This window comes from Mytilus edulis, chromosome 10 (assembly GCF_963676685.1).
Source record: "Mytilus edulis chromosome 10, xbMytEdul2.2, whole genome shotgun sequence".
NCBI classification, from domain to species: domain Eukaryota; kingdom Metazoa; phylum Mollusca; class Bivalvia; order Mytilida; family Mytilidae; genus Mytilus; species Mytilus edulis.
This window is the reverse complement of record NC_092353.1, coordinates 9,661,941-9,734,029: the sequence shown is the minus strand read 5'-3', so window position 1 is coordinate 9,734,029 and position 72,089 is coordinate 9,661,941. Positions and strand designations below refer to the sequence as shown.

General features: G+C 32.1%; 2 protein-coding genes across 7 annotated transcripts; one reads left to right on the top strand and one right to left on the bottom strand.

The window, feature by feature from the left end:
- Positions 1-25,855: 25,855 nt before the first annotated feature.
- Positions 25,856-37,566, bottom strand: LOC139493348 (all trans-polyprenyl-diphosphate synthase PDSS2-like). Of its 2 annotated transcripts, none has more exons than XM_071281679.1 (6): positions 37,466-37,566; positions 31,267-31,377; positions 28,835-29,033; positions 28,305-28,535; positions 27,531-27,680; positions 25,856-26,675 (listed from the first exon to the last, which is right to left on the bottom strand). In XM_071281679.1, exons 1-6 carry the CDS (start codon positions 37,549-37,551, stop codon positions 26,520-26,522), a joined length of 933 nt encoding a protein of 310 aa, XP_071137780.1. In that variant the 5' UTR covers positions 37,552-37,566; the 3' UTR covers positions 25,856-26,519. The 2 variants fall into 2 exon arrangements, with proteins under 2 accessions (XP_071137780.1, XP_071137779.1); XM_071281678.1 differs by lacking the exon at positions 37,466-37,566 and adding an exon at positions 36,469-37,105.
- LOC139493347 (malonyl-CoA decarboxylase, mitochondrial-like) lies at positions 37,277-70,327 on the top strand. 5 transcript variants are annotated; one of them, XM_071281677.1, is made up of 11 exons: positions 37,277-37,390; positions 37,916-37,942; positions 39,504-39,662; positions 55,901-56,041; positions 56,759-56,899; positions 57,749-57,901; positions 58,735-58,899; positions 65,217-65,355; positions 66,319-66,477; positions 67,195-67,428; positions 67,921-70,327. In XM_071281677.1, the coding sequence occupies exons 3-11, from the start codon at positions 39,522-39,524 to the stop codon at positions 68,148-68,150; spliced, it is 1,503 nt and encodes a 500-aa protein (XP_071137778.1). In that variant the 5' UTR covers positions 37,277-37,390; positions 37,916-37,942; positions 39,504-39,521; the 3' UTR covers positions 68,151-70,327. The 5 variants fall into 5 exon arrangements, with proteins under 5 accessions (XP_071137778.1, XP_071137774.1, XP_071137775.1 ...); XM_071281674.1 differs by having other exon boundaries at positions 37,292-37,390; positions 37,921-37,942; XM_071281673.1 differs by lacking the exon at positions 37,916-37,942 and having other exon boundaries at positions 37,281-37,390.
- Positions 70,328-72,089: the final 1,762 nt, after the last annotated feature.

Genomic DNA, 72,089 nt, shown 5'->3' with positions numbered 1-72,089 from the left:
ATGCTATTAGACCTTCCATACCAACAGTAAACATTGAAGAGATGAAATAACATACAGATATCTTTTTAACAAATGTCATATCGATGATTATGACTGTTTATACTCTTTTGTTTTAAGGATTCGTTGTCACTGGTCACAGTTATTATTGTACTGCTTTATCATTGCATAAATTGTAACTGTAGTATTGTTTCTAATTTATGGTATAATGTTGTACAATGAGGATCTAACAATGATAGTATTATCTCTATATATGAGTTTAAGCTCGAAATGATTAGGAAGAGAAGTAGTATATAAGCTTTCTTTAAAAAAAAACATGTAACTGTCTAAACATTTATTTGTGAAATGTTCAAATAAAAATATGCATTGAAACAACAAAAAATGCAAATTATATTTTCGAATCCCTATTAAAAGATACATTAAATCTCCATTGTAAAGTTAAAAAAAGCATGCACTTTTATAAACCTTCTAATAAAGAAGAATGTCATATCAATTTTGTCAATATTTGACAACAAAAAACAAAAGCTGTTACTTAAGCCCCGGTCACAAAATATCGTACGATTTTTTGTAGTAGAAGATCTATTAAATAGTTGTCGTGGCACTGTCGTGAAAAATGTCAAAACAATATTTCGAGTGGTCACATCAGCTACGATATTTCCACGATGATTCCACGATGGTTAAACGACAGAAAAAAAATGTAATTGTACTGTCGTGGGTTTGTCGCAAGACGGTCGTGCGATAGTCATACGACAATCGTGAGTTGTTTGGGGCTATGTGTTTAGGTTTGCATGTCATGGGGTGCGCGTGTTACTGTCGTGTCACTGTCGTGCAACTGTCGTACGACTGTCGCACAACAGTCGTGGGTCACTCGTGCGTTTGACTCCATACTAGTAGTATGTAAAGAAGGCCCGATTTATTGGTATGTGATGTGAGGGGCGACTCTCAGCAACAGTTCTTAAAACATGCCAGGCTCCATCCGCATGAATCCAACGAAATCACCGGCAGATTCCCGCTTCAACTATTGCAAAGGTATATATATTGCCCAAACATCAGGCGCAGTTCGATCCATGGCCTAACTCACGAATGTCGGGCGTTTCGCTTGTTCCTATGCTGTTCACGGTCTCGAATCAACGCTAACAGGACCATATTTTGCTCTTGTTGGATTCCGACAAGGCGCCTATTTAGCAAGGCCAAGCGTAAACGTTCTGGTGGAACAACTATCATCTTTAAACGGCAGACTGTATGTGTTTTCCAAACATTTATTCCGCCGAATTGTAATCTTCAAAATAAAACGAAAATATGTTGCACGACGAATGTACCTCTGTCGTACGACAAACAATCAATGTTGTGCGACCATCGTACGAAATGTGGTATTCGTGAGACAATCGTGTGACTGTATCACGAGTATCTTGCGACAGTTGTAAGATTGTCTTACGACCGTCGTACGACAGTCGTACGATTATTTTTATTAAAATGGTTTATGTTGGTACCCACGACAATGTGTTTATCGTACGACAGTCCCACGACTGTGGTAATGTAATGTTTACCAAAGTTAGAAAAACATTTGCTAAAGTATATGATAGACAATTTTTTATTCAGTTACAGTACAATTTGAAAATTAAATGTTGACCCTGTGAGTGAAACAAATTTAGGGACAGTTGGTTCAAACTTTTAAACTCTACTGATCATGCATGTGTTTTGTGATTAGCTATTCTCATCATTTATTTTATGTCACTTCATTTTTGCTATATGCTTTGTCTATATGCTTTTTTTTAATGTTTTATTTTTATTCCTATATAACGTGGCTCTGTACTCATACATTCCGTCATTGTGTCATTGTACTATGGTTAATTGCTCTTTAAACTTTGCTAAAATTCTCGGCTAATATGCCATTTTGTGCTTCGTTGTTACATATTTGTATGATTTTTTAGTAATTAAATTATAATACAATGATGACTGCTGTATTTATATTTTCCCCTATTATGTCTGTTTATTTTGGTCACGCATCGTTGTCAATATATTAAATGGAATTTGATGCGACGTTCATAAACGTGACAGGTTTGGCTAGCTATAAATCCAGGTTCAATCCACCATTTTCTACATAAGAAAATGTCTGTACCAAGTCAGGAATATGACAGGTGTTATCCATTCGTTTGATGTGTTTGGACTTTCCATTTTGCCATTTTGACGTTTTGAATTTTCCTCGGAGTTCAGTATTTTTTGTGATTTTACTTTTTTCAAATATTTAGAATGAGTAACTATTAAAACTATTGAAAACATCCAATATATTTGTCTTTTATGGACAATATCCTTAGCAATAGTGACTACACATGAGTTTGTGAATTTGAATAATGTGCAAATTTCATTTTTGACCTTGATTATAAAATCGATTGTAGCATTTTGTAATCATATATCTTTAGTTTATATCATACATTTTGATATTTTTGTTCCAACCTGAATTGAATATATTTGAATACTATGAAAATAAAAACTTTTAAAAGATGTTCTTACTAATCTTTTTATCTTCATCGGGAATGGTCAAATAGAAAATATTCTATTTGACCATTCATTTATTACTACCTTAAAATGATATGTGCTATATGACCGTTTAAGGTCAAATTTGCCTGTGGGAGATGGGATCTTAGGTACTTAATAATTTATTAATTTATAAACGGAGAATGTAAGTAAAGAATGTTATAGAACAAGTATTACTGATATGATTATACTCTCGTAAGTTAATAGTTTAGCAGCACATGTATTGATTGGTTCTAAATATCCAACGCCACTTTTAGTAATAATGGTGGTATCATGAGGGTCAGTTTTGTGTGAATGAAGGAAGCCGCAATGCCAGTAGAGGTTAACCGATATTCAGCAGGAAACTGAAAATTATATATGAAGGTATCGACACGATACTAGAAAAGAAAATACCATCTTTTAATTTTGATCACTTTTAACTGATAAAATTCAAATTGTTTTCCTAGACTTCAACATCAAGTAGTTCGAATAGAAGTAGAGCAAAAGACATAATAAGTAACCAAGAAAAAGCTTAACATGTAAAATACTCAATCACAAGTTAAAATATTAAAATAATTAAAATAACAAACTCAAAATTGAAAACAGAAATTCCAACAAATTACAAAATAAAAATATCAAACACATTAAACGAATGGAAAACAACTGTCTTATTCCTGACGTGGTACAAGTATTTCCGTATGTAGAAATGGTTGATAAAACCTGGTTTTCATTGGTGCACGATCAGAAGCATGGTAAGTTTTATTACTTAAAAGTAATGTATGTTGTGTCGAATAACGTTTAATTTATCTCAATATTATATGTTTTTTTCCAAGTTATATATCAATACATTAAACAGTTTTCTCCTATGTAACTTCCCACTCTATTTTCCCCTTTAACCAAATTTTGATTTGAGAGTATGTTAAAGACAACTCGTGTGTTTTACTTGTTTTAATATCAAATATGCAACAATTAATTTTAACAAAACAATGCTGATAATCCGTAACAATAATTATGACGTCAATATCATTCGTTGAATATCTACTCAGAACTCATCATTCACCCCACATATACCAAGTTTTAGATGAGTTTTATTTACATACAAGATATTTTTTGGAATTCCTAAACGGAAGATTTTATAGACAGAACAAGATGTACTAGTATTCTTACCAAAAACATTATTTTCATTTACCTGTGTATTATATGACGTCATTTTTCTTCAAATTTGATATTGTTTATAATTTCACAGCATTTTTATACTTTTACTTTGATAATTAATCCCTTATTTTAATTAACTCTGTATTAACATTGCATCACATATCAAATTTATTCGTTCATTGTGTGTTTATTTGTGTCACCTAGTTTTTTTTTTATTGAGTTAAGTCATTCCAATTGATATGTTATAGTGCGTCTTTCTATGTTGTGATGTTATACTACTGTTTTAGAAAAAGGGAGAAGGTTTTGTACCATTAAAACGTTTAATCCCGCTGCAATTGTTTACACCTGTCCTAAGTCAGAAATCTGATGTTCAGTGGTTGTCGTTTGTTTACATGGTTCATAAGTGTTTCTCGTTTTTTTATATAGATTAGACCGTTGGTTTTCCCGTTTTAATGGTTTTACACTATTAAATTTTGGAGCCCTTTATAGCTTGCTGTTCGGTGTGAGCCTAGGCTCCGTGTTGAAGACCGTACCATGACCTTTAATGGTTTACTTGTATAAATTGTGACTTGAATGAAGAGTTGTCTCATTTGCACTCATACCACATATTCCTATATATCCAATTACCTCTTTGGGATATATATTAACCATTTTTGGACATTTTATCAAAACAAGACACGCATTATGAACCACAAACTGAAAAAAAATCGTTTTACATATATTATATTAGTAACCCATCACAGTTATCTATTTCATTGTATCTTCCACCACTGCAAAGTGCCAACACATGAGTCTCAAAAGTACAAGTGAGATTTATACATGATTTTTCCGATTGATGTTTGTCTTGAACAAGCAACGGAGAATATTCAGATCATGTGGTAAAACAATGTCCTGTCAATCTTAAGAAATTACAATTATGTGTCATTGGTGAACAGACCAAAATGCATATAGACAAAAAAAGTACGAAGTACGATTGCATTTTTCAGGTGATGTTAATTCACTTCAGATCGCGTGTATATAAATCATAGAAATGATTATTCAACCGGTAGTGTCATATTTGTTTTTTCAGTGGGAGAAGTCGATACTTATTACGAATTTTTTGTCATCTTTTTGAAAGCAAACACGACAGACAATCTGTTATCCTCACCTGATGTTTGTATTAGATGTACGTTGAGGGCGTTAGCCCGAATGGTTGTATCTTATTTAAACCATTATATTTTTTAAACATGTTAAAGTAAAATGATATTATTCAATAATGTAGGAGTAGGTTCTTTCAGCGGTATTATCATATCTTATTGAAAAGCATGATAAATGCAGGGTTTCCAATTTCGTTTAAAGTTTGAGATTGCATGTTCGTTACGTAAGTGCGTCGCTGTTTGTGATATCCTGTGGTGTTATGACAATTTATGACTTTTAAACACCGTTATACTACTGTTGCCTTCATTGAACGACATCTTGGTGAAACTGAATTAATAAATGTTATGTAAAAACAAACGATATATATAGCAACTCGTTGACTACGTCATAGATATGCATGACGAAAAACATCACGTGCAAGGTTCTTAATGAGTTAACATTTATACATGGTCCTTCACAATATGTTTGAATTAAGGTGGACATTGACAAAATGGCATTTATTTATGAGTCTTTATACAAATACAGTAATTATGTTCTGTTGTTATCACGAATAATTAACGCTTAGTTATGAACCATGAAAATGAAGTTAATGTTTTGGTGTCCTTTTGGAAACCAGTCATTCCTCTACTTTTTATGTTGAACACATACAATTTACTTATTACTTATAATATACGAGAAATGCCTATCAAAAACCATTGAAAAGAAGATATATATGTAGGACTCAAATATATGGTGGGTTCCAAATCTATGGCAGATTACTAATCTATGGCAAATGTGACGTCATGCCATCCCAAATCTAACAAATTGAAAATAATGCATTATATAAACAACCAATAATTGAAAGAAGTGGAAATTCACGACAACGGGAGCATTTTTACAAACTTTTGTGAAATAAACATTCAATAATGGTCAACCAAAATATTTCGTATACGATAAATTCATAACATGAAAACAGACTTGACAATATGTGCCCCGCATGAAAATATACATTTTCTAATCTGTGCATGAAACCTGTTTAACAAATTCATTAAACCAACTAGTACGTCCCTTAAAAAAACAAGAATACACTTTTTTTTATAAAAATAATAATAAATAAAAATAAACAGTTTGAATTTTCAAATTATATTTTTTTCATCGTTTAGTACATCTTTTTTTATTTTATGACGATTTAAATCAAATTGGTATCCGGTAATTTCATCTTTTTACTCTATAAACTTTGCTAGCCGTAGATGGTAAAATATTAACTATAACTTTGTTTCTAAAATATCTGGTACAGAAACAGCGGTGCCTTTATTCATCGCGGGCACATATGTCCCTCTTCCGGATAATAGTTCACATCTTCCTAAAACTACCCAAAAATTGTTTTAGAGGGTAATACCTTCATATGGAATGGTTTTTAGCGGCGGCAACGATGTAATATGGCATTAATCAATTGTGACGTTATATGTAACTTTTTCAAGGAAAATTTGGCAATTTAAAGATCTGCCATAAATTTGGAGAAAACAAAAATCTGCCATTGATTTAATTTGTTTGTCGTTTGTAACGTCACATTTGCCGTAGATTAGGAATATGTCATAGATTTAAAACCCGCCACAGATTTGGGTCCTACATAATTTTAGGTCATAGTAATAATTATAGGTCATAGTACAGATGAAATTTTCATATCAACACTTATTACAAAATTATTGTATTTTATTATACAAATTAACAGTCATGTAAGAGATTAATTCACAATAAGATGTGTAACATAAAATTTTAAAGATCATACTTTGAATAATATTTTTTTTATTCAGAAACAGATTATCAGTTGATAATGTTTTCTATCAACATTTTAATCCCTCAGATATTTTGTCAAAGCGTGTAGTTCTCTGAGTTGATTATATACTTATCAAAACCGAACTCTCTTTGAAATATTATTTAAAGTTCCTAAACGATGTAAATAGAATTAAAAAAAGCTCTGCATACAGTGGTTCATAAACAGGTTCTGATAAAAAGTATCGTTAAATAAGAATAACAAATAGGAATAGGTTAAATGAGCCATATTGGCATCATTGTAAGTCAATATGGTTATCAATTAAGGATGTTCGCTTCTCATGTTTTTGGAATTTTTGTCAGATTTTCTGAATCCTCTAGTTTTATCCATTTGAATGCCTTAAAAAAAATTCCCGTTGACCCCATTTTCCTTTTTCTAAATCTTTTCGGCGTATAATAATAAGCCATTTGAGAAAGTCTTATAAAATTTTAATTATTTTTTAATAGTTTTTGAGAACTTAAACTTATCAATGATAAAGCTACGAAAATGCACGAGAGAACATTTTCCCACCAAAATGTCAATGGCTACTATCTCGAAAACAAGCACATTGACCTTTATATTTGTTTTGCCATTTTGATTCCTTTATTAATCCCCCTATCAATATATACTAGTTTTATGAAAAGCTTATTATTTTAAAACAGTGAAACTAACTCCCTTGAGACAAAATCGTAAAGTAGATACATTTAATTAACATGTAAAAAAACACTGATTTTTTTAACATATATTTCACATATACCCTCCTTTACCACATTCAATATACAGTTTCTGTTCAACAGGTGGATTTTTGTGTCTGTATCTCTCCAAAACCTATTGAAATCATTGCCTTAGTGTCAATTGGATGTTTTGCAAATTATGTCATTTTCGAGCATAAAATTAAAAAAGTGTCCAATTTTAAAACGTTTTCATTTATAGTAATTAAACAATTAACATTATGACTAACATAATTCCTACCCAAGAACATTCAAGAGAAAACAGTTTTTGTCGCTATAAGGGGGAAAACTGAAAGTTTTGGATTTTTAAAATTGAAAATTTGCAGAAATCAGCTCAAAATTTGTAAGCTGGTTACCGTGGCAAGATAATAATTTTTAATACTTTTTGATATTTTTATGAGCACTTTGCCGGGCCGGTGTTTTGCTTTTTTGCCCTTACAGAGAATAAGGGTTAAAGTATAAAGACGGATGAGGGTTCATTCATTTGACATGAATAGAAATTATCATTGATTATAAACACATTAGCTGTTAACCTACATCTGGTAAAAGCCGTTTTAAAGTTGAAAAAAAAAATATTATTATAGTAATTACACTATATATTTATATATCCGTGAATACGAACTACAATATTGTAAATGATTTTTACGTATTCTGAAAGGTATATTGAATTTAAGAATATTATATTGAATGAAACTGGGGCAATATTAAAAAAAACCAATAACAAAAATAAATAATTGTAGAAAATCAACAACAACAAAATAGAAGATCAAATTATTTTGGTTGATTCTTGTATTCACATAGTGTAGAACAGATATATACCACATAAGTTCTGTAAATGAAAAACATTGAGCGTAACTTCCAACCATTAAGATGTTTCAAGAAAAGAAAATGTTGGTAGGTTCGATATTGCCACACAAAACATGCTATACCCCAGATTATTGACTTACTGTACACTTACATTTACGACAAGAAGGACTTTTTTTCATTCCCTACTGTAAATATTTCTTTTTGGACGGTGATGTGCCTTCGGCATGCTCGGACAGTGTATATATATCACAATATGACAGGAGACAGCAAGTTTGTGTTGACATGAAATATATCAATTTCCTGTAATTTTTTTGTTTATAAACGAGTAGCTATTTTTTCGAAACGCTACTAGCCCTAGGTATAGATTGCCTTAGCTATATTTCACCAAATTTTCGGAATTTATGCTGTAAAAACTCTTCAAGTTTGTCCTACTGATGTGTTTGCTGTACACGAAACGCGCGTCTGGCGTCAGGGTTTATGATGAAGAACGACTGAAAACGACATTACGCAAGTCTTTTGTCAACGATGCGTCTGTGTCACAACTAACATGCGGTTTTAGATCCTAAGATACAGTATAGTTGTCTGATCTGTATTTTTCCGATTCTGTCCTATTCCTGATTGTGATACTTTGACTGTGCATTCGTATGACAGCATTGAGTGGCACCGATTTCGCTCCATTGGGAGCTAATAAATTCCTCCAGTATTTGTTTGTTACTTTGTTTTGTCTCTTCCTGTTCGATGTTCGGATTTGAACACCTGTAAATAACGGTCGCCTTAGATTAACATCTTTAATTTTCAATAAAAACAAGATTTATCAAAAACAGAAGTAGATATTAGCATGTCAAAGAGTGCTCAATGCAACTGTAAAATAGGCCAAAGAACTTTATCGGGTGATATAAATTTCATGCTGTTTTCATCCGAATATCGACTTGTGCATATCCAAACAGACTTTATACAGCAGCTTTACAGACATTAAAAAACAAATGACCATGTGCATTGTTCAATGATTTAAAACAAAAATCAGAACAATATCAAAAAGTATCAATTCCATTGTTCCTATTTAATTGTATAACATTTCGCCACAAACAAATGAAGCGAAAGAACATACACGACATAAGGATATAATTTTCTTTATTTTTACTTAATTGATTTACTAGTAACTGAGGTAATATCCTGTAGCAAGGTCAAATATCAACTATAATAACTGAGAACAATAATTGTGAACATTCTTTATTTCTATTATAATATTAAAATAAACTCTATGTTTGCCTGTAATTGTTTGGCGGTCGTTGCTATGAAAATAAGGCCCTCTGTCCGCTAAAGAACGATATTATATGCTATCAAATTACAAACAATTAAATGGCTGTTTCTTCATTTTGATATCCCAGTATTTCTGTAAAAATGAACATGAGAAAAACCGTACTTTGACCTACAATGGTTTTTCTTTTACAAATTGTAAGTTGGATGGAGAGTTGTCTAATTGTTCGTTAAATAAATTGATAAAGTACAAGATGTCGATTTAGGTTTTATAATACAGATATATATTTTTTTTAAAAACTAGTATATACTGTATGGATATGTACTTTAAAACCGGTCTTTGCATTTCTAGCAAAGTGTTTACAACCTCATGCCATCAGCGACTGCATATGGAGTTAATATCTCCTAGTTGTTAAGATATATATCACAAAGGTTGCATTTTCTACAATGGTTTACTTGATAGAGTGTTGCTGCTTACAATGAATCTATAGAGAAAGTTTCAAGTGGGGAAGTTGTAGTCCTCCATTCGAAAATTAACACGAGCACGCTTTGACTGAACGTTATGGAATACCTGTTTCACAGCTGACGACGAATATATTGCCGTAACACAATCTCGTTCTCGTTTTCCAAAAGGAACTACTAAAAAAGACATATTACCGGATTTGTACTTACATGTTAGACGGGAGCTGCTTATCGTTCCGTAGCATCTGGAACAACCCTGATTTTGTTGAGGTTCGCTTTGTGCCGCCTCTAGTGTTCTATGACTATGTTGTGTTTTAAAATTGTTAGTGTTCATGCCGTTTTTTTAAATTCTTTCCATGACAATGTCTTTTCGTTTTCGAATTGTTAGTTTGATTATCCCTTTTGTATCTAAACTTACAGTAATTTCAAATTTGATTTTTGGAGATAACCTTAAGACAAGGTCAGGAATTGCGCTGGTCTCTCACATAAAATGATTACAAGAACAGGTTTTTGTGAATATATTCCGTACCATGTTTTAGTATTACGTTGTTCTTTCCAGGTTTAACTTTATTTTTCCTATTGTTGAACAATACTTTTCGAGGATGTATCATTTCAAGATTTTATCAAGGTAAATTGATAATGATTCGGCTATGTGCTTTCCTGGTGAAGGTAAATTCAGAAAAGTGCTTAGGACGTATGCAATTCATATCTTGAAATTTTCATATTTTATACTGTAGCGGTTGCTTTACGTGTTATCATATCTTGTTTATGTAATCCTGAAAGAAATTCTGGTAAGCATACACTATAGTGCGTAAGATTTGCCTGTATTTATTATATATACTGAAATGGTTCTATTTCATATTAATTTCTGGTCTGATAACATAAGTCTCGTTTATCTTTCTTAGTCTAGAAGCCCTAATGTTCTGCTACACCACTGTTAACCAAGATGGAACATGAACGAATACTTGTAAGTGCGTAATCTAGTGGACGTCATTGTTTTCATGATTCATATTTGTTTTAGATATAAAAATTTTCAAATTTGGTTTTATCCAGCCCGTTATAGCATGACTTTGTGACAATTGTTTAGCCCGTGTAGATATGTATAAACTCACTTTCTCATGTTATCTGAGTGTTTGTGGATAGTTGTGTCGTTGACAGAAATAAAGTACATTCTTATTCCCATGTGGATAGTTGTGTCGTTGACAGAAATAAAATACATTCTTATTCCCATGTGTGTCGATCAATGAGGTAGCTAGCATAAATGATACTAGTAACTATAATAAATCTTGAAAAATGAAACTTTAATGTAAATACAACATGAATGCACTGCACGAAGTCCTGTAATTTAAACTATTACAATTTAGTATTTGTAAAACATTTTGTTAAGGCATCGATTATAGGCATCTTTTCACGAGAGATAAATCAATAATATCCCCTGCAAAGTTTCTGGTTCCGTGTTGACACATTTCAAAATACAAGAAAAAGTAGTAAGAAGATAGCAAAGGGGCTTTAAAAAATATAAAAGCCATCCTGTCTCAATGATAAGGTAATTAAGAAGCATATTGTCTTGTTCCTGGTCAATCTATTCATATAATTGTTTAAAAGAGTCTTTTTAACAACTGTAATGCGCATCTGGTGCAGAAAAATTGGTACCGTTAATGTTATTACTAAAGTACAATAGTTAATTTTCTATCGTATGCATAATACCGGTAGGTAAAGCTAACAATTTGGAATTGGCATAAGAGATCGGAAAGTAAGCGAAAGAGTAAACTATAAATGGACAGGTTTAAACATAGGCGTAAAGATGTCCTAAATGCATTATTACGTATGTAATCCTTGAATATTCTTTTCCCTATATTTATGAGTATGAATTCGGACGGTGGGTAGCGCATATATAGAAGATGCTTACTCTATGACAACTTCCGAAGCAAGGTTGTCGGCTCTCCGAACTTTCCCGAAGTCCTGCGTTTGATTGATTGCCGAGTTTATGAGCTTCGGTCCTTGCTTGGAAGTTGACTCTATGAATGTGTTAGATTGTGCTTCGTTGAGAGTTCATGCGATTGTTCAATGTGGATCTACGAGTTCTTGAACTTTTACTGAACTATAATGGGCATACACGTCTGCTATCTTTGATTAGACAATGATATCACTGGTGTATGTTTCCTTTCAATTTAGATGCTATTAAGTCCGTTTGTGTTTAAAAAGAACAAACATTAGACAGTCATATATTGTACATTTATGTTCATTTAATGAATTAATCATTAAGGCAAATAATTCATATTTTGTCAAAGTTTTTAAAAGCATCGCATATATCAAGTATATTTTTTTCATGGTAATGAGTCTGCAGTGGTACAAGTTTGCAATGATTGCAGTTCGGTCCGACGCGTACGCGTACGGTCGGACCGTATGAGTAGTACGCGTATGGTCCAGTACGAGCTGACCATACATGTTATTAGATCATATGGGTTAAATTTAAAAAAAAAAACATTAATCACAATCTTTATTTTCAGATTTACTAATTTAATATTATTACAATTACACGGATAAAATGAACAAATGAACAATTGAAATTAAATATTTGTTTAATTAAAATTGAGAATTGAAATGGGGAATGTGTCAAAGAGACAACAACCCGACCAAATAAAAAACAACAGCAGAGGGTCACCAACAGGTCTTCAATGTAGCGAGAAATTCCCGCACCCGGAGGCGTCCTTCAGCTGGCCCCTTAACAAATATATACTAGTCCAGTGATAATGAACGCCATACTAATTTCCAAATTGTACACAAGAAACTGAAATTAAAATAATACAAGACTAACAAAGGCCAGAGGCTCCTGACTTGGGACAGGCGCAAAAATGCGGCGGGGTTAAATTGTATATCTTGATCCTAATTTTGGTACTCTCAACCAATGTTACACTTGCTACCACAAGTAACGTACTAATATTTTTTACATTTACATTTATGCAGTTAGTGTATGTTCCTTAGCAAAATTATTTTTTGGTAAAGTTGCTAAATATTCTAAAACAATTGTCCTCCCACATTATATTTACTTCCGATATTTTCAATTTTAGTGATCATAATTCAATTATTTTACTGAGTGATCGACATGTTAAATACAAGAGATTAACAAATTCAATTGGCGTGGATTTTTTAAATCATTAAAATATATAGTTGGTTTTTTTTCAATTACAATTAAACTTTTTTTATATCTATTTGAGAGTTAAGTTATATTGATCTGTTATATGGATCTAATTAACTTTGATAACTTCTTAATATTAGTCAGACGTACGGTCCAAATACTCATACGGTCTGGAACATATACATGAATATATATGGTTTAGGGGTGGGGATCTCGACCGTTTCCAAGTTCTCAAATAGGAGGGGTGTGGTGATCCACAGGGACTCAACCTATATTTCATTTGATTATATATATATTGTCCCATACATGAATAAATATGGTTTAGGGGTGGGGACCTCGACTGTTTCCAAGTTTTAAAACATAAGGGGTGGGATCTCATTCGTTTCAAAGTTATCAAACAGGAGGAGGTAGAGTGGCCCAATGGTCTCCACCTATATATCATATGATTTGCTTACATTCAGGTATCATATAATATAGTTGCACTATTTCTGCCTGTCCCAAGTCAGGAGCATGTAATTCAGTGGTTGTCGTTTGTTTATGTGTTACATATTTGTTTTTTGTTACCTTTTTATATAAATAGGGCCGTTAGTTTTCTCGTTTGAATTGTTTTACATTGTCTTGTCGGGGACTTTTATAGCTGACTATGCGGTATGGGCTTTGCTCATTGTTGAAGGCCGTACGATGACCTATAGTTGTCATTTTGGTCTCTTGTGGATAGTTGTCTCATTGGCAATCATACCACATCTTTTTTTTTGTAAGAAACTTCCAGCTATTTTAACTGACCTATCAAAATTGAGAAGAAAAAAATACCCATTGAAATTGAAGTAATATGTTTAACTTTAAAAGCATCTAACATGCATTACCAACATTTATCACTGATTACCAGGAACATATATATATATTGTTCAGATAAACTGTTCCCAGCTGTACACATTTACCATGCATAGATGTATTTTGTCACCTGTCTGGATTCTTTCAGTTGATAGCCAAAACCCGGGATTACCCTTATCCGCTTCCGGAATCGGATCCGATATTGTAATTGTCTTCTCGTAATAGCCATTTTGTTTGCAATGTTGTTTTTGACAGATATGCAGTGAGATACGATTTTACTCGGATTTACACATTATTTGTCGGCGATTTTCTGTATATAGCTAGCGGTTGAACAAATTGAACATCGCTGTCATGAATAGTAATAATGAAAATAAGTTTGAGATCGTTTATTAGGAAACTTTGGTAAAAATGTTTGCAAAGTTATTATTTTTTTCTTTCAAGGTCCGTTGACAAACACAGATCAAGACAAGAAGGACACACCTTGAGAAGCTCTCGAGAAATTCACAGATTTTTCACAGACAGATATTTTATCTATCTTAGTGTATAGCACCCATCACTTAATTCATTCACCAAAGTTTTAGTCCTTCTATTTCCACTGTTAATTTAATCCCAGTTGTACATTATCCCATTTTATTTGAAATTTTTCTCCCAATTTCCAGTAGCCGTGCTCCCGCCATTGGCCGCCATTGTGTTTTTTTTTTTGTGTTTTTTGTTTTGTTTGGGACTTTTGACAATCCAATTGTGTCTTATTGTATTAAACTATTGTGTATATATAATAACTAATTTCCATATAAATTAATTATTTAAATTTTCCGCATATTTTTTTTTTTTTTTTTTTTTCACAAATTGATTGTTCATGTCGTTGAGTAAAATTATCAAATTTGACAACAAGAACCTAGAATCACCTCAAGGTCGGAGAACACACAGACCCGTTATTTTAGCAGATAGCAAAGGTACCAAACTTCAGAGCCAGTTTGTACACTCACAACAAAGCAACATAACTTGGTGGTGTCAAAGAGGCAGGACCATACAACAATCCATAGCTTGGCTCAAAGCAAACCTTGATGCAGAGATTCAACTTATCGGTGACATTTGGCTCTTTGTCTGGATTGGTACATGCAACCTTACCTCCATTGACAAAAACACAAGATATATTTCGCTCTCCTCTTTCAACAACACAGAAATTATTCAGCAAATAACTCAATGTTACAAAGAAATCATCAATCTCCTGGCAAAATACCCAAACTGTAGAGTAACCTTTCTAGAAACACCATTTTAATCTATCATCAATTGGAACACCAAACAACACCAAAAAAATCCATCTGTATTCTCTGAACAAGAGCACACTTTAGAACAAGTGATCGCTCTCAACAAAGAAGTAAAGGCAATCAACACCTCTCTTCATTCACATTCTCCAGACTTCAATTACGATCTATACAGAACTTCAAAATACAAATCCTCAAAGCATAAAGGCTCTACAAAACAAAGAAAATTCTTTAATATTTCTCTGTACCCGGACGGCATCCATCCAGATCCAGCACTAGCAAAAGCCTGGCTGCGAAAAATTCTGCAACAAATTTTCATTAACTGCTGGTCGTCTTAGTGATTTATATTTACACTCACAGACTACTTCTCGAGAATCAGATTACAATTTAATTGAACATTAAAAAAAAATTTCACTACTGTAGTTCAAATTTATATTTAGTTGTGTTGATCTTTGATTATTATATACTTTCTTTTTTATGTCTCTCAGATTTAGTTTAAGAAACATATTTTGGGGTACTGCATACATTTTGAGTATCTACTAGTGGTAAATTGCTTTCTCTCTGTTATTAATTAGTTAGTTAAATCTCTGATTATTTAAATAAACATTGAAGGCATTTTGTTTTTAATTCTGAGGTGTCTGAATTAAATATATTTTGTTGAATACTTTATTATCTGTCTTATTTCATTTAAACACTTTTCATAAAATTAATTTTCAGTCTTAGATCAAAGCCCCAAGCCTAGCAACCAACATTTATCATTTTATATTTTAAATTAGAGGCTTTAATTCTACCATTTTAAATAACTCGTAGACTATTGACTCGGCTGAGTAAATACTCGGTATACATTTGTACTTTAAGCGTTAGTATCTGCATGTGTACATTTTCATATCTTTATACTGTTCTGTTATTCAGGCTTACCATTATTTACACATTGTAATATCTTTTACAGCTGTATTAGTATCACATTTTCTTAGAAATTGTATAACCCTCATTTATTTTTTTACAGTAGGTCGAGACGCATTTTTACTGATTTATTTTCTTTTTAAATTCCTTTTTTATTATATTTATTTTTATTATATAACCACTACAACTTATAATTCTTATTTAGTTTTATCTACTTGAACAAAGCTTATCAGGTTCATTTGTTTCATGGTTTAAAATAAAACGGTGCTCTTTGGCACTTCCACATTGTCATTACTTTCATTCCTTAAACCAGAAGTAATTCAAATAGTTAAATAGATAAATTTTTGTGACTGTCTTATTTTATCTTTTTTTTTTTTTTTTTACTTTTAATCGATCGGCTATATATTCTATATTTTCATAATCTGACGGGTTAACTGTTTTTACAAGCTAGACCAATTACTAGAGTGTTCTTGTTATTTTGTTTTTCTTTGTATCTTTTTGCTTATTTTTGGGGTTTTTTTTTCAGTAGCTGCCCGCTTTCCAGCGTGGTTGTGTAATCTCTCCTCAAACTCGCATACAGTTTAATTGGGTCAGTGTGGTTTTTCCGCGCTATACCTAACCGTTTTTATTATAAGCATAAACCTCTGTCTTGGTCAGTGTGGTTTTCCCGCGCTATACCGAAACAGGGGTTTTAAGTTCCGTCCATCTAGGATTGGTAAGTGTGGTTTTTCCGCGCTAGACCGACCTGGTGGACATTCATATTTCATCTCACCTCCTCGGCCGTAATCCCTCTTCTGGTTTGGTTGCACGATCACATTGGAGTGTTTGGTACAGTACTGAATTATACCTGTTTTTCCTATCTGTCCTCACTATAGTCGCGGCAGCATGTTGCGAAAGATGGAAACCAGAACGTCTAAGAAATCTCAATCTACAGGAAACCTATTTTCTAAAGAAATCTTAACTGTACATGTAAACAATAGAAACTACACGTTGAACAGACCAAAGGCGTTAGAAACCAAAACTTTAAAATGTAAACAGGAACATTTACACTATGAAATGAAAGCTGGAAAAAATTTGTTATTGAATTCAGCACTGGGGCCTATGAGCTTATTAAAGTAAAAATTCTGCAATTAATTAAATCTCCAGAGTTCAACCTTAGTTTTGTAGTAGTCGAACAGCATGGAGTAGAACTTTCTAACCAGAACATTGACTCTTGTTACAAAATTTTCAACCGCAAGGCAAATAATCAACCAGGCAATCTTCTCAAATTTACAATGAATCTTTATCATACTACAAACAAGATGACCGTTAATGGCGGCAGGGTTGATATCTTCATCAACGATATTTTTGACAAAATCTGTGCAGAGATAAAGAATCACTATACAGAATTGAACATCTGCAACAAAACCGTACACTCTCAATTAAGTACTCAAAGACTCTTCATCTAACATCATACAGAAGAACTTAAAAAGAAAGCAGATGAAAGCATTAAAAACAACAGAAGATCAACTCTCTACAGTAGACCTGAATTCTAGCGGACTACAACTAGCCGAAAAGAAGGATGGTGAAATATGCCCAAACTGTGAACAAGCTGTCCAGACGGAAGGGATCGCCTGTGACTCTTGCAATAACTGGTTCCACTACAAATGCGTTGGCCTAACAGAGGACCACATCAACTCCTTTCAACAACTAGAATATCACTGTGACCAATGTAATGACGATCTACTCTATGTAGGAGCTACATTTATTCCACAAACTGATGAAAACAATCAAGAGTTACTAATTAATACCTCCAGTTCTGAACCTGCTATAATCTCTCACGAAACAGAGGATCATCCTAAGGACATATGTATGGACTCGCCAGCTCAGAAATCATCTCTGGAATCCCCCACAGGTACTTACTTAAATCCTTGTATTACTAGCTTCCACAATCAGTCGGCAAACAACTCAGAAAAAGAAGAGACCATGGTAAAGCCTGTTCTGACTCATACTTCTGGCGACTCAATTTCCTCAAAGAGAAACCCCATTACAGATAGGGGCAAATCAGCAAAGAGAACCATCTCACTTACTTCTAGGTCATCAAACAATCAACGAAAATCAAAGGTTAAGTCTTCTGATTTAGAGCATGACCAAACACTGATAACACAGAGAACAAGAATTCTTGATTTAGAAAACGAAGTAAATCAACTCCACACTGTTCTTCAAACATTTAAAGATCACATTAAACACCAAAGTGATCCGGCTGAAATTGGTCCCTCACATCAAAACTTCAACCACAGTTTTAGGATTGATGCTAATCCTCATTTCAACCCAAGGCATAGGAACGATACAAATTCTCCATGGTCACCTCATCACTTAGATACCTATTACAAGCAAGAGCTACTGGCAAACAGATTGCGCATTTTGGAGAATCAAACTGCTCAAAATTTGAGCATCAACACTGCTCTAATTACTCAGCTATCTCTTCAGAATAGACCTACGGGCCACTATTATCCTCCTTTTCAGCACAATCTGCACCAATCGCATTATCCTCCTCAGCAACCAGTACCTCTCTTACCTCAGTGGAACTTGCATCCAGCCTACAGCCAAACTCAGTTCTCAAACCATCCAGGCTTTATGCAACATCAACCTCAACCTCAATTTCAGACCAACTCTCATCTAGCAACAGGATACCCAGGTATCCCTCAACAAAATCCGTTGCCACCAACTTATGCCTACTCATCCCAGCAAGTACCGGACTTTCAAGGGAACAGGGCACCTCACATGCCAACACCTTTTATTCTTCTGCCACATATATACCACACTAATGCATTTAGAACTGATCCAGGCTCTCAACATCAGGTTTCTCATCTTCAACAAAACTCAGGTCGGCACAACCTCAATCACAAGGTTCTCAACCAGAATTCAACGAGACCTGCCCCTAACTCAAACCTACAGGCAAGAATGGCTAATTACATACCACAGGCGGTATCAATGGAAACTGGTCAAAGAGGCTGGACAAACAGGAGATACCAACAAAAGAACCAGCAACCCTTTCAACCTTCTTCAAACACAAACATAGGACGAATGTCAAAGCCACAAAATGAGACTATCACTACTAGCTTTTCTTCAATTCCAATTGATTCAGAAATAGTCAACTATTTAAATCTAGAAATACACAAAGAACAGGCTGACATCATTTTGGATCCTCCTCATAGCAACCAATTCATTACCACAGCTGAAACTCATCATCAGCCAATAGAACATTCGCAAAAATCTCAGGTGTCTAGCCATCAAACAACTTACCAAATCTCTGCCACAGACAATATTCAATCCCCAAATGGAACGGGGATCATCAAGTCAAATTCCCCTTTTCGGAAAAACTGCCTCCAGGAGAAACCCCCAGAACAAAAGGAAAGTCTGGAATTACTAGTAGAACCGAGAACATCAGACTAACTACATGTAATATTGAAGGGATAAAATCCAATACATCCTTTCTGCACTCACTTCTCGACAACTCCCATATCATATGTCTACAAGAACACTTCCTCTGGGAGTGTCAGTCTAACTTCCTTAATAATCTCTTACCTGAATGGGAAAACCATACCAGATGTCATGACTCCAACGAACCACTAGATGGATTCAAACTTCCTAGAGGTCAAGCAGGAGTTTCCATTCTCTGGCCAAAAATTTGGAGCAATCAGATTAAATAACTTCCAGATGGAAACGAAAGAATTGTCGCTATTTTATTAACCTCAAATTGGAATATCTGCTTAATTAACACTTACATGCCAACAAGGGAAACCGATTCACAGTATGAATATGGAGACTGTTTGGATTTAATCCACTCAATTATAGAGAAATATCAATCAACTCACCAAGTAATTGTCTGCGGAGATCTAAATGGTACCCTTGCTACTAGTAGGAATAACAAACATGACCAGCTTTTGAAACAATTTGTTCTGGAAATGAACCTATCTACTGTCGGAAATTATGGTGAACAAAAAACATTTTTCCACCATTCAGGGCAATCTTCTTCTCAAATTGACTACATACTGACCAACAACAAGGATATTTATTGTAATCATGAGATCTGGGAAAATACATCATCTAATGTCTCCTCTCAAGTACCTGTCTCAATGATCTCCAATATTGCTGTCCCTCTGCTTGAAAAATTCTCTAATCAAAATAAAAAGACTGTTCAAAGACTGAAATGGAATGAGATTGATGAACAACTGTACCGGGATACTATCTCAGAAAAACTAACAGACATAAGGGAAGACAAAACAACCTCAGAGAACATTAAAACTCTTACATCTATTCTGTTAAAAGCTTCGCCTCTGGCAGTGCTAACAAAAATAACCAAGCTAAAAGGTCCAAAATGGAAAGCCTCACCGAAAGTCAGGAAACATCTCAAAACCTGCAAACAACTATATTCTAAATGGAAAGCTCTGGGCAAACCAGAAAATCATCAAAGCAAGCAAGATCTCAAATTTGAAAAGAAGAAACTCCGCAGTCAACAGAGACAAGAACATGCAACTGACATGAGAAAGCTATACGAGCAAATTATGGACAATCCTTCATCTGAACTCTTCTTCAAACTCATTAATAGAAATAAATCAAAGTCTAAAACGGAAACATCTGGCTTGGAAATTGACGGTAAATTTGACTTCTCTTCCCAAAATCAAAGTCGAGCCTTCGCAAACTACTACGAAGATCTCAGCCTTCCAAAAAAGAACTCATATGACAATGCATATCTGGAACTCTGCCAAATAAGACAGAAAATAGTTGAGGAAACTTTCAGTCAGAATTTGCCATCAATTGACCCATACACAGAAAAGGAAGTAAAACAAGCAATTGAGTACTTAAACACAGGAAAATCACCGGGCGAACACGGAATCTGTGCAGAACATCTTCAATATGCTCAACATACCGTGGTACCAGTGCTGACAAAAATTTTCAATAAAATCTTGCAGGAAAGAAAAGTCCCAGTAGACTTCAAATCAGGAATCTTGACGCCAGTCTTAAAGAAGGAAAAAAATCCATCTCTGGTTAATAGCTACCGTGGCATCACCGTGACTCCAATACTTTCTAAACTACACGAATTCTGCATTCTTGGCAAACTCTTTATCAACTCCGGTACTGACTTACAATTTGCATTTACTGCAGGTCTTTGGCCACTCTTCGCAAGTCTAATAATCTCCGAGTGTAAATGTGAAATAAGCAGTGCATTATCCTTATATTTAGCAACTGTCGACGTCCAATCAGCTTTTGATGTCGTCCAACATACCATTCTTCTTGACAAGCTTCTCGACCGTGGAACACACCCTGATATATGGCTACTAATTAAAGACTTCTACAGCGGTATTACCTCCAAGGTTAAATGGCAGGGAGAATTCAGTGACAGCTTTAACATCCAACAAGGAGTTAGACAAGGGGGTATTCTATCAACCCACCTATATAAAATATTTGTTGAAGATCTTCTTAAACGACTGGAAGAAAACTCCTTAGGCTTTATATTAGGCACAATATACTGTGGTGCACCAACGTGTGCCGATGATGTAGCACTACTGAGCTCAAATCCAGATGAACTTCAGGTGATGCTTAACATTCTACAGAGATATGCAAATCAACATCAGTATACTATTCACCCGACTAAATCCAAAATTAATAAATTATCCACTATAAATCATCAAAAAATCCCGAGCCTTACTCCTGGAACATGTCAGGAAAGTTAATTTCTGCTTCTGAAGAAACGGTACATCTTGGTATAAAACGAACATCTAGAAAGGAATGTGATATCAACATAGAGGATCGCATCAAATCTGCAAGAACCAAGTATGCTCTAATGAACTCAGGTCTACATGGAACCAACGGCTTAAATCCCAAAATCTCCGTTACAATATACAAAAGCTATGTATTGCCTAGACTCCTGTATGGCTTGGAAGTCCTCACTCTTACCAAAGCTCAAATGGAACTACTGGAAAAGTTTCACAAAGAAACTCTCAGATCAATTCAATCATTCTCTAAAAGAACGGCTATTCCTGCCATTTATTTACTATTGGGTGTCCTACCGGTAGAAGGAGAAACCCACAGAAAGAAACTGACACTCTTACATGCAATTCTGGCCTGTGACAACTCTAAATTAAAGGAAATTCTTAAAAGACAAATATCCGTCAATTCCAAAAATCTTAAAAGCTTCTTTCATCAATCAATTTTACTGCTACAACAATACAACCTGCCAAACATTCTTGACTCCAGTATAAAACTGCCTTCAAAAGTTGTATGGAAAAAAATCCTGAGATCCACAATCAACAAATACTGGACCTATGAACTACAAGAAACGGCAAAGTCAAAATCATCATTGAGTTTACTTAACACAACCATCTTAGAGATAGGTATTGTCCACCCAGTCTGGGAATTTGCATCACAGAGCTTACTAGACGTACGGGAAAGCATGATCAAAGCTCGTATGCTCACTGGTACATACTAGGTACAGGCCGACAAATACAAATTTAGCCAATACAAGATAAATGCAACATGCCTGCTGTGTCATAGGGAGGACGAAGATTTAACGCACGTTTTAACATTCTGTCCAGCTTTAAGGGAAACTCGTATGAAGTATTTCCTTCCTCTCAAATCCCTGGTCACAAATATCATAGGTTGCAAAGAATGGGAACAACTCTTTAATATCAACCAAAACATTGTAGCACTTTTGCTTGATTTTTCAGTTTTCTACAATCTGCAAAACCTCAGTAAAACCCAGAAAAATAATATCGAGTCACTGACTAGAGACTTCTGTTACAAAATACATATTTGCCGCTTACAGCTTCTAAAGAATTTAGAAATCAAGTGAAATTCAAATGGAAGTATGTGAATTCAAGGAATGAATATTATAGACAATGCACTTTTAGTGACTTTTGTACTTAATCAAGTATTTATTTTTTACTTGTATTGGATAAGATGATTTTTAGATTTTATGTCTCCAAATATGTACATTTTTTAATCCTCTGTGAATATTGTTCCATCCCAAAATGATTGGTATTTTTATCTCTTAACCTTTCCACCATATGTACAGAGCACGTCGACTGGACCTTTTTTACACTATTTTATTTTATCGATTATTTTTACCTTTGTCTCTTTTTTTTCTAACCCATATTTTTATTAACTTTTAAAAATATAAAATAAATCTTTGATTTACCCACTCCTGTAAATACTCCTGATCACCCAGTACGGGGTGTTCCTTAGATAGGAAGCTTATACACAAGAAAGAAAGAAAGAAAGAAAGGTCCGTCGGGCCTGTCGGGCGTACATGTAGCTAGTAACCAAGTAGAAAGTCCGACTGTAAAAGTGAAAGGTCGCAGACCTCGGACCACCGCTTATTTGAACCCCTGCGTCTAAATTGAAAAGATATGAAAATTTCGTCTTCTAATTCAAAATTGCCGCCAACAGCGTGATCAGTTGACTACGTATTGACGACAAACAATATTCCTACGACTTTTGCAATTTGGGAAATCTTTTACATAGTTACCAGCTAGATAATAACAATGGCAAATATTTCAGCATTTATTGGGTAGAACACAAATCCAGAGTGCTCGCACAAGGCAGCTTAACTGCCTAATAACTGCCTAAAAACCCAAACGAATGTATAACAACTGACATATTCCTGACTTAGTACAAGCATGTAGAAAATGGTTGATTAAACCTGGTTTTTAAGCTAGCTAAACCGATCATTTGAATGATATAATAGGTAAAAATGTCAAAATTAAATGTATGTCCGAGGCTAGTTAAGCAACGGAGCTTGTTCAATTCCTGGTGATGCATCTGGACAAAGTATGTGTAACCAAATACGTGATCTAAGTAAAACTTAATAGAAAAAAAGCCATGGAGTTACATGTGCCGAGAGCGCCATCCTTTAAAGGAATCATACAAGGCCAAAAACAGACTTCCCGATTCTATAAGAAACTAAGAATGAACGTTAATCAAGTTAATGAAGAGTGAGCGTAAACTTAAAGGGCTGCTTTTTAATGGTAATGTCTTATACTCTCACAGATGTCTGCTTGTTGGATTTAGGTCACTGAAAATTCAAACACTAGCCTAAATCATAAATGGCATTAGCATACAACCCATTAAAGACAATGGACCATGAAAATGGTCACACATGACCTTCATCTTATGGCATACGTGTATATATAAACGATTTCTTTAAGATGCATATGCAAACCAAGTTGTAAAGCTTGCACCTTTAACCGCTTGTCCTATTTAATATCCTGTACTTTATCTGTTTCTTTAAGTAATATTCATCTACTGGATATCAAAATAAGAAAGTGCCCATAGAAAAATATTGATTGGTTTGAAAAATGATCAAATAAACTATAAACATACATCGAACCAACAATTAAAAACAAAGATGGAAAAACATGAATAATGTCCACAGCACTGATGAACATTAAAAGTGTGTTAAGGTCAGATAAACATGGGACAATAAGTCTTACTGGTTTGTGTTACAGTCCATGAATAAAACATGCCAGAAATTATTCAAACAGTCATAAAATAAATCAAATATAGTTGACCTTTTACTTATAGTATCTTAAAAATCGACTTAAGGTAGATGGGGTGTCTAAATTATAATCCATAGAATTTTTTAATAATTTGCCAAAATGTAGTTTACATCATGCTTTTAAAAAAAAAAATTAAAAAAATGGGTCACCAGGCTTATTTTCACGCTACACGGTGTTCAAAATTGACAAATTTTGTATAGATTATGCATGGAAAACCCAATTTTCTGCAAAAAAGAGTAATCTACACCATAGAATTTTTAGATAACATATGAGAAGATGGCTTTAATAGTATGCGTTCAGTTAAGAAAAAGAAACAATGGGGTCACCGGACCCGTTTTCTTGCTATATTATAAAATAGGTAAATTCCTAACACATTCTATTGTAAAATTACCTTAATCGGAATTATCTGCCCTTGTATTTGAGTTGCCTCCCCTTATGTGGCAAAGTTGGAAAAAAATTGATCAATCAAAAGTTTTCTGTTTTTTTTTGTAAAATACAACCATAAATATGATAAAACATGTTATTTTCTATATCGAAGTGGAAGTTCTTACACATGAATTACCTACTACTCTAAAACTTTGTACATTCTATTAAAGATCTAGACCTTGTTTTCTGGTATTTCCAAATCCAAAATGGAGGAAGACACCCTAACTACCTTAACCATGAAAACTTTATATTGATCAAATATCAATGAAATGCTATCAAGGATGTAATGATACTATACTCAATATAGCTGGTGAGAGTCAAACATCATTCTATGCATTGCTGCATCCAAGAATTATACTTTTGGAACCCTCATCCACTCATAAATGCAAGCAAACCTTTATTGAAACTGGGTACACGTTTTATTAACAATAAACTCATATTTATAATCTAATAAGTTTTGTCAATCTCTGAAAATAGAGACATACTCATAAAGATAAGGTTAACAATTGTCACAAGTAGTCTGGGGATACAATATCTCATACCAGCAAGAACATCATAACTGAATGAGCTAACACTTATAATGAAAGACATTTGATAGCAAGAGAATACTAATGAATCCTAGAATGAAGAAACTTTTTATAGTGTGCCTTATTACTAAGTGTCTAATTAATCGAGACTGTGTGACAAATTGATTTTGTGTTTTGTGTGTTATTGTAACACTTACCCAAAGTCCCTCAACTACAGCACAAGTCAAACTTTCTGTCAAAGTATTGTTATAAAATTCACAAGAATTGGTTAAAAAATACACGTTACACCATTGACAAGCTTCTGTTTCAAGATAATGACACAAACAAAACTCAAAACAACATTGATTACAAATAATAATAACATATACAAATGTTTTTATTTTTTATATCTGGTATCTGTATAGTTTTCTGTATAGCATACCTAATAAAAAATCTTCCCAGGATCTTATCATGGCTGATGATATCAATACCAATCAGACAGTTTTCTGTATATCATACCTAATCAAAAATCTTCCCAGGATCTTATCATGGCTGATGATATCAATACCAATCAGACTTATCATATAGATCTGTATCATAATTATAGAAAATATGATCATTTCTGTCTCCATGTCCATATAAGTCAAGGCTTAAAGCTTATTTCTTATCTGTTTTATTAGATAAGTATCTTAACATTCATAAACACATGGGCAGACAAAACATTGATTGATAAAAGAGTTAACATCAATCTCATGCCAAGGACCAAGAACTGGAAAACAGTAGATTTTATTCAAAATACTCAAATCTTTTCTTTTCTTGTTCATCCATTATCAAATGGCAAGAAACGAGGAATTAATACAAGTAGAAAATTGTACATTTGTCTATTATCACTTTTATTCTAAGTGTTGTAGCCATGATTTAAAACCAGTACGTCAACACAAAAATCTTCTTAGCTTTCGTAGAAAAACATCTTTATCCATATCTTCTTTTACCAACCTCTCTAATATAGGTCTATTCAACAAGAAAGTATATTGATAAAAACTATTCATATTCTTCGTCATGAAACTGTTGTGGCATTTATAATTCTAAACAGAGCATCTCTAGGTACAGACTGTTCAAATACATGTAACGATTGTCTAGCTTTTACACCATACTGTTTACATAAGTCTTTACATTGTTGTAACTCCCCACTGTCTTTTATTTTCTTTAAAATCTGAAAAAAATATTTATACATCATATATTTGTTTTATACTTCTTTGATTCTTTTGTAGTAAGTACAGTATTTCTGTTTTATTATTTTAAAACTCTTGTTTATGTCCATTCAAAAATAAAATAACTGTTTTTTTTAACATGATTTTAGTATGTCAGTTGTGTTTATGCTGATGTCTAAAGGAACCAGAATAGATGCAGTGAAGTCATAAAAAGAATTATGGCAAGCTGGACCAAACATTAAAACATCTTATCAGAATAAACCAAATTAATGACTTTCTGACATACTTTAAACAGGGAGATATTTTGTATTACTCTCTTTATTAAGTAGATTTTGCAAAATTTACCTTCATTATTACATTGTATTAAATTTCATTTTCCTTTTAAGTAACAAATGTCATACATAAAGTTGACTTTCATTTGATGCTTACTAAATATGTTCCCAAACTTTAATATAAATATAAAAAAGAAGATGTGGTATGATTGCCAATGAGACAACTATCCACAAAAGACCAAAATGACACAGACATTAACAACTATAGGTCACTGTACGGCCTTCAACAATGAGTAAAGCACATACCACATAGTCAGCTATAATAGGCCCTGATAAGACAATGTAAAACAATTCAAACAAGAAAACTAACGGCCTTATTTATGTAAAAAAAAAAATAACGAAAAACAAATATGTAACATGTAAACAAACGACAACAACTAAATTACAGGCTCCTGACTTGGGACAGGCACATACATAAATAATTATTATGTTTAAATAAACAACTGACAAAATCCTTTGTAGTTACCATTTGTTGTATAGTGGCATTACTATTTAGGTTTAACTAATCTATTGACTTTTAACTACCTTTTTTTGTTCTCTGGGATCTTCTAGTAATTCTTGGGTGAAGTCTAAAGATCTGTTTCCTAGGTACAGGACCCCTGGTGCCGTGGAGAGAATATTAGGAGATATATCATCTGTTTCTGGCTGTGTGAACCTGTTGATATCCTCATATAACTGAAACAAAACAAATTACATCTTTAACAAGAAGACATTTTTTTCGGTAGTGGTACATTCATGACATTGGATATCTTTGTGACAATTAATTGGTCATGATAACAATGATTTTTATTTGTACCTGGTTATGCTTTGATTGTTATTTTTATCAGTTATTTGAAATTAAGTAACAAATTAGATTTTCATATGGATGGTAAACAAAATATAAAATATCCTAGCCATTTTCTAATGATATTGGTAAGGGAGGTAATTCATGCTGAAAATAGCTTTATAAACTGTCAGATATATAATATGAGAACTACCATGACTACCTTATTTTTTTTCAAAATTTCTCAGGGATACCATAAAAAGATAGGCATGGATATATTGAATACAATGTTTGGTGAAAAGCATATATATGCAAAAGTATCTAAAATAAAGATAAAACAGGTAAACAAATCCCACATTCTCAAATTATTTGCATGGTCTGTTATAGTTTCTTTTAATATAACACAAAACTTCTTAAAATTGTGATCATCTTTGGTAGATATTTGTATACAAATATGTGATATCTTAATTTTCTTTTTGAAAACCATTTGTAATTTCAACTCAATCTTTTTTTCAAGAAATATCCTACATATTTACCTGTCGAGTAATTGCCAAATTTTTACCCAAGTTGAAAGCTGCAGTTTGATAAGATTCATTGTGGCCGACTAACAACAAAGCTGACTGACAACTATGTGCCAGTAAACTCCCTGATGTCAGGTACGTCTGGTCTAACCAATCATCAAATGTTACATCTGTTTTGGAATTCTTTATCTTGGTAAACTCAGCCTCCATTGAATTACCAATTGCACATGAAATATTTTCTACTACCTTAAAAATAAGAAGTTTGGATTAAGAATCAAACTAGTATCAGGCTAAAAAAAATGATAATAATTCTTGCCTGCTGTTTCTGCTCAGCTGTTACAGTTAATGTGTAATGTTGACTAAAGCAATTAAGTCCATGTATCAGTCAGATACTGAGGGAAAAAAACTACCAACTTTTTCAAGAACTGAAGAAGCTTCTATTTAAATTTCATTGTTTTACTGTAAAGTTGTAAATTTTCACAAATATATATATATATATCGTACAAAAAAACTCTGAAAATTGTTAACTTATAAACAATAAGTACCTGAGTATTTTCTAATCTGGCCAATTCTGTACAAGCATTGGCGAGAAGGAAATCTCCTGTCAACGTAGCCATTTTATTTCCAGATGACATCCCCTCCAACACCTCATCAACCCTATCAAAATCAGACATATTGACCACACCTTTGTGTATCAGACAAGCTGTATATATCATCTCTGTTATCTCAGCTAATGCTCTCTGACTGTTATAAATATAAAGCACACGTTTATTAAACATAAACAAACAAATATATGTAAGGGGTGTTGCTGTCATAAGTTTAGTTCATCACTAGGCGTCATGCCTGTAAACTTACGTAGGAAATAAAATTTATAGCAACACGGAATCATAACTGCCTCATAATCTGCTAGGAAATACCATGGATGCTAGTCATGCTAGTACAACAGCACAACATTTGATATAGCAAAGGACTAACATAAATTTAATAAACTTCATCAATGTACAGTCTTCACGCTGAATGGCAGCCCAGGCTTGTAAAATTGCTCTCAGGCCTGTAAAAATCATATCTACAGGCCAACAGAATCTAACTAAAAAAATTTCAAAAATTGTACGTCGGGCCTTTAGATTTAACAGTTCATTGTGAAGACTGAATTATGTAATTATCTGTAAAATACCAAGTCTAAATAAATTAAGATGACTCAACATTGGTTTGTATGTCATGAATTCAAATTTTATATTCTACCTGAACATGTAATGCAATGATGTTAATGTAATCGCATTCTAAAAATCAATGATCAATCTATTGCAACTTTATCCTGAATTTGCATTAAAAATATTGCACAGGAAGTAAAGCAAACAATAATTGAACCCATTGCATTAATGTCTGCATAAACATCTATTTATAAAACTTGATATTAAAACCATAAAAAAAGATTCCATAAACGCATGATAGTGATAACCAACATCCATTTCTGTAGAAAATGGTCATGATGGTTGAGCCTAAAATGAATTGATATCATAAAACAACAAACCAAAAATCAAAAAGACAGGTTTAACTTTAGAACATCTTTGTCATTTTGTTTATAAATACTTTTAATCAGAAATGGAACATTTAAAATATTAAAAGCATAACTGAAGGGACATGAGGGATGGGGTATCATAGATTGACATACATTTTTTACAATCTAATGTATACTGCTTTTAACTTAAATGCATTAAACCTGTTAAAGGAAATATAACTGTATCCAGAATACATGGAATAGCAATGCATATGATCTATCTGAAATCAACCAATACACGTATAAACATGATAAATTATGTGTGTTAGAATGGTTTGGGCAAAATCATCAACCCTCTTCAGAGTATGTTATTTGATTAGGGTAAGTATCTGGTAATCTTGCCACCGGAATGTTATGTTTCCTATGGAGCAGAGCACAGGGTTCTCAGTAAGTTATTTTTACCTTTTATGACCAAAGTGAGACCAACAGTAAACGGCTATTTACATAATTACCTGTTATCTATGTCCTGATCGGAACGAGATGGCTAACATTTATATAATTACCTGTTATCTATGTCCTTATCAGAACCAGATGGCTATTTATATAATTACCTGATATCTATGTCCTGATCGGAACCAGACAGCTATTTATATAATTACCTGATATCTATGTCCTGATCAGAACCAGATAGCTATTTATATAATTACCTGATATCTATGTCCTGATCAGAACCAGATGGCTATTTATATAATTACCTGATATCTATGTCCTGATCAGAACCAGATAGCTATTTATATAATTACCTGATATCTATGTCCTTATCAGAACCAGATGGCTATTTATATAATTACCTGATATCTATGTCCTGATCAGAACCAGACGGCTATTTATATAATTACCTGATATCTATGTCCTGATCGGAACCAGATGGCTATTTATATAATTACCTGATATCTATGTCCTGATCGGAACCAGACGGCTATTTATATAATTACCTGTTATCTATGTCCTGATCAGAACCAGATAGCTATTTATATAATTACCTGATATCTATATCCTGATCAGAACCAGACGGCTATTTATATAATTACCTGTTATCTATGTCCTGATCGGAACCAGAAGGCTATTTATATAATTACCTGATATCTATGTCCTGATCGGAACCAGACAGCTATTTATATAATTACCTGTTATCTATGTCCTGATCAGAACCAGACAGCTATTTACATAATTACCTGTTATCTATGTCCTGATCGGAAGCAAACGGCTATTTTAAATATTTACATACTTACCTGTTATCTTTGTTTGTCCTGATCGGAACCAGACGGCTATTTGAAGTATTTATATAATTACATGTACCTGGTTATCTATGTCCTGATTGAAACCAGGCAGCTATTTTATGTAATTTACATAATTACCTGTTATCTTTGTTTGTCCTGATCAGAACCAGACGGCTATTTTAAGTATTTATATAATTACCTGTTATCTATGTCCTGATCAGAACCAGACGGCTGTCCTGCAGCTTTACATACAAGAAGAACAATTAAACCCCTAGTCTGTAATGTGTGGGAATCATTGTAAATCAGACCTCTGTAATACACAACTTTATAAATTAATGGAGTTTTACAATGCTTTTTCAAACGTCTTCCTACAAATGTTTTTAAAATTCAGATTTACAGTTCATGAGTTTTAATAATTGTTTCAATTCAATATTTTCATTCTAAGTTTTTACATGCACATGACTATTGACATACATGACATCATGTTTAATATTGGCTAATAATCATGATTATTATTTCCATTAACATCAGATTAACCCTTTTTTAGTTTTAATCTGAAATCTATAAAAATTATATAAGGCCAAATAAAAATATATGTGTGGTTCCAGTAACCCTACCGTCCCTACTTTTTCAGCTTAAACATAGCCTACCCTAAAGATTTTATTGTCATTTTTCATTCAGCACTGTTAAAGTCAGAATGTTGCTCCCATAGACTCAATGTAAAATCAAAGAGCTGAAAGCTCTGAAGAAAAATGACGCCACTGTCTCTAATATTGGGATAGTTTTTATGCAAGTCTTGATTTTCACATTACGTAATTAGTTTAACAATGCAACATGTATCGTAAGCATATAATTGATATTCGTATATGTGTGTGTGTGTGAAGTGAAGGTGACAACTGGCTGGTTTTTTAAGACAAATGAATAGGTCAAGACTAGCTGAATTGTACAAATAAATACCGTAGAAAGGCTTGTATATTTCTCACTGGTACATAGTCTGAATCTGAGTCCGTTCGCTTCCATTCACGTTTGCGCCCACTCATTTTCACCCCTTTCACTTTCACACCCTACATGTTCGCACCCAATCTTAATTGGTTTTGTGTTTAACAACTATGTAAGCAAGTGTTTTCTTATAAGTATAATTGTTGTCATTGTCTCAAAATAAAGTGAGACAGCAATTTTTTTTTTGTGTTGAATAAATCTTAATTATGTTTTGGATAAGGTATTGCTAAAAATAATAATAATCCTTTCTAAATAAAGTGGTATTTTGTCAACGTTTTATTTTGTGTTGAATAACTCTTAATCATGTTTTGGTTAGTGTATTGCTATAACTTGTTTCATTGACTTGTTTCAAAATGAAGTGAGATTCTGACTATCATGACTATGTTTGTTTCTGCGTGTTGAATAAATTTTATCATGTTTTGGTTATATTAGTGGATTGCTATATTTTGGTTTCTATGTTTTATTGTTTCGTTGTTTCAGATCAATGGGACCAAGCTGTTAAAAACAATTATCTTTTGTGTTTTTTCCTTTAAAATCTTCAATGTTTTACTCATACCAAGCTATAAATACATTCAGTATTTACACCCAAGCAATTTAAAACAACAACCATAATTTTCCAATTATTCAACTTGAATTTGAATTAAAATTGGGCGTGAATGAGTAGAGTGTGAATGTGCGAACGTGTAGGGTGCGAAAATGTATTGGGCACAAACAGACCTGATGCCACACAGTCTGAACCCCCTTCTCCCACAAAATATTAAGTAAATAATCTTTTTGTTACTGCTATCAAAGGTCTAATGAAACTCAGATAGTTTCAAACATTTATCAAAGAATTCTAGTCAAACTGGCACCTAGTTAAATTGGCACCTGAACGTCGTAGGAAGGCGTCCCAGAAAAATAATAAAATAGCCTTGCCAGACGTCATAATTATTTGGACTAATACATGAGATATTGTGTATTTTTCTGCATTATTTTAACCAGTTGAGCATTTTACAGGATTGTTGGTTTAATGCTGTTTAAACTTTACTGAAAAACAAACACCTTAAATTTGCTAATTATTTGGCATGAAAGTTTGATTTATTGAAAGGGACTCATAGTTTTCCATTTTATTTTAATAATTGACTTGTTTTTACAATTACACAAATTGTCTAATTGTTAAAACAACAGCTTTGGTAAGGGCTTCGTTGTTTACCTTTATACACTACATATTCACTTTCGTTTCGTGGTTTACCAAAATACACAACAACATATTCACTATGTACTTGGTAACAGTAATTAATTAATTGAATAGAAAATATTATATCAAATATTATTGGATGCCGAATTGACGTCGAATAGGTGCCGATTTGACTAGATGCCAATTTAACCAGGTGCCGACTTGACTTGTACGTTTCAATTCCTCTGCGATCGTTTGCGGTATTTTCTTGAGAAAACCTATTTTCCATCATCAAAGAGAAGAAGAAACTGCTTTAAAATGATCCTGGAACGCTTCATGATTGTTAAAATAAGTTTAATTCACTCAAAAACAATTTTAAAACTTGCGATTAAACAGGAAGTTTCCAAAGCACGTGTAAAAGAAGAAATTAACCGGTGAGAGTGGAAATCCGTATATGACAGATATCCCTATAGTACGACTTTGAAAGTAAAACAGTTCAATCCTTTTGTAAAAAAATCTTTAATATACCTATCACATTAATGTTTGAATGGTCTTAAGCTTATTCAAACCATATAAGTCGGTATGAAACACCAAAACGGAATGAACAATAACCGATTACGTTTTGTAGTTTACAAATTCTAAAACTGGTTCCCGTCAAACTACAACACTTTGGTCGAGTGTAGTGGAATACAAGCAAAAACCAGTGTAAACTGGGTCCTGGCTGGTTTAATACTACACAATGATGCATAATGATAACACAAGCAGATACCAGTTTGTTTGGAAAATAGAAAATACGAAACCAAGCGCGGTAGGCAGAGCAATGTAATGAAGTTCAGGTCGGCAGTTATGGAACAATGACTGCGTCATTTTCCAAAAAACCTATAAAATAAAAAAAAATCCCTACCTTACTACCCTAACTTTTTTTCAGATGTAACTGGAACCACACATACTTTTTTATTTGGCCTAAGGTGCAGTGATTTTTACCTTAAATATTTAACATGCATGTTTTAACTTAATTTTTCTTATTTCATACCCGCCAACTTTTCAAAACGCCCATGGGGGTTTTACGTGCAAGATGGCTCTCATACTTCTACAAAACCATCAAGGGGGCCTTCATATTCTAATGTTGTTTTTTGGCTTCTTCTCACTTAAGTAGCACAAAACAAAGATTTTTTCACTCCCAATCAGACAACTTTAAACTGATGTAATTCATTTCATCTTTCTTTATATTTTATAAATGAGGTACCAAAAAAAAGAAGAAAGATTATAATCTTTCAAATTGTGATAGTTTCATTATGATATAATTATTACATAATTAATTGTTATGTAATTAGTTGCTATATTGTGATGTTCACATTTAAATGAATTTAGTGTCTTTGTTCTTCATAGCATCCCAAAATATTTTATAGATTCTTGTACAACACAGCTTGACCTCCAAAACCGTGCATATTAGGCCAATGGGGATGAAAAATCTTTGTATTGTGCTACCTTAAACAAGCCTGAAGCCATTGTAAAAAAATTTGTTTTATTTTCAAAGAGGGACGAAAGATACCAGAGGGACAGTCAATGAATTAAATTGTGGACAAAATTGCTATTTCAAAATTTCCATTTGAGAGCCTCCATGGGGAAATCCCACGCAAATAGTGACAGTTGGCAGGTATGCTATTTATTACATGTCATATGATTTGTAATGGAGAAAAAATATGTAATATTGGTTATCTTAATAAAGAATATGAATCAGAATGTATATATATAATTTGAAATTTATCTTGAAGCTGGAAACATGAGAAATAGTGACCATATTCTTATAACATGTATAAATATAGAACTTTTTTTTAACTTTTTCAGTATTTCAGACGATTGCTATTTAGACATAAAAGTCTGATGCTACTAGAACATACTGGTGAAATACTGAACATGCTCTGATGCTGAAATCCAGAAATGGGCAAGTTACATGTAATTAAACTGTCATATAAAAAAGAAGATGTTGTATGATTGCCAATGAGACAACTGTCCACAAGCATGACAAGAGACCAAAATGACACAGACATTAACAACTATAGGTTGTGTACGGCCTTCAACAATGATCAAAGCCCATACCGCATAGTCAGCTATAAAAGGCCCCAATAAGATAATGTAAAACAATTCAAATGAGAAAAGGAACAGCCTAGCCCTTATTTATATAAAAAAAATGAACGAAAAACATATATATTAGTCAGGGGTGCTACTTTTACAAGTAATTTTTATTTACTTGAAGATAATCTCCCCTTAATTTTCTCAAAAATTTACTTATACAAGTAAAAAAAAATTACAATCCCACCAAAATTCTCAAGTTTTGAGATTTAAAATCATGCCTTTAATAATTTTTCCCAGGTTAGCTCATAATTTTTTTATTAGAGTTCAATGTTTCATCTCATAAATTCAATAAAGAAACTGATTGCAGCAAAGATCTCAAGTATTTGCACAAAGCCTTCAAAAACTGCTCCTTTGGTGATTGTAAATGACCATGCAGTGTTCTGAAGATAACAAACAAATGTGATTTTCATTGTCCATGAAATTACACTTAAATGACTAGTAAAGACATTTGCAATGGGCAGACAAATTAAAATTCTATTAGAGCAAAGAAATCCTAAGAATTTAAGATATATAGCTAAAATGACTTTTTCACTTATATAAGTAAAAAAATCTGAATGTCTAAGGGACATAACTAAGTCATTTTTTTACCTTTACAAGTAAATAAAATTCACTTGTATAAGTATCCTACAAATTTACTTATATATGTATATTTTTTTTTACTTCTTCAGGTAAATAAAAATTACTTGTACAAGTAGTACCCCTGACTGAATATGTAACACATATTATTAAAACAAACGACAACCACTGAATTACAGGCTGTTATAAACAAGTTCTAAATATATGTAACACATAAACAAACGACAACCACTGAATTACAGGCTGTTATAAACAAGTTATCAGTGAGTTGGTCAATTTGCAAGTTACAGCTGCAAAAAAGAGAGACTAAGGTCAAAGTATGTACACTATCTTCTGAATTTACATGGACATGTATACAATTTCAATTAATAGACAACTTTGAAATTTGTGCGCTTTCACATAAAGTTTCTTAGCAAATGTCTGTCACAACATGCACACTGCTTCAGTTGTTATGTCACAGTGAGAACCGATTGTTCATGAGATGTAAATCATTCATAAAACAACTTGAAATTTGGTATATAGATAATGATTTACCTAGCTGTCTGAAGTAGAGGATGTTTAGAACCAACAAGTTTCCTCATTTGAATAGCAACATTTGATATTTCATCACTCAAAAAACATCTGAGCCCCATCAATGAAGTTGGATAGCCGACAAGTTTCTCTGCATCTGAAACTGCTTTGTTCCATTCTGTTACTTTTTTTGAACTCCAAATTCCAAAACATTTCCTTGGAAAACTTTTAGAATGTGATGCAATATGATGACTTTTCAGCAAAAAAATAGGATCCCTCATAAAAGATAATGATCTGAATATTCTTGATAAATGCATGCTGTTCTTTTTGAGATATCTTTTTTCAAAACATGGTTAAAATTTATATTTTAAAATTATGTGCATTTTTACAAGGGCAAGTTCTGACACTGGTTGTGTTGTACGTCACAGACTCTGTGTTCGGGTCTAACGAAAAAAAAAAAATTAGCAACGGGCGAAAATAAAATACTTCCAACATATTCAATGATTCCAAAACATTGGAATGGATTCATTTAATTACCTTTTCTTATTCTATCAAACATATACCCTTACCCTTTCTATCCAGGCAATGTGAATATTTTAATATTACAAAATTGTAAAATAGTTCTTCTTGAAAAAGATTTTGGTAAAGAGATAACCTTGAGGCCGCTTAAACACATTTTTGGATGTTATACACATTTAGTTCTCTTTCTTTTTTGCGCGGGGATTAATCATTGTCGAATAGAATATAGAAGACATATTTTATGTTTAATTATTGATAATAATATACCAAAGTGTAGTGACTGACTGGAGATACATTTTTCTCGAGGTTGTAAGGGATACGGAAGGTGTCGCTGAAGCGAAACTGTAAACAAACAGACGAAATGTTCCGTCGGTGTTTCCTATCCATTTTTACAAATGCCAGACCATGCAAACCAACATCTAAATGTGTTAGTGTTTTATTTTTACCAAAAAAAAAATCATTTTGATACAACACATGTTTTGATACTTAAATAACTCCTTACCCGAGCACATGTCGAAAGTTAAAGGTCACGTTCTTGGAATTTTGTATTTTATTTTCCTTCCTGGCTTCTCGGAAAATGCATTGCATGTTTAAATTTAAATAGTAGGTCAGTAAAATCAAATTCTGAGAACCATCTTACCACTGACTTTTTGAAAATATGCACCTATATTATTTCTGTGAATGAGCATGTATTAGCATTTAAAATAGAACCGTTGACGAATACAATTATATGACCTCAAACTGCTTAATGTTGGCGGATTTTTCAAACTTTGTAAATATTGTATTAAGACAGTAAGTTTTTTAAATTTATTTTATGCATGAAAAAAGTTAACAATTCTCAATGATAACTTATTTATCATTTGCATCATCATTGATCATATAAATCTTTAATTTTATAGCTTTTTGTTTAATTTCTGTCTCAGCAATTTTATCTCTTTTATCATGTCTACAGTCTAGGAAAAAAATGTGAATAACTAGAGTAAGACAATTGTTTCATAATTTTTCAATTTTTTTTCTGCATGCATTGCAAATGTTGGATATAAAAATAAATGTGCATGTGTTCAAACTGTTCAAAAGTTCTTTTGATTTGTAAACTATAACATAGCATTGATAAATAACCTGTTTGATTCATCATGCATGTCATGTACTTTTTTTTTTTTTATACATGTTACTTTGAAATGATTTTTTTAATAATTACATTGTACAAAAATTAAGTTGTACATTTTAAGTTAATAAATATTGTTTATTTTGTCCTAGTGGCTAGTCTACATTCATTTAATTTGATTGTTAGTGAACACTTTTAGTCATTGTATGAGTAAAGATAATACACTGAATATATAGATAGTAAAATTGATTTATCATTAGAATCTTAACCTTATCTTTTATTAGAATTTGTTGAATTGATAATTTTAATAGATAAATTATTGTGTGGCACAAATATGTTTATTTTTTATCAAAATATTGTAAGTTTCACAAACATGTATATTTTTTGTATCATTATTGCTGATACGTGCATGTACATTTTATGATGCACCAGGCCCAGTATAAAATTAATTTGTTCATTCAAAGGGATGCAACTCTATAATAAATCAATGATTATATAGTATTAAGCATTGTGAAGGCCAGAACATTTCCAAATGTATGAAGTCTATGTGAAATCCAATTTTTCCAGTACTTTAAATTTTTTACCAGCAAAATTGAGAATAGACGTACAGTACTGTCTTAATTTAGAAATTTGTGCATGCACTTTTTATTATGATTGCATATTTGAACAATAAACAAAAATGTGAGATAAATTAAAATGTACTAGTATTGTTTATGTAATTTCAGGAAATGTGATTGCAAATACTTTTTTCAAATATTGAAATAGGAGGTCTTAATTTTATGAAACTCATTCTGTTGTAAATTTTACAATAAAGAAAACATCAGAAATATATTTTGAATTTACAGATCACCTATTTTACAAATCATCTTCTACAGCTTTAAACCATGAAGATAACCATTAAAAAATTGAATTGTTCACTCTTTGAAGGAATTTCTTCTGATATTTCCAAACTCAAGAACTTCTTTTTCAAGCAAATGAAAAAATATATGAAACCTGTAGTTGTTCAAATTATTCATTGTTATTTGAATGTGAATTATTGACAATTTTCCAGTGTTTAAGAAATAGCCTTTTTGCAATAATTCTTTTGGGTCTTGTTTATATAACATTAAACTTGACTAAAATACCTTTATTCTATTAACAAAGCTCTTAGATAAATTCTCAGTATCTGCCTGATCTTTATCCTTTATATTACTCATCCTTTGTATTCATGGAAGAGGAAAAGACTCAATCTCTTGACAAATTGAAATGCTGAAGACATAAAGAAAACAGTTATTTGTCAATAAAGTGATAAGTTATATCCTTGTCTGAGGAAGATAAAAATGGTTATACATTTAGTTGAATATTTTCATGATATTGATAGACTTAATCATCATGATCATGTTAGTCATGTTAGTTTGCAATATAATAATAATCAATTGAATTTGTATTATTTAAGGTTCACAAAAGATATTTAATGACGATAACAAAAGGTCAGATGAAAATAATGAATGGAGGAGACACTCATATGAAAAAGAGAACATTGTTCACTGAGAGAGCATCAGATTTTCTTGAATCTGTCTTTTCATCAAGTGATGTCAGCATATTATCATCAGAGGTTTGTATTTTTTCAGATGTTACATGTACTCTCACAGCAAGATGTTCTAATCATCTCGATATACATGAGATTAGTGCCTTATTGCTATATATGCTTGTTCTTTTGTTGAACTGTTACACCACTACATGTATCCCAGGTTATAGAAGGGTTGGCGTTTCTTAAAACTAATTTAACCATATTCTATAGAATAGAATAGAATAGAATATTTTATTTACCAAATTAGGGCCCCAGGAGGGCATATGATACAGACAATATTATTATAAACAATAACATATGCAATACACACACAGTAAAGATATGTAACAAGTGTTATAAAAATAATAAAATAAAATAATATAACACAGAAAATACACTCAACGAAATAGTAGCAATGTATTATTATTCAATGAATACTATGTTGAAAATGACTCAAGTGCACCCGGTAAGTGTATCTTCACTTTGAGAAGACAAACATGAGGCATTAGTAGTTTGTGCGGAGAAATGTCAATATATAAAAATACAAAAAGAACCCAATAAAAAACAAAGCAATTAAGCACTCCCACATTTGACTATGAGGTATACTGCAAATAACAAAGTTTATTTAATAAAGGATATTTAATATGACTTATCTGCAGAAAGCACCAAGAGTCGGTGCTTAAAGGGGAGTCCCTACTTGTACTTAATGCAGATGAGTCAAGCTCCTTAATTATTGAAAATATATTTTTAAAACATATTTCTAAGATTATAGATTCTGTGTCCAGCCAGCAAAGATCATCAAGGGACGGTGCCAAAGAATTTGAAATTCTTCTTATGATCTGTGCAGGCTTAACAGGGTATCCAAATTCATATTAAAGAGTTATAATGAATTAGTTATTGCAGATTAAGTTGTACTTTAATTCTTAAGTATCTTCTATATATTTGTAAAATGCAAATAGTACATTAGGATCCTCATTATTCATTATCCAAATTAATTTGTTATCAATATTCAAATTTTGAAAGTTTGGACATGATTTTAATATATTTTGCATCATTTCCTCTCTTTTTAATAAATGAGTGTCACATTTAAATAAAAAATGAACTTCATCCTCAACCTCACCTGAGGTGCACCTGAGACAAATTCGGTTTTGTCGAAGAGTACCCTGGTATCTACCAGATTCAATTTGCAATTTGTGAGCAGATATTCTTAATCTAGTAATACATTTCCTTTGCTCAAAATGTCGAATTATTGACAAATAATTTTCAAAACCATAGTTGCACTTGAATGTTACATAAGTTCGTAGTTTACCATCTTTATGTTTGTCTAGCTGTTTTTTCCACAATGCAGTATAGTATCCCTTAACTATCTGACCACAGTGTAGTTTAAATGTTGAGTATTTTTCAAGAATATGTTTTTCTATGCCTGACATTTTTTCCCTTAAAATATTAATTGATCCATACCAAGAGGTTTTTTTTGTTTCAAATAGCTTTTTAGAACAATTATATGCAGCTTTTAACAAGGGAAATGATGAGCCAATATTTTCTAAACGATGCCAATATCCTAAAACATGTTTGACTATATCATAGTGAAGTGGAAAACGGCCTAATTCAGACAAAACTGCAAAGTTTGTACTCTTCCTATTAACGCCTAAAATATATTTGCAGAATTTAATATGAAGTTTTTCACAAAGTATCCTTGAGTAAATTGTATCCACTGTTATGTTTTCTTTTTTTAAACGTGCAGTAAAGGGATTGAAATATCCCCAAATTTCACACCCATATAAAAGTATAGGCTTTATTGTATGGTCAAAAACATGAATTGCATTTTTAACAGTAGGATTATGCACTAAAAAATCATTACATAGTTTGAAGTATGCTTTTAAGGCTCTTTGGTATAAATCATTCTGAGCATATGAAAAAGAACATGATGCATTAAATTGGATACCCAAATATTTATAATTAGATACACACTCCAGCTCATCTTTGTTGAAAATAAATTTTTGAGAGATATGTCTGCCTGCCTTGTTGAATATCAACACCTTAGTTTTTTTAGTATTTATATCTAAGCACCAGTCATTGCAAAAATTATGAAGTTCATTTAATTTCTCTTGTAGTCCTTCAGCTGAGTTAGATAAAATTACAATGTCATCAGCATACATAAGGCAATGAATGAGTTTGCCATCCAGCATAATTGGATCTCTGGTTCGTGTAAAATAGTCTGGAAGGCTATTTATAAATATTTTAAACAAGTTAGGACTCAAGTTATCTCCTTGTTTAACACCAAGCTTTGTTTGAAAGAATTCAGTTATTTTATCATGTATTTTTATACAAGATCTAGTTTCAAGATACATATTCTTTATAACGCTATAAAACCTTGAACTAACCCCAATCTCTAACAGCTTAATTCTAATTCCTGTATGTATTACTTTATCAAAAGCTTTATGAAAATCAACAAAGCAAGCAAACACTCTCCCATCCTTAGTATTACAGTATTTATCAAAAATACATTTTAAAACAAACATATGGTCAGATGTTCTTGCCTTTCTTGTGAAACCTATTTGACAATCATTAATTACATTATTTTCTTCTAAAAAACTATCCAACCTTATATTAAGTATACTGTTAAAAAGCTTACCAATTGCATTAGTGATTGTTAGTCCTCTATAATTATTTGGGTCAGTGACTTCACCTGACTTATGTAATACTGTAATATAACCTTCGGTCCAATTTCTTGGGTATAAACCATGAGACAGACAAGAATTAAATATTTTTGAAAGAGACGATAGTAAAACATTTTGACTGTGTTTAATCATATTGTTTGAAATGTTATCCAAGCCTGGTGATTTGTTACAACGTAGTTTAGAAATGGCAAAAGAAATTTCTTTCTCTGTTATAAGTTTATCAAGATTATTAAAACAAACATTTTTTTCAAGATTATCTAGCTTTTTTTCCAACTTAGCCACTCTTTCTTTGAATGACTCATGTAATTGATATAATCCATTGAAATGTGAAACCCACACAGATGGTGCCACAGCAGAACTATGGTCCTTATTATCATTATTTTTTAAATCATTAATTAACTTCCAATAAGATTTAGGATTATCATCATGTAGATTCTGTAACTGCTCAACAAGTGATTTTTTATATTCTTTATACTTAAATTTTCTAAGTTTAGAATATTGCTTATTAAGCTTATAATAGTGACCTCTCACTAATGGGTCATAAGGAAATTTTGAATATATTTTACCGTAACTTATTAATTTCTATATGTACCTGTCCAATATCAGGAGCCTGTTATTCAGTGATTGTAGTTTGTTGCTGTGAATCTTATTTATTTTTGGTTCATTATTTTGTACATAAATCAGGCATTTGATGTTTTTTCATTGAAATGTTTCACATTTGTTATTTCGTGGCTAATTATAGCTGCCTATGAGGGATTGGTTTTACTCATTGTTGAAGGCCATAGGCATACAGTAACCTATAGTTGTGAATTTCTGTGTCATGGTCTCTTGTGGAGATTTGTCTCATTGGCAATCACCTCACATCGTCTTATTTTTTTTATGTAAGCTCCATAGTGTGAAATCTGTTAGCAAATTATATCACAATAGATTTTGTAGGGTTTATCTATACTATAGGTTTTCAATTTTTCAGCAATCAATTTTTTCTTCTTAATAGCCTCTGAAGACAATTTATATTTATTTATTGTTCTAAAGAAATACCACACTGACCAGTCAGGGGTGCTACTTAAACAAGTGATTTCATTATCACCTATTTCAAATTCAGTGATTTTTTATATTCAGTTATCACCTATTTCAGTGATTTTGGTGTTTTCTTTGATCTTCAAATGCTAATTTCATTGATTTTCCATATTTTCACATACTTTTCTGTAATTTTCCTACATAAATCAATTATTCCTTTATCTTTGGATATCAATTTCACCAGTGCGATTGGGCAGTAAGTTAGTGGCTAAGGCTTTTAGAAGTACCCTTGGGAATTGTTCTGTAATCAAATATTCATTAACTACTCTTACTATCAGACAAAGGTCAACAATATAAGGTGACCTGATTGGTTTTCTTTAGAATTAGAATGATTTATTTTAAGGTTATGTCCTGATTTACAAATTATTCCAGTTTATATGAGATCGCAAAAAATTTTTGCGGTCGTATACATGTATTGGTATGATGTTGTCGTCGTTGTCGTCCGAAGACACATTGGTTTTCGCACTATAACTTTAGTTTAAGTAAATAGAAATCTATGAAATTTAAACATAAGGTTTATGACCACAAAAGGAAGGTTGGGATTGATTTTGGGAGTTTTGGTCCCAACAGTTTAGGAATTAGCTATATAGGGGCCCAAAGGGTCCAAAATTAAACTTTGTTTGATTTCATCAAAAATTGAATAGTGGCCTGGGGTTCTTTGATATGCCGAATCTAACTGTGTATGTAGATTCCTAATTTTTATGCCCCACCTACGATAGTAGAGGGGCATTATGTTGTCTGGTCTGTGGCTCCGTTCGTCTGTCCGTCTGTGCGTCCGTTCAGGTTAAAGTTTTTGGTCAAGGTAGTTTTTGATGAAGCTGAAGTCCAATCAACTTGAAACTTAGTAAACTTGTTGCTTATGATATGATCTTTTATATTTTGATGCCAAATTAGATAATTACCCAATTTCACGGTCCATGGAACATGGAAAAGGATAGTGCGAGTAGGGCATCCGTGTACTTTGGACACATTCTTGTTGGTCCTGTTTTCAAATTGGTCTACATTAAGGTTGAAAGGGTCCAAAATTAAACTTAGTTTGATTTTAACAAACATTGAATTCTTTGGGTTCTTTGATATGCTGAATATAAACATGTACTTAGATTTTTGATTATGGGCCCAGTTTTCAAGTTGGTCCAAATCGTGGTCCAAAATTAAACTTTGTTTGATATCAACAAAAATTGAATTCTTGGGGTTCTTTGATATGCTGAATCTAAACATGTACTAAGATTTTTGCTGATGGGGCCAGTTTTCAAGTTGGTCCAAATTGGGGTCCAAAATTAAATTTTGTTTGATTTCAACAAAAATTGAATATATGGGGTTCTTTGATATGTATGCTGAATCTAACCATGTATTTAGATTTTTGATATTTGGGCCCGGTTATCAAATTGGTCCACATTGAGGTCTAAAGGGTCCAAAATTGAACTTTTTTTTTTAATTTGATTTCATCAAAAATTGAATTCTTGGGGTTCTTTGATATATGCTGAATCTAACCATGTATTTAGATTTTGGATATTGGACCATAATAGGCATGATAGGTAAATGTCCAATTTAAAATTTTTAAGTTTTTAAGTTTAAGTTCTTAGACCACATTCATTCTGTGTCAGAAACCTATGTTGTGTCAACTATTTAATTACAATCCAAATTCAGAGCTGTATCAAGATTGAATGTTGTGTCCATACTTGCCCCAACTGTTCAGGGTTTGAACTCTGCGGTCCTATAAAGCTTCCCCCTGGGGAGCATGTGGTTTTAATCTAATATCAAAAATAAAAGTTATACAGTTTTAATCTGGAAGTAACAAAGTTATAATCCAAGAAATAATTCAGAGGTTGTTTAGAGGAACAGGTCCCCTTTACAGAGATACATAGCTATGGTAAATGCTAAGACTTTTTACAATGCCCCACACCGAACATTGCTTATGCATTCTCTCTTTCCCTTTTCCAAATCAGCATCTGTCTGAAATTAAAAAAATCATACTAAATCCAAATAAAGTTTTATCTGTTGTAAATGATGTATTGATGACCAGATGAGATTAACAATTCCAAATTATTTAGTTTTTTGGAACCTGGTAATTTTATCATATTTTTTTTACATGTGAACATGATAAATAAAACCAAAGAATATAATTTAATATCTTATGCTTTATTTTTTCAATATTTCTGTGAATAATATATAGAGGTGATAGCTAGAGATGGACTATTTTGTTTTAATCCAGTACTCAGTTGATTTCAGTTTTAGTGTTCTAAAATATTAAAATGGAAATTATGAGAACTAGTAGATGTCCAGTTGATAATTTTTACAAGTGTTTTATTTGATAAATTAATAATATGTTATACATCCTGCTCTTAAAGTTTGGGCTTTTTGTGGTCACCTTGCATTGTTCTGATGTCTGTTTGTCAAACAAATAATTGATCACACTTTTCTCAGAAACTATTGAACAAATTGACTTCATATTTGGTGAGCTATAAAACAGTGATGAATTGTAACAATTAGTAGTACTTATGGAATATATTAGATACATTTTTCCTTTTTTTCCAATATTTTGATTTTTAGCTCACCTGGCCCAAAGGGCCAAGTGAGCTTTTCCCATCACTATGCGTCCGGCATCCGTCGTCCGGCGTCTGTCGTCGTCGTCCGTCGTCGTTAACTTTTACAAAAATCTTCTCCTCTGAAACTACTGGGCCAAATTAAACCAAACTTGGCCACAATCATCATTGAGGTATCTTGTTTAAAAAATGAGTGGCGGGACCCCGCCAACCAACCAAGATGGCCGCCATGGCTAAAAATAGAACATAGGGGTAAAATGCAGTTTTTGGCTTATAACTCAAAAACCAAAGCATTTAGAGCAAATCTGACATGGGGTAAAATTGTTTATCAGGTCAAGATCTATCTGCCCTGAAATTTTCAGATGAATCAGACAACCCGTTGTTGGGTTGCTGCCCCTGAATATGTAATTTTAAGGAAATTTTGATGTTTTTGGTTATTATCTTGAATATTGTTATAGATAAAGACAAACCTTTAACAGCAATAATGTTCAGCAAAGTAAGATTTACAAATAAGTCAACATGACCGAAATGGTCAATTGACCCCTTTAGGAGTTATTGCCCTTTATAGTCAATTTTTAACCATTTTTCGTAAATCTTAGTAATCTATTACAAAAATCTTCTCCTCTGAAACTGCATGGCCAAATTAATCAAAACTTGGCAACAATCATCTTTGGGGTATCTAGTTTAAAAAATGTGTGGCGTGACCCGGTCAACCAACCAAGATGGCCGCCACGGCTAAAAATAGAACATAGGGGTAAAATGCAGTTTTTGGCTTATAACTCAAAAACCAAAGCATTTAGAGGAAATCTGACATGGGGGTTTAAATGTTTATCAGGTCAAGATCTATCTGCCCTGAAATTTTCAGATGAATGGGTCAACCCGTTGTTGGGTTGCTGCCCATGAATTGGTAATTTTGAGGAAATTTTGCTGTTTTTGGTTATTATCTTGAATATTATTATAGATAGAGATAAACTGTAAACAGCAGTAATGTTCAGCAAAGTTAGATTTACAAATAAGTCAACATGACCGAAATGGTCAGTTGACCCCTTTAGGAGTAATGGCCCTTTATAGTCAATTTTTAACCATTTTTCATAAATTTAAGTAATCTTTTACAAAAATCTTCTCCTCTGAAACTACTGGGCCAAATTAATCCAAACTTGGCCACAATCATCTTTAGGGTATCTAGTTTAAAAAATGTGTGGCTTGACCCGGTCAACCAACCAAGATGGCCGCCACGGCTAAAAATAGAACATAGGGGTAAAATGCAGTTTTTGGCTTATAACTCAAAAACCAAAGCATTTAGAGGAAATCTGACATGGGGGTTTAAATGTTTATCAGGTCAAGATCTATCTGCCCTGAAATTTTCAGATGAATGGGTCAACCCGTTGTTGGGTTGCTGCCCCTGAATTGGTAATTTTGAGGAAATTTTGCTGTTTTTGGTTATTATCTTGAATATTATTATAGATAGAGATAAACTGTAAACAGCAATAATGTTCAACAAAGTTAGATTTACAAATAAGTCAACATGACCGAAATGGTCAGTTGACCCCTTTAGGAGTTATTGCCCTTTATAGTCAATTTTTAACCATTTTTCATAAATTTAAGTAATCTTTTACAAAAATCTTCTCTTCTGAAACTACTGGGCCAAATTAATCCAAACTTGGCCACAATCATCTTTAGGGTATCTAGTTTAAAAAATGTGTGGCTTGACCCGGTCAACCAACCAAGATGGCCGCCACGGCTAAAAATAGAACATAGGGGTAAAATGCAGTTTTTGGCTTATAACTCAAAAACCAAAGCATTTAGAGGAAATCTGACATGGGGGTTTAAATGTTTATCAGGTCAAGATCTATCTGCCCTGAAATTTTCAGATGAATGGGTCAACCCGTTGTTGGGTTGCTGCCCCTGAATTGGTAATTTTGAGGAAATTTTGCTGTTTTTAGCTCACCTGGCCCGAAGGGCCAAGTGAGCTTTTCTCATCACTTGGCGTCCGGCGTCCGTCGTCCGTCGTCCGTCGTCCGTCGTCGTCGTCGTCGTTAACTTTTACAAAAATCTTCTCCTCTGAAACTACTGGGCCAAATCAAACCAAACTTGGCCACAATCATCATTGGGGTATCTAGTTTAAAAAATGTGTGGCGTGACCCGGTCAACCAACCAAGATGGCCGCCACGGCTAAAAATAGAACATAGGGGTAAAATGCAGTTTTTGGCTTATAACTCAAAAACCAAAGCATTTAGAGCAAATCTGACATGGGGTAAAAATGTTTATCAGGTCAAGATCTATCTGCCCTGAAATTTTCAGATGAATCGGTCAATCGGTTGTTGGGTTGCTGCCCCTGAATTGGTAATTTTGAGGAAATTTTGCTGTTTTTTGTTATTATCTTGAATATTATTATAGATAGAGATAAATTGTAAACAGCAATAATGTTCAGCAAAGTAAGATCTACAAATAAGTCAACATGACCAAAATGGTCAGTTGACCCGTTTAGGAGTTATTGCCCTTTATAGTAAATTTTTAACCATTTTTCGTAAATTAAAGTAATCTTTTACAAAAATCTTCTCCTCTGAAACCATTGGGCCAAATTAATTCAAACTTGGCCACAATCATCTTTGGGGTATCTAGTTTAAAAAATGTGTGGCGTGACCTGGTCAACCAACCAAGATGGCCGCCACCGCTAAAAATAGAACATAGGGGTAAAATGCAGTTTTTGGCTTATAACTCAAAAACCAAAGCATTTTGAGGAAATCTGACATGGGGATATAAATGTTTATCAGGTCAAGATCTATCTGCCCTGAAATTTTCAGATGAATCGGTCAATCGGTTGTTGGGTTGCTGCCCCTGAATTGGTAATTTTGAGGAAATTTTGCTGTTTTTTGTTATTATCTTGAATATTATTATAGATAGAGATAAATTGTAAACAGCAATAATGTTCAGCAAAGTAAGATCTACAAATAAGTCAACATGACCAAAATGGTCAGTTGACCCCTTTAGGAGTTATTGCCCTTTATAGTCAATTTTTAACCATTTTTCATAAATCTAAGTAATCTTTTACAAAATCTCCACTGAAACTACTAGGCCACAATCATCTTTGGGGTATCTAGTTTGAAAAATGTGTCCGATGACCTGGCCATTCAACCAAGATGGCCGCCACGGCTAAAAATAGAACATAGGGGGTAAAATGCAGTTTCTGGCTTATAACTATGAAACCAAAGCATCTAGAGCAAATCTGACAAGAAGTTAAATTGTTAATCAAGTCAATATCTATCTGCCCTGAATTTTTCAGATGAATTGGACAACTGGTTGTTGGGTTGCTGCCCTCCAATTGGTATTTTTTAAAGAAATTTTGCTGTTTTTGGTTATCTTGAATACTATTATAGATAGCGATAAACTGTAAACAGCAATAATGTTCAGCAAAGTAAGATCTACAAATAAGTCAACATGACCTAAATGGTCAATTGACCCCTTAAGGAGTTATTGCCCTTTATAGTCAATTTTTAACAATTTTCATTAATTTGGTAAATTTATGTAAATTTTTACCAAATATAGTTCTCTGTTACTAATGGGCAAAGTTCATTATAGATATAGTTGTAAGAAGCAAAATCATTCAGTAAAGTAAGAACTTCAAACACATCACCATCACCAAAATACAATTTTGTCATGAATCCATTTGTGTCCTTTGTTTAATATGCACATAGACCAAGGTGAGCGACACAGGCTCTTTAGAGCCTCTAGTTGGTTATTATCTTGAATATTATTATAGATAGAGATAAACTGTAAACAGCAATAATGTTCAGCAAAGTTAGATTTACAAATAAGTCAACATGACCGAAATGGTCAGTTGACCCCTTTAGGAGTTATTGCCCTTTATAGTCAATTTTTAACCATTTTTCATAAATTTAAGTAATCTTTTACAAAAATCTTCTCCTCTGAAACTACTGGGCCAAATTAATCCAAACTTGGCCACAATCATCTTTAGGGTATCTAGTTTAAAAAATGTGTGGCTTGACCCGGTCAACCAACCAAGATGGCCGCCACGGCTAAAAATAGAACATAGGGGTAAAATGCAGTTTTTGGCTTATAACTCAAAAACCAAAGCATTTAGAGGAAATCTGACATGGGGGTTTAAATGTTTATCAGGTCAAGATCTATCTGCCCTGAAATTTTCAGATGAATGGGTCAACCCGTTGTTGGGTTGCTGCCCCTGAATTGGTAATTTTGAGGAAATTTTGCTGTTTTTGGTTATTATCTTGAATATTATTATAGATAGAGATAAACTGTAAACAGCAATAATGTTCAACAAAGTTAGATTTACAAATAAGTCAACATGACCGAAATGGTCAGTTGACCCCTTTAGGAGTTATTGCCCTTTATAGTCAATTTTTAACCATTTTTCATAAATTTAAGTAATCTTTTACAAAAATCTTCTCCTCTGAAACTACTGGGCCAAATTAATCCAAACTTGGCCACAATCATCTTTAGGGTATCTAGTTTAAAAAATGTGTGGCTTGACCCGGTCAACCAACCAAGATGGCCGCCACGGCTAAAAATAGAACATAGGGGTAAAATGCAGTTTTTGGCTTATAACTCAAAAACCAAAGCATTTAGAGGAAATCTGACATGGGGGTTTAAATGTTTATCAGGTCAAGATCTATCTGCCCTGAAATTTTCAGATGAATGGGTCAACCCGTTGTTGGGTTGCTGCCCCTGAATTGGTAATTTTGAGGAAATTTTGCTGTTTTTGGTTATTATCTTGAATATTATTATAGATAGAGATAAACTGTAAACAGCAATAATGTTCAGCAAAGTTAGATTTACAAATAAGTCAACATGACCGAAATGGTCAGTTGACCCCTTTAGGAGTTATTGCCCTTTATAGTCAATTTTTAACCATTTTTCGTCAATCTTAGTAATCTTTTACAAAAATCTTCTCCTCTGAAACTACTGTGCCAAATTAATCCAAACTTGGCCACAATCATTTTTGGGGTATCTTGTTTAAAAAATGTGTCCGGTGACCCAGCCATCCAACCAAGATGGCCGCCACGGCTAAAAATAGAACATAGGGGTAAAATGCAGTTTTTGGCTTATAACTCAAAAACCAAAGCATTTAGAGCAAATCTGTCATGGGGTAAAATTGTTCATCAGGTCAAGATCTATCTACCCTGTAATTTTCAGATGAATCAGACAACCTGTTGTTGGGTTGCTGCCCCTGAATTGGTAATTTTAAGGAAATTTTACTGTTTTTGGTTATTATCTTGAATATTATTATAGATAAAGATAAACTGTAAACAGCAATAATGTTCAACAAAGTAATATTTACAAATAAGTCAACATGACTGAAATGGTCAATTGACCCCCTAAGGAGTTATTGCTCTTTATAGTCAATTTTTAACAATTTTCATAAAATTTGTAAATTTTCACTAACATTTTCCACTGAAACTACTGGGCCAAGTTTACTATAGATAGAGATAATTGTAAGCAGCAAGAATGTTTAGTAAAGTAAGATCTACAAACACATCACCATCACCATAACACAATTTTGTCATGAATCCATCTCTTGCTATGTTTAATATTCACAGACACCAAGGTGAGCCTCTAGTTTAATGTTGAAAGAACTGAAAAATTTTCATCACATTTTTTCTCAGATTGACTTGGGGTATTGTCAGCAACTCAACATGGATGAGGTGTTATATGTCATGTATGTAAGCACCTTTTGGAATTGTAAAATACTGTCTTCCTTTCTCATGACACTTTTTATGCCCCACCTACGATAGTAGAGGGGCATTATGTTTTCTGGTCTGTGCGTCCGTTCCTTTGTCTGTTCGTTATTCCGTCCTTGCGTTTGTCATTGTTTGTTCGTCTGTCCCGCTTCAGGTTAAAGTTTTTGGTCAAGGTAGTTTTTGATGAAGCTGCAGTCCAATCAACTTGTAACTTAGTACACATGTTCCTTATGATATGATCTTTCTAAATCAAATGCCAAATTAGAATTTTGACCCCTATTTCATGGTCCACTGAACTTAGAAAATGAAAGTGCAATTTTCAGGTTAAAGTTTTTGGTCAAGGTAGTTTTTGATGAAGCTGCAGTCCAATCAACTTGAAACTTAGTACACATCTTCCCTATGGTATGATCTTTCTAATTTTAATGCCAAATTAGATTTTACCAATTTCACGGTCCATTGAACATGGAAAATGATAGTGCAAGTGGGGCATCCCTGTACTTAGGACACATTCTTGTTTTTCAAAATGTTGAATGAACTTGAATAAAAAAAATAAAAGAACACTTTTTCAGAAACTCCTCAACTGAATGCAACAGCACTTTTCCAGTCTGTCAGATCAGAGCTGCTAGTTTCTGTTCTCCGATACTTTGAATTATTAGAGGGGGTACATGCTAAGACCTTGAAATGTTGTCTGGGTATCTTGGGTCAAGTTGAGATATCAAGTTTTACTGGCCGCATGTAAATAAATAAACTTCAATTAAAATTGTAAATAAAATTCTTGGTAAAAATCATTTATGACTGAAAAATCAGTCATAAAAAAATTCAGTCAGTTTAATTGAAGTCTGGATCTGGCATGTCAGTTAACTGCTAGTAGTCTGTTGTTATTTATGTATTATTGTCATTTTGTTTATTTTCTTTGGTTACATCTTCTGACATCAGACTCGGACTTCTCTTGAACTGAATTTTAATGTGCGTATTGTTATGCGTTTACTTTTCTTCATTGGTTAGAGGTATAGGGGGAGGGTTGAGATCTCACAAACATGTTTAACCCCGCTGCATTTTTGCGCCTGTCCCAAGTCAGGAGCCTCTGGCCTTTGTTAGTCTTGTACTATTTTAATTTTAGTTTCTTGTGTACAATTTGGAAATTAGTATGGCGTTCATTATCACTGGACTAGTATTTATTTGTTTAGGGGCCAACTGAAGGACGCCTCCAGGTGCGGGAATTTCTCGCTACATTGAAGACCTGTTGGTGACTCTCTGCTGTTGTTTTTTATTTGGTCGGGTTATTGTCTCTTTGACACATTCCCCATTTCCATTCTCAATTTTATGTAATAGCGTGAATTTTATTTTTTCAGAGGTAATTTTTGTTGTTGAAAATTTGATAGCCCAAATAAATTTACATAAGATAATATCTTCGAAATTTAGTGTAACAAGTGCATTCTAAAGTAACATTTAAAACCTTTAAGTTGATTGATAAAAATAAACTTGACATACTTATATTGTTTTAATTTTATGTAATATTTGTTTACATAAGAAGACGTAACCGATAGTTCTTGGAACAGGAGGTTTTTATTTTTTAGCAATTGTCAAGATCTAATTATAGGCTTTTTGTGTACAAAAACAGTTATACAGTTGTACTTATTGATAGATATAAATAATTGAATTGTAATTGATATTATTTTCGTATCCATATCTTTCATTTGAACCTACCTGAAGTTCTTGGAAGTGATGACTTCCCGTCAGCCATAGATAATTGTTACATGTCATGGACAGAAAATAGTTCCTCAGCAGAAGTCAATTATCTATACTATTTGTGGTCTTGGTGGTACTGATCTGTTATTTTTAAAACTTTTATAAAACCTATCCTGTCACAATTTCAGTTAAAATAAAGAAAAATCACAAACATTTGATGCATCAGTATTTATTCATTTATAATTTGATTTAAAAAAAGTCATCATTGTATTTACTTTCATCTGGTAAGAGTTAAAAAGGCAGTTAATGTTACGTGAGATACTAACTTAGTAGTTTGATGACAGTGCTTTATTTAGAATTAGGAAAGCTGCAAATTTTAAACATTTACAATTTTTGTTATTTAGATAAATCTGGAAGTGTATGATTATAAAAATTAAAATAAAGAGTAACACATAACTGTAAATTAAGTCAAGTTTAGTTATTGATCAATGAAATACCTCATTTGCTGTTTCATTTAATCTACAAATTTGCTTTAGCATGCTGTAAAATTATCTGACCTTAGTGGTATCAGATAAAATTCATCAAACTTCTATCTCACTTCTGAGAATTGAATATGATTTTGTCCAATAACCATAACTGTTTTAACCGTTGTATTTGAAATCTATGTTATAAAGGTTTTAAATTACCATAGAACATGTAGAAGTAACACTAGACTTAAGCTTTTAGGGATAAAACAGTAATGTTTCCATTTTGGTGAAGATCAGTTCTATCAAGGATTCTGATATTAAATTTCAAGTTCCTCCTTACTTTTCTAAATGTAGCTAAAGGAAAGTTAAACCTGGGAACAGTATATCCAATACATATGTTCCCGGTAAAACATACCCAAATATCTAAATCTCAGATCAGGCAGATCATATATTTAGATACTAATGTCAGTACTTATCCAGAAATTAGGGGTGGAGTGGAATGTATTTATTTTTTACTCCTGCCATGCGTAAAATTTTAATTTGGTTATTTAATATAATTCTAATGGCTATCTGTGTTAAATAACCAACATGCATCAAATTTAAATTTAAAAAAAACTTTTTTTTTCATTTTTGGCTATTTTTATCTTGTTTTCTCAAAAATAGTGTTGGCTCTACTATTTTTTTATATTTTTTTTGGTAATACTTATAAATATTCCCTAATTTTTATTAATCACTTGAATATTTATTTATTATTTTGTTTTGCATTTTTGTTACAAGCTAGTAATTTTTTTCTTCATTAATTTACAATTTTGTCAAGTTGAACTCCTGTTAAAATTTTAAGTCTTTTAGTACATTTCTCTTATCAAACATCTTATAAAAATAAGATACAGAAGAAATGTCGTGCACCTTACAATTGTTGCACTTTTATAGCAACGCAATCAATATTTTGTGCATACAGTTCTGAGAATTAAGACACTCTGTTAAATAGACGTGAATCATCTAATACATATATCTATTGACTAATTCTGAGAACTGTTTTATTTAACCTTCAAAGATTGTATACCATTACAACGTGTACACCTATTTTTATACTTCCACGTATCTGTGGTATTTTTATACTTTTTCGGAAAAACCAGGTTTTTTAAACAATGATATATATATACTAACCTGAATTTTAGATATAAATACATGAAAATTAATACAGCATTGAGGCTTAAAATTACTATCTAGAAGAGGGAATATAATAAGGCTGACATAAATATAAAATAAAATAATTGAACCAAAACAAAGTTAGCAATCTTTATTTTATTGGTGTTTTTTTCCCCTTTCTTCAATTAGCTGATTGTGCTACACATGTTTGCTTGAAAATAAAAGGTTGTTATAATCAGGAAATGTTATATTTTTTGGCTGACTTTTTTCATCATTATCAATAGATGTTATTGATGCTTTACATATGCATGTTACCAAATTTTATAAAACAAACTTTTTATTATATAATCATAATAATTTTATTACAGTAATGCTGTAGTGATGAGATATATGAAGCAGGGTCAGATTTTTTCAGAATAAAAATAAATCTTGATGGTTGATTCTTTTGGCTGGGTTTTATTGATTGTAACTTCTTAATTTGATTTTCAGCAGGGCATTAATGATTTACTTTCACATTGTCATGAGTTCCTTTCAACTTCTCAGACATTTTTTTAATTCAGAAATATTATAACTTTACAGGATACTTTTACACATACTAATTGCTAATTTTGTGCTTATAGTCAAAGTTTCAAACAGAAACAATGTAGCTGTAATTGGAAGTTAATATTTTTTCAATTTTGAATAATGCACATTTTTCTCTCACATATTGGCAAAAAAATATCAGAAAGACCAATGAGCTAATGTTTCACAACTACTTGTAGGTCTTATAATAAAAATAAAATTGCTCATTAGAATTCCTGAAGCCATTTTGAGGGTATACTTTTGTGTAGTCTTACACTGCATCAAGAAGAAGTAATTGAGATTTGATAAACCCAATCAAAGAAGACAATATTTTAAGGTGCAAAATTTATTTCCATATGAGATTGTTATTTGTCTAAGAATTTATTATTTGATTTTCAGGTTAAAAGTAGAGATTTTTGCCAGTTTTACAGTAACTTAGAGATAAAGGACAAAATGGTGTTTTTGTCAATGTTAGCGAGACAGTATGGTTTACATCAAGATATTGTATTAGAAACTGCTAAAAATGTTATAGCTTCTGAGGTAAGACAAATTCTTTTTAATAAGACACATTCCAAAATAAGTGACGTTTACATGTATTTCATAGGACTGAATAGAAGTCATTTGGTTCTAGACAAAGTGAACTCAATTTTCTGAAGATGTAAATTCAAAATGATGAAACAAATAAAATGTATTGTGGTTTTATTGTGATATGGCAACACAAATTAATTATGTATAGGGCCTAAAATAAAATATTGTTTGTTTCCCCAATCCCGACCGACCCTGCAAAATTGGTGCTACTCATAAAATTTTATTGTCAAAACTAAGTCAAATATTATTTTATTCATTTTGGATTTTCAGGCTTGCAGGATCGTCTGATAATGTTCAAGCTTTTTGGAAAAAAAATAATTATTTTCCTACCTACCTACCCACACCTGGCTTGACAGGGTTGGGATTGGGGAAACAAACAATATTTTAATTTAGGCCTAGCTTACATATATTTTACCACTAAAAATCCTGGAATATAACCATCTAAGTCGGTCATCCCATCTGTTAACTAATCATTCATGTTATTCCAGATAATATTAAAATAAAAAAAAAAGTGTAGTTACTTATTTGATAAGTTTCAACGGAAATGTAATTTAATAGGGATGAAGCATAAATATAGAACATTTTATTATTTGCTACAGTGGAAATATATGTTTTCTTTTGATATCTAAAAACCAATTTTGAATCTAAAGAATAGATCTATATTTATAGGAAAGAGGTGATGCTGTTATTTTACGAGTAGAAGAAAGATTGAGACAATCACTAGTCCCTCAGTATCAACAGTTATTTAGAAATGTCAGCAGGCATGAGGGAGGGGTCAAATTCTTGGTTGACATGAGGGCTGATATATTAGTAGGTATATGTATATTTAAACACTACAAAAACAGGTTTATTTGATTCATTATAATTAATAATTTTTTGTTCTACAATGTTTTCATTTTCTACCAAAATCAGTATTTAGAACCATAGAAATAAAATAAAATCTAAGGCTCATAATCATTCATACACCTAAAACAAAATAAAAGATTAAACATTATTTATAGAGAGGGAAAAACAAACATGCACACAAAAGATTCATGCAAATTTAAACACTTTTTATGACGCCACTAAGATTTTCCAAAACTGTCAGATATGTTATGAAAATTTGATGATAATTGCCAATGACATAACTATTAACTAAATGTTCCTGTAGTTAATTCATTTCAGAATTTATAACAGAATCTTTTTTTTTTCATTTCAACAAATGTTTTGAAAGAAATATTTGTTCAGAAATTATTTTGAAAATTTTGAAAATTATGTATACAACTACAGGTCAACAGACAGCTTTCAACAATGAGAAAAACCCATGCTGTTTGATAAACTATAAAAAAACCTTGGATTAGCAACACATAAAACATTTCAACAGAGCAAACTTATTGCAATTTTAGCAGACTGCAACTACATGTACATCAAAACTTCAACTACATGGGACCTGCTGTAACCTGGTTTTGGAGGCTCAAGACTATATCATGTTAAACCTTGTTCTTTCTTATTCATAAAGTTAGTTTCAATACCATGTTTATTTAGATTTTAAAAAGTTAAAGCAAGTCATGAGTTTGCATAATTGTATAATTTAATTTCTGTGAACAAAATTATCATGATTATCAAAGTATTTTGTTTAAAATACAAAATGTACTAAATAAATGTCATTATATTTTACAGACAAATATTACATCTATTTCAAATGAGGCAGATTCAGCCTATTTAAGATCAACAGCTAATTCAGTCAGAGATTTGTTAACATTGTGGTTTACTGTAGGATTCCTTAACCTGCAGAGAGTTACCTGGGAATCACCATGTGATATGGTTCAAAAGGTGAGACACTTAAAGGGAGATAATCTTCCAAGGGTTCACCATGTGATATGGTTCAAAAGGTGAGACACTTAAAGGGAGATAATCTTCCAAGGGTTCACCATGTGATATGGTTCAAAAGGTGAGATAATTAAAGGGAGATAATCTTCTCAGGAATCACCATTTTATATCATATGGTTCAAAAGGTGAGACAACCAAAAGGAGATAATCTTCCCAACAGTCTCCATTTAATATAGTTCAAAAGGTGACACAATTAAAGGGAGACAATCTTCCCCAAAATCCCCATTTGATATCATTTGGTTTAAAAGCTGAGACCATTTAAGGTGGATTAATTTCCTGGGAAACACCAGGTGATATGGTTAAAAAAGTTGAAAGAGAAAAAAAACTAAAATAATAAAATACTGTAAACTAAAAAAATTTCACAATTTATTTATTTTTATGGGATAAATATTACAGTATCAGATTCGCCATTATAATCTCAATATTTATTTTTTTTATTAAATATTTGCAATTCACATTAATTTGATTTTACATTTTTGCAGCTGGTCAAGGAATAGCAACAATGAAAGCACTAATGAATAAAAACCAAATGTGTCAAAAGGTTTACAAAATAAGACAACCACAGGGAGCTTACTCTTTAACTTTGGATATGTTGTATAGTTTGTTTTAGTTTATACATTGTCTCAAATTAGTTTCTGATTTCATACAAGGTGTTTAATATGCAAGCTATACTGCTGTTTAAATTTCTGCCAATGAGATATCTTTAATCTCTGCATGTGATAACACAAAAGTAGCTAGAACAAAATGTGACAAAAGTATTTATTATTATTTTACAGGTATCAGATTATGAAGCAGTTCACCCGATTAGAAATTGGACAGATTTAAAAAGAAGAGTTGGTCCATACCGACGTTGTTTTGTATTTACACACAGCAGTATGCCAAGGGAACCTGTTGTAGTTTTACACACAGCTTTAACCAATGAAATTACCAAAAGCATTCATGTAATTATACTTCTGAACCAAATAATTATACTTCTGAACCAAACCATTGTAGTAAATTCAGAAATTATAACTATTCATGAACCAAACCATTGTAGTAAATTCAGAAATTATACTTCTGAACCAAAACATTGTAGTAAATTCAGAAATTATACTTCTGAACCAAACCATTGTAGTAAATTCCAAAATTATTGCGTGCATTTATTATTACGATTTTGTTATTTTCGACTTAAATGCGATTTTAATTTTTACAATTTTGAGAATAATCCTGTTTAATTCATATAAAATATTTCAAAATGCGAGTTTAAATTATTGCGTGTACAGCTCCATCACATTTTTCACAATATTAAAAACCTCACAATAATTTTTGAATTTACAGTTCTGTTGTGTCTTACTAATATTATATTTCAAGTAAAAAGTGATAACAACACTTTATAAGTTTCATGCGCCTGAAGCACTTTCTAAATTTCCATCCATCCAAGCCAAATATTTAAGATATGAGAAAACTATCAACCAATTACTTTACTGTTGATTATACTAAAAAATAACAGAATTTACCTGGATATATCTACAAAGGTAAGAGGCAATTTGCCGTCGTATATTGGTATCACGACGTCTGCGTCGTGGTCATCAGCGTCATCCAAAAACAGATGCTTTCCTTTAGTATAAGTTAAAAGAAATCAATAAAATTTTAACACAATGTTTATAACCACAAAAGGAAGGTTGGGATTGATTTTGGGGGTTATGGTCCCATCGGTTTAGGAATTAAGGGCCCAAAGGGGCCTACAAAATACATTTATCTAGTTTCAGGACAATAAGTTGTGTATAAGTTTTTCAATTACTCTGAAATTGTACCACAATGCTCATACCATTTAGTAGAAGGTTTGGATTATTTTAAGGGTTATGTGGCAAACAGTCGAGCTATTAAGGGCCAGAAACAAGCATTTTTGAAGTTTCGGGACAATAACTTATGTTTAACTGTATGGATCTTTCTGACATTGTACCACAAAGTTCCATATAATGAAGGGAAGGCTTGGTGTCAGTTTGGGGTTAATATCCCTGAACATTTAGGAATAAGGGGCCAAAAAAGGACCAAAAAGAAGCATTTTTGGGATACAATTGCTTTCAAGCAATCTGAAGACTTTTACCATTGACTCAGGTCCATGCCCTCACGTCAATCGTTTTATTTTAAACATTAAGGAACATCTCAGATTCTTAGATTGTCTTGCTTAAAAAGGTAAAAAAACAAAAGGATTGAATTTAAACAACTTTCCTTTAATGTTCTTCTCATAATCTTCATGTTTTGATATTTCCATTGATTTACATGTGTGTTTTTAACAACACGGAAAATCAGAATTAAGCAGTATTTATAAGTAGTGTTTTTGTAAATTTAGAAACATGTCAGAGGGAATTCCCCAGTTTTGATAAAAGACGAGCTCTAGTTCTCTGAATTCCGATAAATCTTTTTTTGTTAGTGTGGATTCATTATTATTCGTTGGATACCAATTTTCGTGGGTTTCGTGGGTACAGGTGAACCACGAATTCAAATGTTCAACAAATAGCATGTTTTCAATAGGCTTTGTATACAGAGATTGGCAAAATCACGAAATCAAATATGCAAGTTTTCAGCAGTCCACAGAAATTGATACCCACGAAAATAAATGAATTCACAGTATATAAGAACTGAAGTGGAGATTTACTTATATGGCATTGTTATGAAACTGATATATGATATTGTACTTCTATAAACAAATGGAGAACCATTTAGTTCTTTTAATCTGTCATCTAATATACGTCCTTGCTACAAATCACAAGTTTAGGGTTTGAAACCAGGGGTTTCATTATCTTTCATGTTGACTGGTACTTTCCACGTTTCTAGGTGGTACTTTTCAATTTATTCCATGAATATCTTATATAAAAATTTCTACATTTAGGGGGTACTTGTCAGTAGCATAGGAGGGTAAAAGTACCGGGTACCGCCTCCTAATGAATGGCCTGCGGTTTGTTTATGTAATCATGCGCATGCGTATAGTTTTTGGGGAAAGACGGCTTCAAGCCGTCAATTTCCTATGGGATTGACCAGAGTGACACTCCCTCACATCATTCATTTTGATTTTATACATGTTATAGTGTGGAAAACCCCCCAACAAATCTTACTTAGATTGAAGAGAAGGAGACCCAGAAATGAATAGTTTGACTTTAAACACTTTTTTACACATTTCCCTTCTGTTTCTCACAAAATTATCGTATCTTGAACTCTCCTTTACACTATTAACGCTTATTTTACAATCCGGAAAAATTAGTATGACGAGATATTCTAAATATATCCAACCTACATTGCATTTTATAGTGACGTCATTCTTGGAAGAAGCAGGGATATCCTTCACCAGTTCACTGGTTTAATATTTCAATCATTCTTAGAGATCGTGCACTAATTACAAATTTGTATTTGTTAAATCTAAACATAATATTGTTTACTGTAGATGATTTAAACATCAACATACAATACTTTAATTTGTAGGTCAACAACTTTCAAAATCAACAAAGATCGTGGGGTTACATGAGACAGGGGAAAAAAACGATTTTATTACTTTTTTCGAGTCCTACTAATCAGAGACAAGAAGCGTCAAAAAGCGACAAGAAGCGTCAAGAAGACTATTTAGCGAAAAGAAAAAAATATTCTTCTTGTCTCTTCTTGTCGCTAAAATTCTTCTTGTCGCTAATTAGTCAGACCACTTTTTCTGTAAAAATTCTGAGAATCTTCCTCCAATTCGGGAGCACCTCAATTGATGAGTAATTATCCACTAAAATAAAAGTTAATGTATTTAAACACTTCAAATGTAACATTTCATTGGATTAGTAGTCTTCTATTAAAACTAAATTTTTGTGTACCTACATAATCATTGTAATGGTAAAAAAAATAATAATAAAAATTTGCATTTTGTAGTTTAAACATATTTATTATTTACACATATTTCAAAATTAAGATTTGGAAACAAGCTTCACACAGTTTACATCTCTCATATTGTTTTTTTTTTTATTAGTACCTGATTCCCTGTGATGAGAGTTATAACTCCGAACTTCATAAAATTCATTGGAAATTTAAAACTGAATAGATTTTTCAGTCCACACTTTCTAAAGAAAAAATCTAAAAATCCAAGAGAACTGTCACAAAAAATGGAAAATGGCCCGAGCCTGCAGTTCAGTAGTACACAATCAAGATTTCAGAAAATATTGTAGTTGTTGTGAAATGACAGAATTCAGTTGAGTTTTATAATTAGCTATCAACTTTAATCAAATGTTTAGATTTAGAAGATGCAGATCTCTTTCATTGGTCCAAATTGAATCCTAAACTAAGGAAATGAAATTACATAAACAACAATTGATTTCAATATTGTCAACCTCTCTACATGTTCTAGCTGTTCTCTTTTTCATTCTTCATATGAAAACTATCAAAAGATACCCCCCCCCCCCCCCCTATAATTAAATAGAAACAAGGGCCGTCTTTCCCCTCAGAGCTATTCAGCTCTTTGATTCTAGACTTCAAGGGGTATCAGATTGAATGGTTGCTCTGGATTTCCCACTCCATTGATTAATTTAAAACTTAGTAGATCCTTTCTATGTCTGTCTGCCTTTGAGGGTTATTGTCGTTGCATAATTTTAAACCATATGCATCATTTAAATTAAAATAAATGGAGTTCACAACGTAAAGATGTATCTAGAACACCCCTTCAGCCGAAATGGAGTCTTCCATATTATAGCTTTGAGTTGAGTTGTCTCCCTTCCGCAAGTAACTTCCAAATACAACAATACGTCAAGAAAAATCAACTCCTTCTGTCGAAAGAAGTTGTATTATATTAAAAGCGATCACAATTTAAACCAAGGAATGTGTACGCATAGGAGTCATTCCCACTGAAACAAAAGAAATTAAATATTTAAAGAGTTAGAAATGGGGTTCCTCCTCAGTAGAATTCACGTCAGAAAATAGCCTTAGGTGATGAGATATGAAGTGAAATAATTTCTCTCATTCTAGTGACTGCTGTGGAAAGTAAACTTGGAGTTGATAGTTCAAAAATAAAACACAATAATTACATTGTTCATACACTTGTATTGAGGATTGGCTATTTTTATGCCCCATTTTATGCCCCATTTATGGGCACTATGTTTTCTGGTCTGTGCGTCCTTCCAACTATTCGTCTGTTCGTCCATCTGTCCATTCGTCCCGCTTCAGGTTAAAGTTTTTGGTTGAGGTAGTTTTTGATGAAGTTGAAGTCCAATCAATTTGAAACTTAGTAAACACGTTCCCTATGATATGATCTTTCTAATTATACCCCACGCAACGAAGTTGCGGAGGGTATAATGTTTTTGACCCGTCTGTCAGTCTGTCCGTCCGTCCGTCCGTCCGTCCGTCAGTCCGTCCGTCCGTCAGTCCGTCCGTCAGTCCTGTTTCTTGTCATCGCAACTCCTCTCAAACCACACAACAGAATTTCACGAAACCTTTTCAGATAATAAGGACATACTATGTAGTTGTGCATATCGACGGGAAATTCCGATTCAATTTTTTTTCTAGGAGTTACACCCCTTTGAACTTATTTACTTTAATGTACTACTGCAACAGTTTGTCATTGCAACTCCTCTCAAACCACACAACAGAATTTCACGAAACCTTTTCAGATAATAAGGACATACTACGTAGATGTGCATATCAACAGGAAATTACGATTTAATTTTTTTTCTAGGAGTTATGCCCCTTTGAACTTATTTGCTTCAATGTACTACTGCAACAGTTTGTCATCTCAACTCCTCTGAAAACACAAAACAGAATTTCATGAAATTTTGTAGATAATAAGGACATACTATGTAGATGTGTATATTGACGGGAAATTATTATTCTGTATTTTTTTCTTATACAATTTTTTTTTCTTATACTTATTTAATTTCTCCAATGACAATGTGGGGACGTGGGGTATGTGAGCGTGCTCACTAAGGTTCTTTATTTTAATGCCAAATTAGAGATTTTATCCCATTTTCATGGTCCACTGAACATAGAAAATGATAGTGCAGATGGGGCATCCGTGTACTTGGGACACATTCTTGTTAAAGTTGAGTTACTACTTAACTTACTTAAATTACATTTTACATGACTTTGTGCAGTTGAATTATTTTTGAAAATAAAACTAATACATGTATTAATGAAACAATGGCAATCGTAATCCTCAGAGCAATCATGCTCTTTGATTCTAGTTTACAGACAATAACTTGTGTTTAAGTGTATGGATCTCTCTGAAATTATACTACAAGGTTTCTTACTACAAAGGAAAGGCTGGAATTGAGTTTCGTGGTTCTTGCTCAAAGGTTTCAACAAGTGAGGGGCCAAAAAGGGGTCCAAAAAAGCATTTTTGTAGTTTTACAGTCAATAACTTGTGTTTAAGTGTATAAATCTCTCTGAAAGTTTCCATACTACAAAGGGATGGTTATAGGGGGTAATGGATCAAATCATTCAGCAATTAGGGGCAAAAAGGGGGGGGGGGGGGGGCAAGGGTTTTTCTGGTTAATGGACAATTTAGACAATTTAAAAGCAGTGTAAGGGAGGTAATTCAATTCCAATTAAAATTTAAAGAATACTGTTATATAATATATATGTTTGATTACTTGATTACCTCCCTTACACTTCTTGAAAATTATGTTAAAGGAAGTGATAATTGTCTTGAGATGTTAGCTGTAAATTTATTTTTAGAAGTTACTGTTAATTAATATTAATTTTAACCATGACTAAGTTATTTTATATTTTAATACTTTATGATGTATTTAAATGAGTAGTTATTTCTTCAACTATTTTTTTTTAGGGGAATACTATTCAACAGCAAAGTGTATTGCTCAAAAGCCAAAAAAAAATCTTTTAAGTTCATTAGACCACATTTATACTGTGTCAGAAACCTTTGTTGTGTCAACTATATATATATTCACAATCCAGAGCTGTATCAAGCTTGAATGTTGTGTCAATACTTGCCCCAACTGTTCAGGGTTCAACCTCTGTGGTCGTATAAAGCTGCGCCCTGCAGAGCATCTGGTTAGCACCTCAAAAGAATGCAGTCTTTGCACAATTTGAAAATTGATTTTATATTACCCTTATAAATGACAAATTGTTAATTCTTTTTAATTATGAATTTTAAAAAAGATAAGGCAGAAAGTAAATCTATACGCTCAATGTTGAATTAATTATTTATTATTCAGAAACAGCCAAATAACATTTTCTGTGTGTATGTAACTTATATATTTTATTACTAGTAATATTACATTTTCACAATTGTTTTTTTCAGTCAATATTACAGACAGGACAATTTAAGCCAATCAGAGATGGTGATCTGCCAGAAGAAGATTTGTCAGTTAATTCTGAAACTGAGGACTCTTCAAAAATTACTACAGCTATATTTTACTCAATAACATCAACACAAAAAGGTTCTTATTCGAATTTAGTTTTTAAAGATTCAAAATGTTCATTCAACATCAGTGTTTTAAATTTTGTCTGAAGAAAATCCCAAAGTTTTTACCGAAAAATGGCCAGTATGTCTATTATAATAATAAATAGATATAAGAAGATCTGGTATGAGTGCCAATGAGACAACTCTCCATCCAAGTCACAATTTGAAAAAGTAAACCATTATTGGTCAAAGTACGGTCTTCAACACAGAGCCTTGGCTCTCACCGAAAACAGTAAGTGTTAAAGGGCCCAAAAATAACTAGTGTAAAACCATTGGAACATGAAAAGCAACAATAAAAAAAAAAAATGAGAAACACTAAACAAACAACAACCATTGAACAGCAGGTTCCTGACTTATAACAGGTGCAAATGTATATATTTCTATTGGTGTTTGGGTCTAGAAAATGATATTGGTAAAAACTAAATAGGTTTGGCTATCATAAAAGACCCTTCCTTCCCATGTTCATTTTCCTGGAACATCTCTAATGCTAACGCACTTTAAATTTGATAAGGCTGTAAACAAATGTGTAAAGAAGTTATTGGAATTTTAGATACTTTTCTTGTTATTTGTACATTGTACAGTGCAGGGGAGATAACTCTTATTTATAAAATAAAAGTCAAATTACAAAAAAAAAAACCAAATGTAAATGAAATTACCTACATAGATTTGAATTCAATAGGATGTGCTAATATTTGAGTTTACAAATCAACTTTATAATTATAAAAGTTTAGCATTCATAGAATGACTTTTTTTTATTGATTAAGTTAATAAGGTACCAAACAATTATAAACAGGACAGTGCTATTAATAGAAGTGTAATAATTGACTGCTTTCTGGTAGTATTCCTTGTAACATCAAATTTTTAATTGCAGTGAATACTGACAAACTAAATAAATGAAACATGCAGATTAATAAACCTATCTAAAACTGTATATTTACAGGTTTACAAGGAATAGATTTAGGAAACTATTTAATAAAACAGGTTGTGAGAGAATTGCAGTCAGAATTTCCAAGAATTTACCAGTTTTCTAGTCTGTCGCCAATACCAGGGTTTAAAGAATGGTTAATAATGGAAATAAATAGAAACTTACATGCAGACGGTATGAAACTAATTCATTTTCAATAAGCTTGTTTAAAACTTACTCATAATGCAATAAAAGGGAGGCAAAATTTATCAATGGAATATTCAAACTCATATGTTGAAAAGAAATAGACACTGCCATGAGAAAAAGATGAAAAAAACATCAGTATACAAAATACAACATAATAATTAAAGACTTGGCATCAGGAACCCTACAATAAACATGCATGTAATACTAATTTACTATTTTCTGAAGAATACCGAACAATTTTAAAGACCATATAGCTAGAACAGGATATATGTAAAGTTATATTAAACACACATTGAAATACAAGTGAGAATCTTATTTTTTCAAATGAGAACTAAATTTTTCTTAGAATTTCAGTCATTTTTGAAATACATTTCAAATTTCAAAATGAAATATTCACAGCAGGTCAACCTTTTTATTATAGAAAAAAAAATAATCTTTCCATTTATAAAAGAGTAACTATTTTCATGCATATAAAAGTGATCTTTTTGAGGTAAAATTCAGTAATTGGATCAATAAATGTGCCCCAGTTTTCTGATGTAAAAAAAATACAAAATAATAATGAATTCGTATTTTATATTACATATACTTTCAACAGACTCTGTTAAATGATTTATAATTGATTGGTTTTCTTGTGTTTTATGTAAAACATTTTGCTTTTAGACAATTAGACTTATATTTTTTATATATTTATTTATATTTTTACAGATATTGGAGAGACAGTTGAAAATCCTTTATTATTAGACAGTGAAATAGAAAAATTAAAATCAGTTTCCTCATCAGACTGTACAAATATGTATGAAGCTTTAAAAAGACTGTTAACTACACATGAATGGGTGTCTAAGGAACACGTGTGTAAAATTCTACAAAGTATATTATTAAGACTATGTGCTAGATATTTGTATGTTGAAAAAAGAAGAGGATATGCATTGAATCCTGTTGGTAAGAAATCTTTCAATTTATATCATAGATTTTTATTGATCATGTTAATGGTCACTGTCTCAGAGATGTATACTTTTTACTTATGTCTAACTTTACTTTACCTCTACTTTTGAAACAGGCTATACATATTATAGTGGTTGGGTGTGTATCTTTCAGCCTATTTGTTTGTCTATTTGTTCCACTTTTGTATCCAATACTGCACCTTAAACTTTTAAGAGAATAATGTGAATTTTCTCAGAATCTTACTCAAATGATGTACTTTAGCACCATGTTGGATGTTATTGTTTTTGATATTAAAATTGCTGGAAGAAATGTTACAACTGGAAGTATGAATCAAGAAATGTCAATTTTATTTACATGAATTTACACATTATCCGTTGAAGAAAATATATTTTCATTTCTTTATACTTATCAAACTCAGCTCTAAAGTAAAAAAAATTAAATTGTGTTTGTGTTACAGTAAATTTAATAAGTGCATATCTTATATTTCAGCCAATTTTCATCTGAGTAATGGAGCAGTACTATGGAGGATTAACTGGTTAAGTGACATGTCCATGAGAGGGATCAATCAATCATGTGGAATGATGGTTAATTATCGCTACTTCCTGGACAATACCACCGAAAACAGTAAACGATACCTGGAGAACCATCACATAGAGGCTTCACCAGAAATCGTAGAATTAGGCAGTTTAAAAAATTTAAAGAAAGATACAGATGAATAGACAAATTTATTTATTCTCATTGTATATCAAAGCCCTTTTCTAAAGAAATATGAGGATAAGGACAAAAGATATGTTGTGCTTCTAGGAACAAAATGTTCCCTTCTTTTCTTTTTGTCACAAATTGAGGATGTGCTAAATAAAAAAAAAGGTTCCAATTATAACCCCTAACCTGTTTAGTTTTTTATTGGTGAAATCTCCATCAGACATTTATTTCAGCCTGTTTTTTGCACCAAAACTATAATTACAGGAAATTATAATTATTAATGATGACCAAAATACAATTGACTTTATTATGATAAAGCAGTTCCTGTACAATTAGGACTGTTATCATGGGAGGCACTTCAATTAATTGTAAATAGGTGTGGTTGTATTTTTCAATAGAAATTTTTCATGAATTATAAGAAATTATAAATGTTTCTTTTGTGTGTGGTCAGGGTCTTAACAGAGTATCTTCAATGGCCGAATGCATTCAATTCTGGAACATCTATTCATTTTAAAGTTTAAAAAATGTGATCTTGTTTTATATTTCCCAGATTTAAAGATTGTAATACAAGACACAGCATAGTTTCTTAGTCTGAAGAATTGTGAATGATACATTGAAAACTCACAGAAATTATCAGTTGCTAAGTGTTCATAAAAGTAGGGCAAATCAAATAGTTAATAAAAGGCAGCTGTCATTAATGGTCTTCCAAAGATTCATGAAATCCATTTTTCTAAATGTAGTTTATTTGAAATGTGTGTTTCATTTTAAGAGTTAAGGCTTTTATTTATTTTAGTTGAATGTGAATGTTTCATAGTATGATTGTTTTTAAGAGTGTACCACTAAACCTATTGAATCATAAATCATAAATTGTTCCTGACTTCAAAAGTCTTAACATCATAACAGAAACTTAACCAAAGGTTAAGGAAATAGTCAGAATCATATTTTTCTAAATTTATAGTGCAATATATTATGATTGAGTGAGAAAATTATACAGAATAAAATTCTGTCATTTTATTGTGTTATTTAAAGATTTGTTCAGTATTTCAATGATTGCTTTTATAATTTGTTATGTATACTTGGATTTTGTCATACAGTATATACAGCTGGTTACTTTTTTGTATGTAAAATCTAATGTCCATCTTTAATCTAAAGCAATAGAAAATATCATCATGTACTATCTTTGGTTAGTTTCCTACTTTATAGGTAATTCGATTGTTTTGGTTTCATTTTCTTTGTTAAGAACATTTTTTTTAACAAACACAAGGTTTTGGTGTATGCTTTATAGGGGGACTTGTAAATATCCCTCATAAACTAAATTGATGGTATGAGGTATGTGAGCTTGAGTAATAAATGTTCTTTCATGATTTCCTAGATGTTGTGACTTTTTTTAATTTGATTAAAAAATACATTCCAGTATTAGAAATTTTAACTTTCACATTTATTGTATGATGTTTTTCTGTTTAATTCCAATAGATCTAAATACCAAAATCAGAAAAATAGTACTCTGTATGAAGTTTGGTACACATGAAGTGCTTTTCTGGATATACTGTGAACATTTGTTCCTATTAATTGGGGTTCTGATGGTAGCAAATGCAGTTTTACTAGTTATATGGTGCAGTTTAAATGAAATGAATATTTCCCACAATACTGTTTCTATTCTTATACAATATAATACTAGTTTTAAAAATACAAAATAAATACCATTTTAGATATCTTGGAAATGTTAACTGCATTTGTGCACAATTGTCAGCAATGACTGGGACTGACAACCTTGTTCTGTTCGCAAACAACATCCTATCAAAAGTGGTGTTACATATCATACAGTGTAAGACCACATGTTTTGTGGATTAAAGTAGAATTTGTAAATACAAATTAATTTGTAATAATATTAACTATATTTTCACTTAAAAATGCAATGCACAAACATTTTTCGTTTTAGATTCAGTGCCATATAATATTATGATGTGCTATTTATAATTTAAGATACATGTTTACCATGTACATACTTATATTTTGTTTTCAAGCCTTAGCTTGATTAATTGTTACTGTTACATTTGTATGTTTAAGTCGTCAATGAAGGAAACTGGCTTTATAAAGCACCCTTGTGACTCGTCAGTCAATGTATATACAAATGTTAATGTATTGAAAGATATGGTGATGTTTAGAAATAGTGATAAATAAAAATATCTATGCATTTTCTGTTTGTTGCTTTGCTATTTGTTCAGTTGAATTTTGTTGAGCCTGCAACTTTAGTCATTTTGTTGGATCATGTTATGTTTTTGTGATAGTTGTAGTAAAGATTTATATTCAGGACTAAAACATAATATTAATCTTCAGTAAAAAAGATGAGACATTTCAGTGTGTGCACTCTTGTGTTCACTGTTGTGCGGAAAATGATAAAAGCGCCTTATTCATGATCAGTATTTTGTACAATGCATGCGTTTCACTGTTGCAACAAGATTTCATATATATTATGCAGAAGAGTAGACAAAGATTGGAATGAAAGGAAAACAATCAAAGAAAAGTTAAACACCCTATATATATATTTAACACAAATGAAACCATGGGTGAAACAAGACAAAATTATAGTATAACCAATAGATGGTCACTTTAAAAGTTGTACAACAATACATTAAGGTAGTTACTTTAAAATCAATGATCTGAATGTGTTTTGTTAAGATATTCCAAGCTTTTGAATTAAATGCCACGCTGGTTATTTTAATTCTGTATCACATAAATGCTTTTAACTATGTGTTGATAAAATGTCTATTACAAACACTTTACTGATTTAGACATTAATTTCTGGTAGGAAGTAGAGGCAAAAGTAGTATACCGCTGTTCAAAAGTCATGTTACTGACCCTACATACTGGAGACAAATAGCCATCTTTGGGCATTTTTATGCCCAATTAATAGGCCTTACGTTTTCTGGTCTCTGGCCCGTTTGTTCGTTTCTTTCATCCATCCGTTCATTCCTTCATCCGTCCGTTCGTTCGTCCGTCTGGCTTGCTTCAGGTTAAAGTTTTTGGTCAAGATAGTTTTTGATGAAGTTAAAGTTTAAAGACTTGAAACTTAGTACACATGTTCCCTATGTTATGATCTTTCTAAATCAATTGCCAAATTAGAGTTTTGACCCCGATTTCGCGGTCCATTCAATATAGAAAATGATAGTGCGTTTAGGGCACACTCTAAAAAAATAATTACTTGGAATTACCAAAAAAAAGTAATTCAATTACTTGATTCAAGTAATTGAATTTGTCAAAATTATTGATCATTGTTAGTAATTATTGGTGATGTTAAGTAATTTCAAGTAAATACAAGTAATTTACTTTTTAAGTAATTCTAAGTAATCCAATTCAGTAAACAAAATAATCAACATAAGTAATTCTAAGTAATATTTTTAGTAATTTCAAGTATTTATTACAAGTAGATACTAGTAATATAACAAGTAATTGTAAGTAATTAACAGTAAAACGTCAAGTAATTCACAGTAATAATCCAAGCAATTTCAAGTAATCCTTATTAATAATCTTTAAGTAATACTCAGTAAAATAATAAGTAATTACAAGTAATTCTAAGTAATAATTTCAAGTAATCATTAGTAATAATTTCTAGTAATCCTAAGTAATAACTGTAAGTAATCCTAAGTAATAATTGTAAGTAGTCCTTAGTAATAATTTTAAGTAATTCATAGTAATAATTTTAAGTAATTCTTAGTAATAATTTTTAGTAATTCTTAGTAATAATTTTAAGTAATTCTTAATAAAAATCTTAGTTATTCAAAATAATAATTTAAGTAATTACAATTTAAAGTAATCTGCTTAAAGTACACGAGTTCAAGAAAACAAAATCTAATCAATGAAATATTTATTCAAGAACAATCTAAGAGTAAATAATCTCTGTACTGATTAATCCACACTCCCATATATTTGTATGTCATGTGTTACTATTTATAGGC

What these genes read in the sequence shown, in the direction of transcription:
- LOC139493348 (XM_071281678.1), bottom strand. Translation starts at nt 36,761, where the DNA reads ATGCATTTATCAAGAATATTCAGATCATTATCTTTTATGAGGGATCCT. An exon ending in CCTCTACTTCAGACAGCTAG is followed by an intron (nt 31,378 to 36,468) that starts GTAAATCATTAT and finishes TGTGTATTACAG; the next exon opens with AGGTCTGATTTACAATGATT. An exon ending in CCAGATTAGAAAATACTCAG is followed by an intron (nt 28,536 to 28,834) that starts GTACTTATTGTT and finishes CTTATTTTTAAG; the next exon opens with GTAGTAGAAAATATTTCATG.
- LOC139493347 (XM_071281673.1), top strand. Translation starts at nt 37,325, where the DNA reads ATGTTCCGTCGGTGTTTCCTATCCATTTTTACAAATGCCAGACCATGC. An exon ending in ACATGAGGGCTGATATATTA is followed by an intron (nt 56,900 to 57,748) that starts GTAGGTATATGT and finishes TATATTTTACAG; the next exon opens with ACAAATATTACATCTATTTC. An exon ending in ATATGCATTGAATCCTGTTG is followed by an intron (nt 67,429 to 67,920) that starts GTAAGAAATCTT and finishes CTTATATTTCAG; the next exon opens with CCAATTTTCATCTGAGTAAT.